Raw genomic sequence first — 58832 nt, 5'->3', positions numbered from 1 at the left:
TATATATATATAAGAGTTCGTTTATACCGAAAGTTTCAATAGAAAAAAAGAAATAGCTAACGGATGTGCACACATTTCTATAAGTGAGAAAAGTAAATTACCAGTGAAGCACTTTATCACAAGTTATTACGCAATATATAATGCTTTGATAAATATATATTGATAAATTTGTTTGAAAATAGCTCCACTTATCGGAAAGAACTTCTGTATAGACAGATGTTTTCATGCAACCACACTTAGGTCACATTAATTAATTAATTTTTATTATATTATATTAATTAACGGAAATGTTTATGAAAAAATTATTTTTGAAAAATCTATGTTTTATAAGAAGGACAAGATTGAATAATTAACGTTACCTTTTTATTATTTACTGAAAATAGTAAAGTCGTTACATTTAAACCTATTGAAGGAATGAGCTGGCAACAAATCAAAGAACGACGTGTGAAGATGAATCGCCATCGCTGGTCATCTATGCGAACGAAGTTACGAGTATAGATATTTCATCACTTAATTTACAACTTTTATATGCAGAGTCAACTGGACCTGCGTGCATCATTTTCGGTGACCACTTTGTGTCCTTAACTCTGAGCCTGATTTCCTGACGTAACTTAACCTTAATTTGAATTATATCGCTTGCCGCCTACTTCTGTTACACGCGTTGTTTTGTTGCGCTTAGCATTATCGCGTCGATATTTGCAGTTCTGAGTAAAGCTATAGCAACTTCAATTGAACTTAATTTTGCCGAATTTAAAATTGCCCGTATAGTGATTGCATCCGGATCATTAACTAACCCTTTTATTGGCTTAAAATTAAGCAAAGTTTTCCCCTGATATAAGTCTCCAGTTTGGACGCAGTAACCCCCCAACAAAAGTAGATAAATTGTTCTTGCCCCGTGTCTAACTTGGTATGTGTGACTGCAAGTTGCCAGGATAATGCCTTTTAGCGGTTGAGCAAAAGGGCAGTCAGAATAATTGGGTTTTACTTGCTTTTGAGCCAGTCTTCATTTAAGGGTCATTTACGGAACTTGACTGCGTGTCGTTTTCTTTCGTGGTGCGATGCAAATTTTGATACGTTAAGTAAACTGTGTTCCACTTTCCCTCACCCATTTAGCGTGCCCCATAAATAAAAATAAGCACAAAATGTCCGTATTGGTTGATTGTATTTAACCAGAAATTAGTTAAATTATTTTTTGCCCTTAAAAGGTGGGCAGAGGTAGGATTAGACCTATTATAAATTTTCAATATTGCTCGTTATAGGGTTAAAACCCTGGCAAAAGTTATTATCAGCTCAACTGGGCCCTAGCATGGTCATGCGGATAGATCATAACTGTTGCTCAGATACGTTTTAATAGGAGAGTAACTTTAGTTACTTTCGTCATACGTAAGTAGGGACTTAACAAAAAAAGAAACATACATGCACATATGTCAAACTAATAATGACTTATAGAAAAGTGAAGCAAATATCTCGATTTCATATAAAAAAAAAACGGGTATATGGTTCAAGTCTTCTTAGCATTAGAAAAACTAAGTCACCTATGTCTCGAGTATTACTACATCAAAAATGTATGATATCCAGCGTACATTATGTTTGCCATAATTTACAAAACCTCTAGATCTCAAGAAGATTGTTAGATTGCAGAAACGGAATTCTTAAATAGCATACCTTAGCTGCTGAATAAAAACATCTACCTTATTTTTAGTTTTTTCTAGGCGTAATTGATAAAATACAGGTTGTTAAGGTTCATGAATACAAATGTAAAACCCACTAGCTAAGATTTTGCTAGCCTGTTGGATACAGCGCGATGCACCACTAATGAATAAGTTTTACTTACTTGTGTGGAGGTGTTGCATAAAAAATTTCGAACAGGTTCTAGTTTCACGGGTCATCCAGGGTAAACTTTCAAAACTTGTTCAGTCCACTTTAAGTCAGTTGCCGAAAGTCAACGAGGCATACGCACTTTGACCTCATACTAAGTTAAACAACGGCAGCACCAGCTTTCTTGGTGAAGTTTTTAACAATAATAACAAAGTATTCTATTATTTCTGCACATTTGAAAGGCTTGTCGGAGCCTAAATGTCGAAGGTCAACTTGAGTCTAAACTTGTCACTATTTTCTTCCAATCACTATTAACACATCCGTTTGTTCGCTGTGGCTATTCGCACATCACACTCGTTTACAGGAGCCCGAAACAGGACCTCGTAGCTGATTCTCACGTGCTCGCTTACGAGGTCCTAAATAGGTCCGTTGCTGTTGCCGCCCTTCCTCGAGCAACGTAACAGGGCATAGACCTGGTCGAGCAGCGACGTACCCTTTCTGCTCGTGGCTTCTTGCGGCCCGCGCCTACCGCTACGATCGCCTATTCTTATAACAACAGACACAGTAATGACCACCCTTAATAGGGACAGCAGCAGCAGCAGCAGCCAATAACAGCCTGGTACAATCAGTCGGCGAATCTCTCGGCGTTCTCGATGTTGCCAGTAACAATGGTATGGATGGTCATGATCTCCGCCGGAATGAACTGACTTCCGTTTGTTCCTTCAGGCGCTTTTCCCGCCACCACTCAAGCAGCTGGCCAACGCTGATAGTCAATTGCCGATTGCCTGTCGGCTGCAGCATTGCCACCGCCTCTCGCAGGCGGCTACGCAACGGAGAGCTCTTTCGCTCAAACGTTACGCTCACGGCGTTCGTCGCGGCCGATTCCTTGAAGACCAATCAAGAGCGCGCTTTAATCGAGGCGGAGCCAATATGTTGCGCCGCCCAGTGCGCTCACACGGACACCCTGGGAAAGAGCGCATGGTGGAGCGACGAAGCCACCATGTCAACATACGACCGCCGATGTTGAACTGGGTGGGATTTGATGCTCGGCCATGGGCAGCGCGCGAAGATCGAGTCACGGCAGTGGGTCCAGGCTGCTTGATGGGCACTGGCGAACGGATGGGTAAAACCAAGATGGAGAACATTCGACCGAGTGGTGGGAAAAGAAGTAGTAAAGCGTGAGTAAGCAAGAGAATATAAGATTAGTACCTTTGTAAGCTGAGGTAGACATTGAATGTTGGCCAAATCGAAAGAACAAGGGAACTTCATCAAATAGATACAGATAGAGTACTATCGCATATCACCAGACACTGAAACAAACTAGGCTGGTATTAGGATATGGGGATTTTCATAGTAAGATGCTTCTTTAATTAGCTGAACAGACCGAAACTTGTTTAGGGTGTTTAAAAAATTATTGTCAAGTAGCAGTATATTGTAATTTGTGTGTATTTTGTAGTTTATGCGGTATTCCTTTTATTACAGGACCAGCAAAACGATGAATGAGAGAATGGTGAAATCAATGCTTGTATCTTATCATGCTCTTTGCTACATTAAGATTGTTAATGCATCCCAGTGAAGCTACAAGACCAAAATGATGATGATTATTATTATTATCACGATTATAAATATTATAATAATACATCCATTCGTTCAATATATCTTAGTATTTAGTTACAGCTTTCTTGAGAAGATTCCCACGGACTCACTGAAGCGATACGAAACAACTCCAATTTCCCATTGTTATACGTCTCCCTTCAGTTTCTTTTTATGATTGGATATTTATACCGGATCTTGCCAAAATTAGTTATATTGATCTTGCTGAAACTGAGCCGAAGGCCTTGCGTCATTATTATTGTAAACTATATGAGACAATCTTCGCGTTTGACCCAAGATCGACGTTGAGGCATGTCGTGAGGTAACTACGCGAAATCCATCTAAACTTCCGCTGTTAAAATTCCAACCTCGTTATTATTATAATTACCTTGGCTATTCCCCATTGACTAAACCTGTATAGCACTCCAGTCATTAGAAAGAGCTAACCGAGCAGTACTGTGTAATGAGGCCTTCTGACAGTTATCACGTAAATGTCCAAGTTTTATTTCACGGTAAAACAGACGGACGCATCGTCGAAAACTACTCGATGTTTATTTGAATCACCGAAAAACCATTTCTAACCTAATATCGTAACATAGGGACAACATCATTTTGCAAAATCTTGAAAACCCCTTCGACGAAAGATTATAGCGTTTTAGGCCGCTCCTGTGTGTAGCAATTAAACGCCTCAAACGAGACCAAATATCGCTTTCAATCATCCATAGCCTTAGACTTTGCAGCAACCGTTTTCCGTGGCAATAATTATATCGTGATTCAGTTACTGCGTCATATCGATCAGAAATGGCCGTGTAAAGTGGGCTACTATTAAGTGAATTGGGTTATATTTATTACGAATGGTAGTTGTGATGCAATGTGAACGCATTCAGATATGGCTCATTGAAAAATACGTAGAGATACATCAGCTGACAAGATGTAAAACTGTAGAAAGCCAAACACCTGCGAAGGAGGTCAGGTAATGATTTTTTTGTAACGCAAGGATCTAAATCCTTCGGTGACAAAATAAGCCAATGATAGCTGTGGCACAGGTCAGTTATAAAATAGTGCTCAATTAAAAGAAACTACATAGCGTAACCATTAAGTTTACATGGTTTGAAACATTCACTAGCCCAGCATCGAATCTGCGCTCTTCTTTTTACAACTACGAGGCCGTACTCGTGCTCCACGTCAACATCGGGAAATAAAAACTGGTTAAGCATGTTAGCAGCTTACAGAATTTATGTACCCATGGCAAACTGAAACATTTTAAGAAATATATTTAGGAGACTTTTAAAGGTCCTTTCATCGTTAACCGATTTTCACTGAACCTCAAGTGGTCTATAACTTTCGGGGTAGTTCGTGTAGAAATAGGTAAAGTTGATGTAGGTGTACGAAGACTCAAATACGTTCCTAATGATGCCAAGTCTAGCGGTTGTAACCGCAAGCGAATTAAACCTATCACAGTAGAGCTAATGGTCTCTATTGAAAGGCTAATAGGCAGGAAAGACAGGACATGGCTGAAATTCTGCATACAAAACTGATGGCCTTATTCCTAAAAGATGAAGCCGCACTTCAGCTTAAACCGCATACAAAATCATAGCACGGTTAGTAGCCGAACACTTATAATGCGCATATATCCCTCTGGCCCTGATACCGGTGATATATGGATGGTCTCAAACAGAAAAAAGGAAGGGCACAACGCCGAGATTTGATGGCGGCGGATAAATACTCAAAAGGCAGAACGTAGTCAACGAAAGTGGAAGATCGAAACAAAGTCCACTCATGGGATTGTCATGGGTTTGGGAGCTACACGCCTGGGTTAACTGTGGCAAAGCACGCATGCGTGGGAATGTCTAATCTTGGCATGACAAAGGCACCTTCAAAATCAGGGGCGTGAACTAGGTCAACAAAAAATTTCAACAGAATGAGCGAAATGATAGTGAGACATTGGTTCGAAGTTGCAGAAGGAGCGTGACAGCATGTAGAATGGGAAATTCGAATTTAGAAAGAGGAGATTGTCACAACGAGCTAAAGTTCGAATCTTATACGGAAGGAGTTTTCAAAAACTCGACAGTATGTCTACATTTTCTGTAGGCAGAACAGTAGGGCAATGATTTTGAAAATTTAAGATAATTGTCGCGTATCCAGTTGCAAGCATGGACAATGTAGACGACAACAAAAATTCTTACAAGATATCTACGCAGATTATATAGACCAAAACAGCTGTTCGGTTAAAAGTAAAAACTTACCATTGAAATCGAGCATCTTCAAAAAATATAGGTCTAGTACTGCAAAAATACGAGTTTGCTTAATAATAACAGAGTACAGAATTGTATTGCCGGTATATAATTAGACAAGCGTCAACATTTTACAGGAAGAAGATACCCAGCTTGTAGAGAGACCAGCCCTATGTTACCGAATTGATCTCATCAATAACGCCCTTCTAATGACCAGCGAATGAGCTTTCCTTCATTAGCGCCATTCTGACGCACGGAAGTTGTTCGTAAATATGAGATATTATCCGTATCAGATTGTTTGTCATCACCAAATGATTACGGGGCCTCTGGTCTCGCGGCATTGTTTCGTCTCTGCATTGCCACAAAACGATGGATGTACAGGTGAGTCCTTATCGTTCTACCATTTTATCCCTTCGACGATATAACGTTGACCCGTGAGAGCTGCCGCAAAGTGTGGGAACGATTCATTAGCCACAAAAGACGATGTCCAAGCCTGGCAAAATGACTATATTCGTCGAAAGTAGTTATTAGAAAGTTTAGAACAACCTCCTGGTCCTTTTGCGAAGTGATTTTATGTAAAAACTGTGATAAGATGGCAGAAGCTAATCAAGTTTGAAGGTAGCTGATCGAAGTCCTTAAAACGTCACAAAAATTCATACTATGTGCTAACGATGTTATAGTACTTCACCCTGAAAACGCAAACTGTGATATCGTTCAACTTTCGCTTACCTGAAGCTCTCGTTTGTCCTGTTGCGTGACCAGCTAGGTCCTCTAGCAGAACTCGTTTGTTTGAAGCTGTAGCGGGAAGTTAAACTACAGTGTGTTTTTGTACAGAAAGTTCCAAGCCCATGTCGACTGTAACACACAACTTCGGAAACGTTTTACTACGCTTTACTAATTACTATACTAATATATATATACTAGTGAAATAAAGTGATGCAATGCTGAACATCTAAAATCGGCTGTGATCCCCTAAAAATACAAACAACGATTTTCCTTGTCTATACTCCGCCTGTTTTTATTGCAGTTAGTGACTTTATCGAGGTATGTTCTACTTGTTTTAAATGACGTATTTCTTTTTTTTTACTGAATGAGCCCGGAACTATTCAACTGTTGTCCTATCTACACAACCTAACCTGCCACAGGTTACGTACTCCAATGAAAATTTAATGGAGCATGCCTGTATTATACTCATCGAAGCTTTTAAAACTCAAAAACAAAAGAAAACCTGCCAACAACAGCCGATCTAGTTCCATCACCTTGGGGTTCCCCTATATTCTAAAAATTATGCTGTATTTACTTACTATGTTGTATATGTCGGATATTTAGATATTTCCATCGGGGTATCTTCGTTCGGCCGTATTTTTTATCAATTTCTTACATTATTTGTTTTCTTTTCGCGTACGTTGCCTCTAGAGCTTCGTTTATAATCTCCAAGCGTTGCGGATAGGGCAGGTGCAAATCCGACCCCAGGACGTTTTCTTCGTTGGTGTGGTGCCCGGAGCAAATGATTCCGGACATCATGGTGCCAGACCGCGATGTAGCACCACCGACCGGCTGCAACACCAGTCAGTCTCAAAGGTCTCGGGGGTTGAAGTAGAGCAGAAATTTTCGACACAAACGATCGAATTCTTAGTCGCCCCATAACCCCACCTCTGGGGGGTAGCGTTTGTTCTAGTAGGCAGTAGGAGGACCGACCAAGGCGATTTCGACATTGATATAGCTTGTACTAAGAATAGGTGTAAAATAAGGCTGATGTTAGCCAAGATGATTGCGTTTGTTTCTCGAAGAAGATGCAACATGAGTTCGGCGTCTTTGAGTAAAGATAAAGTTCATATCATGCTGACCCTGTTATTGAACAACAGGAAACGTGGCATGCCGGGTAAGTACGAGCTGATTTTTCGCTAAGTTGTCGAATTATCGCTTTCTGAAGGACGAATCAGCTAGTAATTTCAATAACAATAAACAGTGTTGTAATACCAGCGTCAAGATCACTTCTAATAATACGTATGAGAAACAATTTATAATAAACGCATATTGAACACTCTACAAAAAACTAACTGGATTATCCAGAGCCCCCAGCGTTGAATTGCATCGAATGAAGCGTTTGCAAAAAATCATAGAAACCGGACGGTGTTCCTTCCATTATATAAACTATATAGAGGTAATCCTTTTTGTCTCCCGTTATAAACAGACCGTGTGGGCGGTATCAACCAGTTCGAAGTTCAAAATCACCTAAACCTGAAGCTGAACGCCTGACAAACTGAAGGGGCGGCTGCTCCAGACGTTTTAGATGTATGATTGCCTAAAGGTGCTCGTCACCGCTGGTTACCCCCGGTGAGTGGCTGGTGCAAATTATTTATTGGTTTCAATTAGGTACGACTTCTCTAGATACGAATTCATTTAGTGCGGTGAAATAGCGAAACGTGCAGAGTCTACGTGCGTACGACTGAAGACGTAAGTAGCCATGAATCGTCGTAAGGGTTGGAGGAATGAACAATGGCGAAGCTTCAAAGCATTTGAATATTAGTACAGTTCTCTCGATGAGATGACATAATAGATATTTTTACAGCAGGCTACTAATGGAATGGTTAGGGGTCTAAGCTGTAACAAGTGAGAAAGAAATAATTGTATATGTTGTTGTTATTATTATTATTATAGGTATTATATAGATTACAGCCAAGGCAAGAACCAAGGACAACCTGAATGCCGAACGTTAGACTTGATTTGTCAGACGCTAAATCGACCTCAAACGTCTTACGTTGGTTCAATTTTAATACAATTCAGAAGGTGCATTTTCATGTTAGTTTTTTAGTATTTCTAAAACTATCGTTATCTACCTGAAGATAAAATTTCAAAAAGGATCACATACGGTTTTAAGGGAGCGCTTGAAAGCAAAACATTGACAAAAATCGCCGTAGGCGCGTCGATGGCAAAGTTCTGTCTATCGGCTTAATTTGAATTTTTTAAGTGAGTATAGTGTAGTTTATGCAGGTACCTGTGCGAAATAAGCGAGTAACTGTTTGCCGCTCTTTAGAAAATGATATGACGTTATAATCCACTATAAACATGCACCATATTTAGGCCTTTAAATGGGGAAAGCTTCTTTTCGTTGCTGGGCTCAAATATGGTCTTGTTGCTTTTAAACTAACAGTTACCGAATTTCGATCGACATTAGACTCTTTGAAATACTATGTTCCCGCACACCTTTCTGACGGGCTCTGCTAATGATAATTAAGCCGGTGTAACGTTTTGAGCATGCACTACTTTCCTCTTTGAAACAATGATATGATATGATAAAGATTGCTTGAATCTTCATCGGGAATGGATCTGCGAACATCGTCATCGTTATGTGTGTACGTACACTTCAGTTTCAACTTGAACTTCCGATGAGGAGACAAAGATCGAAGTTGTATAGCCCAGCTGAACCACCACGCTATAGAATAACAATCAGTAATGCAAGAAAAGTAACGCCGCTCAAGTGACATTTCCACTTGTTATATATATGCCTGTATAATTAACAACAACAAGAATAACCATATATGATTATTGTTATTGTTGCCGTATGGGTCTGTTCGATGTCCCCACACGAAGCTTATTTATGTATTAACTATCAGTCCTGACTGACACGAAACAGTTAGAGCTAAAATTGTTCGGTGAAGGATACCCAAATTGAAAATAGAGTCATCATAGTAGTCACGGTGTTAACTTGGGCAGAACAATGGATCCAAGACAATGTCCACTGAAAATGGGTGAAGACAGAAGTGGCTTCTGCATGTTTCAGTATGAACAAATCGCCGCGGGGGTAACATTGTGCCCATCAACGACTACCTCCGCTGTGGCCCACACTTTTCCCGCGTCATCGCAAAATTCGCTATATATTGCGACTTCTTCCTCAAGTCCAAGTTATAAACACGAATACGACAACAACGACATTCACCAGCTTAAGTGTGTTTGGCTTTTGCTTGCAGGCGACGTTGAAGCCTCGCGAAGCTGCCTTAGTAGATTTCGTTGAAGAATGGACAGGCATACAGGTGAAAATGTTCGACGCTGGCCGGATGCCTACGCGTCAGTTGTCCTGATGCACTGAACGCGGAGACGAGCAAGTTACTCTTAAGGCCGTGTGAAAGTTAAACCTAAATGCCGTGTATTGCGTTTCTAATCCAATAGGATTTGGTAGTCATGATCATAGCAGCAATATATCCAAAAAAGACAAACAACTCGATCTTAGGAATTGATCTCCTCAAAAAACGAAACTAAGTCCCCCTATTCATTAAACGTAGGCCTACTCTCGTGAGACTAAAATGTTCAGAATGAAAATGAAATGAATTGCTGGTGATTAAAAGTTACATAAACACGTATCTAACTCGTGTCTGTGCACGTCACATTTGTGATAAGTGACAATCTAACAGGCCAGTAGCAGTCACACGTGATCGTATAGTAATAGTGAGCCGTGAAAAAACAACCCTCATACCAACCGTAATCGGGAGCGTTTTTCCCTATTGGTTACAGACAATCTTGCCGCCAGCGATACGGTACGTTATCATTGACTCGACTGACGGCGTAGCTGCAGAGGCGCTTTTAAGTTTGTCGTTCTACTTGTGCTCGTGAATATTTCTGTATTCGCCCCCGTCTATGTATCCTGATATGGCTGGACATGGACGAATCCAAACTCTCGCCCCGGCAGCAAACGGCATGTTGTTGCCACTGCTGATGCAGACGCCGTGAGCGAGGTGACGTGTGAAGTACTTTTCGCAGGCCTGCGGAACCAATCGAAGCCCGAAGCTGATAGATGCGCTGTAGTGCCAACGATGACGACAATTTGGACACGGGTAGAAACGGGGCGAACAAGACCTCCTACCCGAACGAAAGCAGTCATCGTCAATAGGCTGACAAGCGTCACACAACCGAGACGATTAAAAGAACGAGAGAGAGGACGTCACGCATGCTCTTCTCTCCCATCTGTTGTTGTTGTTACCGTCGTTGTTACTGTCGACAACCTGAAGCTGACGGCCAGAAGGATGATGTCGGCGATGACAGGCTGGCCGCCTACCGAGAGAACAATGGGAGAAGGTGAGGGAAATGAGGAAACAATTCGGGAGTCGTGGCTCAGAACGGATGGCATTTGGCCACGCGGCAGTGCAGCTGTAGCAGCAGCAGCAGCAGCAATAACAATAACGGCGACAACTGGGCGGTAACAGGAACGAGGTAAACAGGTGATGAAGAAAATGATCCAGTGCGAAAGGAAAGGCCGATGACGACAGCGAGAGCGGTGTCGCTTGGATGGACATATCTGAAGATCCGAACTGAGAGGGACAGAAAGCCGAACGGGACGAAATGGTAAAGAAACAGTTCGCGGTGCGCGACTCCGCCAAGAGCTAACAAGAATTGCTTTAACAGGTGCAGGAACGTAGACAGTTCGCAGGTCAACGACAATAGCTACAACAGTGGCAGATAGATGATGGTGCCGTAGTATCAGTGGCGGCAATCATGGTGGAAATGACAACGAGACAACTGTCAATAATTACGAAGTAACAAGCTAAAGTCGGTAAACAAAGAAAAGTAAGTTAGAAACGATAGATACAGATCACCTCTACGTGGATCTCGCTTATGCAGGTCAGGTAGAATAGCTTATGGGTGAGATTGGTCTCACTGAATTGGTTTCTTTCTCGCAAGCTGTGCTTGCTCTCGCGGCCATTGTAACGTGTGGATATTTTGACTGGCCGTATATAATCGACTTTCGATTAGGTATTATTATTTAAACAACGAGGGATTAAGTTGCTAGTTCTAGATTCAGGTTTGATCCTTAGACGAGACCCTTACAGCCCTCTAAATGGAACACATAAACATTTCTGTGGAAGAAATATCACATCGTCATCAGAGAATTGGCCAAACATATGATCGTTAAAACTTAATGGGCCCTCGTAAGTAATGACACAGATTCCGTAGGATCTTCTTCAGCACTCCGAAACCATCGGCGATAGTTTTCCATTGCCACAATGATTCTTCGGAAGACTGTTTAGAGCATAGCAAAATGACGAATTTAGACAGATTTGATTGCTCCAATCTCTGTAATATATTGGGAAAAAAAAAGCACCAAACAAATAGCAAATAAGTGTGTATTGTATGCGTTTCCATAGGCCTGAGTCGATTAGTTTGTTCAAAAATGTGAAGCAGATCTTCGTAGAAGATAACGTATTCTATGTATCGTTATAGTTGAAGAACTATAACCGTGTGCATACTAGAAAAACCTCTGACGATATGATGGAGCTAATAAGACAGCGTGATCCACAACACAAAACCACACAACAAAGCTCAACCATTAAATGAGCTACTATGATTATTATGATATTACATGCTATGCAGTGATTTGGATAGAGATGGGTCCGTGTAGTTCGGTTTCATTGGATAAACTTGCGAGGCGTCCGAAACAGATGCTCTAGCGATGGCATGAAAAGCGCTCGATTGATTTCAGGTGGTCTTGAAACGTCTAAAGGCTGGGCCGAAGTTTACCGTTTTATAGGAAATGTCAATATGCACAACTAAGATCTATCTAGAGTATCTAGCCAGCAGAAGTGTTTAATGTGTTTAAGTATAAAAATTCGAAATACGAAAAGTTAGCGAGCTTCTTCTCATTTGTCGTTTTCCTGACATTTCAAAATCGCTTTCTTATCCGTCGGACTATTAAACTCGGCCTAGCTGAACATTTTTCTCAACAATTTGGTGACAACAGTTGCGATGCCTTCGTAAAGATTAACAGTCGGTCCGGCTACGGAGAAAAAAATTGAAAGTGCTTTAAATATGGACAAAGCGGTGAAAGAAGGCTCCTTCTTCGATTGTAAATATTTCGGCACTGTAAATACAGGTAGGCATTTTTTCCCCAGCCATTTTACCGTACGCTTCCTGCTTGTAGAGTACATTAAAAAACGACAGTTATCAGAAAAACAAACGACCTCTATGGCTGCCATTTTTACTACTGATACTTGTTATTGCTATAACAGTGTTGTGTTGCTCTATCGGCCTCCCTCTACTGTGCCGATCAGCATTATTGTCAAGCGGCTTTCAGCAGCTCGAACCCCTTTTTCCCTAGCTTCTCATGAGAATGAGAAGCTTACTACGAATACCGTTTTCTGTTCACACACACACATTGTACTCATATATATATATATATACCCTAACACAGCCTTCAGTTGTTTGCGGGTGCCGCCACCTACCTTATCACAACAAAATAACTATCGCACAAGTTTAAGGATCAAACTCGACGCCACCGCTGCCCTACCTGCGTGGCAACAGCTCATTTGCTGACACAAGCTTGATATTAAAAAATAGAAAGAAGATTATTGATTTTGGTTTTCCGCTCTGTTACATAGATACTAATGGAGATTTAATGGGCTGCAAAATGCTACTAACTCTCTCAAGACTTAGCTAATCCACTCATCACTTTGACGTATGATGATGAAGGAAATTAAGTCTATGGAAATTTTAAACACTTAATTTTTGTATTTAGCAACGCTGTCGTTATTCTCGAAAGTATCACATATTCTTTTACATGTAGTATATGTCTTGCCGCCAGTGGTGCCTATTTGTACGTCTAGCGACAGGGTCTGTTTTTAATCGAGGCGCGTAAATCTGATGACGTCGGCCAGGGGCCGACTCGATCCTAGCACGTTTGTTAAACATTTGTGCACAGACAGTACAGAACAAGTCAATTTAGCCAACTTCAAATATAAACCAAAGTCCGATTCGAATACTTCAGCAACCGATAAAGCAGATCGCCTCTTGTACGCCAAACGATATTCGCCCTAGTAATATCAAGCCATTTTTTTTACTTATTATACTTATACATTTTTTTTAATTACATCGATTTGTTCCACTTTGAGCGCGACACATATTGACTGGGACCTGAGTACTTACCGCTAACAACAACGCTTCGAAGTTCTAGCGGGCGCTCTAGCCGTTCGTTTAGCACCAATATCGTATGTGTGTTCCTGTAGAAACCTTGCTTCCAACCGTGACAAGTATCAATTAGTTGTGTATGTATAGTTATTATTCAATCGACTGATATCGTGTAAGTAGCAGATACCGTAATAAACGTATTATGTTGACACACAAAACACGCGCGAGCTAATCAGTCGCTTGAGAACACCTATATGGAAGAGATGATAAGCCCTGCCGTGAAGATGTAACGACGAAATTCAATGATACGCTGCATAATACGATTTTAATTATAATACGTTGAACGGTATACTGTAATGGTAGATGATTACTTAATAAATAGCCGTGTGTCAGATATCGGATAGAGGATCACCGTTGGACGACGAGCTCGACGAAGCAAAAACTCAAGCATTTACATGTACGTAACCACTAGTAGCCTCAATAGTATACATAGAGATCATAGAATTTAGTAGAACCGACCGAAGCGTCAATGGAACTCGGCTTTCGCTTTATTTCTGACAGCGATAAAAGAAAGATGGCTCTTGTCAGAGCGGACGAACTACGAAACGAACAGAACGCCTTCATCATAACCATGTTTCAACTGGCGCTGACATCGGCGCAGATTATTAACAGCAAACTGAAGATGTTGAATGGCCGTATTTACTTCTAGGCAAAGGTAGATAACAGTTATGAAGTAGAAGACTTACTTACGCAACCGTCGGCATCGATCTGGTCATCGGCCGTTGATGTCTTCAGGAAATGTCAGACGGGCTATTTCAGATTCCCTTCAGTAGACCATAGTAATGGCAGTTGTACCTTGAAGGATCGCCGTCTGTCTGAATTAGAGGGGTACACGTACTGTACGTCACTGACCAGATGGGAGGTTTCACTCCTCAACCGTGCTCGTTAATGGGGGAGGATTTACCAGGGCACATGTTTTTTTCATAATTCGTTGACAATTTACTAAATTAATAATCATTTGATAAATGCGCCAAAGCCATAGATAGGCCTACGGTATTTAAGAGTTTCGCCAGGTAGGGCAAGCGGCCTTGGAGAGAATCTTGCGGGATTTGCTATTTGTAAACAAATACAGCAAGCATATACAACTAATTTTGTGCTGCCCACAGATGTAGCAGACTGAATTACTCGTAATATCAATGATGAAAAAGCAAAGTTTTTAAACAATCAATGGAAATTTATTATTACAGTATTTTGTTTATGTAAAATGTCGCATGAGAATCTTGTCCATTGTGTTCTTATGACAAATGGTTATGGGACATTATCTTGAGTCACGTGAAGACGGGTTGTCTGATCCTCTTGGAATCTTGACCCGTTTGTCCGTATTGTCATTTGTCACCTACTACTATGTACGGTGCAGGGTTCAGCTGAACTTTATTTAGTATGTGTAAACTTCTTCAAGGTATAATAAAAAATAATTCGTTTTAAAATAGAAGTTTAATGCCCACCCCGAGAGGCAGTCTTCGCCAACAGCTAGGGCTGTACAAAAATTGTAAAGAATATAAAAAGTGTGCCGCACATCGTGATACCTGTCAAAAGCTATACTTGATGTTATCGAACGATCGTCATTGATTCACCTAATGAAACCCATGATAGTTGTTCCCAGTATAAAATCACATAGAGAGGATTTTTCTATATTATGCTATCTTCTATAATATGCTAATGTTCATATATAATATGATTAAAATACAATAGTATAAAAGTTTTTGGTAACGGACTTTTATGATCCGCTCTTCTGCATATCTGCCGGGTAAAGGCTGGCAGTTTAAGAACACTTATATACTTAGCTAACACTTGATGAATCGGCTGACCAGTTGCATGATAGAACGGTAAGTTCCCTGTTCCATTCGTGCGAGGTCGCGGTTTTTGACAAATTTCAGTTTTTTTTTGGAAACGTTCATATTCATTTCTCGTCTGCAATGCGAGAGTGTCGTATTATTGCCAATACCATCCGCTATCTAGTTCAACCGTTCACTAAAGTTACTCATTGATTTAGCCTCAAGTTTAGATAATTATTTAGCTTAAGTTACTTGTCTATTAATACTTGCCTTATGTTCCGCTGTGCAAACGCTCGTAGGTTCACGAACAAACTGGTGCCATTTCTGTTCCATGAACTTTAACATACAGTTGATTCATAGCCTTGTAGCAACAGTATTTAAAATTAGTATTGTCGTTGTTACCTGGATAAATATGCCGCTTATTCAAAGCACGGATCTGACTGGAAACATTTGCGTCGAACGCTCTACGATTCAATTACCGTTCAAAGAGACGTACGGTGATGTGAGAAGCAGGGATTAAGCATACTCTCTAGGTCATCGACTCGTTCCCAATGGATGATACCGCATGACTCGATAGACTAGCGACGGCATCTACAATGGCGTAGATAGGAATAACCACAGTAACAGTCAACCAATCCCCCTGCCGCCTGCGAACGGAACAGTCGCGTCAACGTTTAGTGGTGCCTGGATCACATTTGAATGAACAAATGAATAGGAGGCGAGACAAGGTATAAAAAAAGCAATTTTTCAAAAACTACTATATACCGCTACATACTCTCGTTTGCTTGTGTAGCAGCAGCAGCAGCAGCAGCAGTCATAGTAGATCTTGAGTCTCTCACCGAAAACCGCGGCAAATCATACGGCGATAAACGATTCTGCTACGCTCGATACGCTATCGTTACGGCGTCAAGCTGCTGCCACCGACCAATTCAAAGCTGACGAAGATTCGAAGCCACTCCTCAGAGCTAGGCCAGTCAGAGCGGGTGGCGAATCCAATCACACGAATGATTCTTTTTCAACGCGTGTCTTCCTTGTTGTGTACCAATTCTCTTCATTTTCCATGGTGGTCTTGGCCGGCACAACAGTAGACAGTGGTGATATTGACGAAGACTCTTCTTCTGCAGGATATCGTCGTTGCCCCTGATGCTGCTGCTGGCCGATTCATCGATTCGTCACCTTTCGGCGATGTCGTTGATCGTAGCCATTCCGACCCCGTTGTTGTTAACGTGGCCACTGTTACTTATGCTCCTGCCGACGCTTCTGCTGCTGTTGTCATGGTCGTTTTCAATTCATTGAGATTTTCCGCTTCGTAAATTTAGGCGGCACCAGCAGTCACTGCCGTTCAACTTCGTTCGAATCGTTGTAACTTTCAAATTGTTCCGTTGCTGCTGCTGGCCGAATCAGCCGCAGCAATAGCTATAGCCATGATGTGGTATTGTGAAGCTACTCGGCAGCTGTCATCCGCGTTATTCGTATTGACTCGCGACCTACTGCCTGTAGTTGTATTTGTCTGCGTGTAACTGTATGTACCTAATCGACGTACAGTGGTCCGGTAATGATAAAAAAAAAAGTAAAAATAAACTGTATATTTTCTTCGCAGCGCTTGTTGTTGTGTAGAGATGAAATTTTGACCGATTTTCTACGCCTGTTGCAGCGGTTCGTGATGGTGAAATGGATGCGCGAACCCAAACAGAACGAGGACCGAGACGCATGTTCGACGTACTCGTATATGGAGAAAAAACAATATGTGCAAAATTATCACATCCTCATTATTAACGTGAACAGCAACAACCGGAACAGGGATTGGCCATAACAATCATATGAGTGAAACAGAACTGTTTAAATGTATGACCGCCATCATCGTCGCGCAGAGCAGACGACATCGTACGCTACAAACGAAGAAAACATCCTCAATGTACTATGGAATGAAGAGGGCAAACAGCTGTTTTATACTGTTATTTACAGCATTTCTATAATAAAGGGACTACGTATAAAGATAGAAACGATTCTAGAGTAGCTGATATAGGACCAAGGACCGATAGAAAATAAACTAATCAATAGTAGTAGCAGCAGCAGCAGCATGTGGGATGTTGGTAAAGCTACCTGAAAATTGTCAATAAAGCTTAACAATGTGTTCTGGACTTAGATTAGGACAAGGTTTTTCTTTTTATAAAAGCAGCTATGACTTCTTAACACGTGCATCAGAAAAACTGCTTTTTCTTTAACGACCAAACTTGATTTATGATCAGAGGGTCAATTTCCGCTATAGGTGATATATAGGAAGCACGTATGATAGGGTAGAAAACGTACAAATAGGTTCATTTGAAGCTATACAACGCAAGCCCTTCCCAAGATCAACTTGATAAACAGCTTATATGTGAATCGAGCTAAGATAACTTCTGAATGTTATCTGCTCCTTAGGCAATCGATACGATCGGAAGGACCCTTCGATCGGAAAAAGGTTACAGCCAACGTGATCATCTATTGTCCATATTTTAGGATAAATAATCGAAATTTCATTACTCTAGCTATCTAATGCCATTGCATTGTTTAGACTTCCGGCAATACTTCAGAGTTAATGAGTGCATAGATTCATCTGTGTGCTTCGCCAGGTCGCTTGCAAGCAACTAGTGTATCATAAATGAAGAAGTCTCTATTAACAGCGTAATTGCATAGACCGGGTGTTTCGTAAACTAATCCTGCCGCTTGTCACGGATACAAATTATTAACAAACAGTGTTAGACAGTGCATTGATATTTTTTAAACAACATCTTGTCTACGGAAAGGTTCTTGCAGCTTAACATCCGTAGTATAACATTGCGCGGTCGTCTGAACTTGAGACTAGCGTTATTTAACCTTATACCTTTATACCGTTCGAAATAGTGTTAGTTTAAATAACATTCCGATCGATAACATGCGCACACTCCCTTGTTCACTTTGGGCATAAGTAAATAAATAAATGCTTTTCAATCATTTACTCGTTTATTTTGTTGGCACGAATAACACAAACGGCACCTCGAACGAAAACGCCTCGTTTGAGTTTTCACCTTCCGAACGAAGCGCGTATTGTCTGAGAGGTTCTTCGATTATTATCACATCAAACTGATGATCAATGGTTTAGGGGACGGCAGGGCTCCTTCAAAACACCACAGTGCACTGGGACATTATGTTGTAACTGAGCGTCGACAATTGCGCATTAGAAACAGCGTAATTATGCAGCAATTAGCTCATTTAATGAAATTATTAAAACATACTTTTTTTTTTATTTTATTAGGAGTTAGATGAAGAAACCCCTCTTCACCTGCGTTAAAATAGATGATAGTGAAAAGTGAAGCTTTTAAGTTTAAAGTAATTTTGAACTTACAGTTTAGTTACCCATGAATTTTGAAATGAAGGCCGCAAATTTGGCGTTATTGGCGTAGAGCTCAAATTCTAATTCGAGAAATACTCTCCGAAAGCTAAGCGACATATTGAGGTACGTTTTCATTGTATCATAGCATACTCTTTTCTCCTTATAATCAAGCAATCTAGCGGAATTCGAGATGGTGCTAGTTCAGCTGACTTGCTATTTACCTAAAGGTCCGCGGAATTTCGACCTAAGATTCTAATATAAGGGCCCCTTTTGCGATCGGATCTGGATTTCAGGTCATTGAATTAATCAAATTTCGACGCCCCTATCTGTCCTTATCTGAACCACAGTAATTCCATTTTACCAGCATATTCGAGCTTTAAAAATTTTCAGAGTGTCCACTTTTAAATTAAAGCGTCCTGTATTTCTAAAATAGACTCATAAAAGCATACGAAGCGTTCAGTCAAAATAGGAATCAGTTGTGGCTGCTTAATTAATCCACTATGAATTTGAATTTCTGATATACCCAAGAGCGTGAGAATCTGTCGCAATTGTTACATTTACATTACAAAGTAATTTTTGTGGTTCATAGTTCCTCTAACTTATGTTTCTCTTATATTTAGAATATTTTAATCTTAGGACTAATATATGATTAGTTTGGTGTTTGCGTTGTGTGATTGTCATGATTTGATGCGCCTCATCTATCGCAGTTTTAATTCTAGAAAGACCCGTCTATGGATTATTCGATCCCACTAAGATCTGTCTGTAATGGGGATCTCGGTGCGCACGCTGCTATCTGTCCATTAGATTTTCATATTCTTTTTGGCTAACCCTTAGCTTGAAATGCCTCTCGACTTCCGTTTCTCGAATACATACAAACACTACGATGGAAACCAGGACGTCAATGCGCTCACCTTTTCAGCCACGCAGCCTTCACAGGTACTTCTCCAGCTTTACCTCATTCTGTCTTTACTGAACATACTCGATTTAGGCTTAGCGAAGCAATTTCTGAGACGAAGCATTTGTGATCAGAAGTTTTTGCATTGCGAAAAGGAGAAACGAGGATAACGCAGAGATTACTCGTAAGAAAAACTGGTACAAACTCACAATATTATTAAGCATTTTCGTATCTTCTGGAGCACGCATTGCGAGTATAATGTTTACATATTTCGAGGGCGGTGACTTGTTCAATAGCACGTTTTTTAAATAAATGCCCTATAAAATACGTTTTTAATTGTGTGTCATTTCTGGTCGTTTGTTATATGGTCTGCTGAGAAGCTGGCCAATCGCATTTAAACGAACGTGCTTTATTCAAACTTCTAACACGTAAAAAATGCACACTTCAAAGTGCTCCAAACCGTTAAAGTATGCAAATACTATAAAGTGATTCGAATCTAAGATGTATTTATAGTAGCAGCTTAGTAAGTTGCAGATAATTAAGAAACATTCTAAAGCATATAGGAAAAAGCCCGGCAACAATTTTTTTGACCACAGCATCCTAGCTAACGCACTAAAATTAACTTGGTACCTAACACCTGCTTTTATATAGCTACTTCCATATTTTGAGACATCCCAAAAACTGTAAGAAAAATCGACTGACAGCCAATATCGAGTGTGTGATACGAAGTATTCTTTATGGTCAACTTTGTTTTGGAAAGCGACCTTAGTAAATAATCCCAGAATTGATATATCTATATAATCAGCTATTAGGTAATACCAATATACGCAAGGATACAAAAAAAAGCCTATTCTAGAATATATATTTATGTAAATTCGACTGAATTTCATGAACAAGCAAAACGATTAGAAAGCTCTAAAAAGTATGTTCGAGGTGCTACATAAGTAAGAAGTAATAAGCAGCATTTAGCAGTATCTCAGTGGACTTAACTCAGGTGCACTTTAATGAAGCTGATGAGTGCTGAGAAGATTTTCCTTCGAAAAGTGAAAAAAAATCTTCCACTCAATTTTGAGCATAAAACACTTGGCTCTCAAAACCCGCAGATGATGGCACTTTAGCTCAATTCTTTCTTGTGAGATGTCTTAACTGTAAAATAATGTCAATGACTACGTATTGTTTATAGCTATATAAAAGCTATGTTACTTGTTGTTAACTTGTTTCCTTTCTTCTTCATATATAATACGATACGCTCCAGCTAGTCTGGCCATGGGCGTGATTTAAGCTCAAACTGGTGATTATTCCCATTATATGTCATACATCGTAGGCTAACCGTGCATCCTTACCTTTCATCGTCGTTTTGTTGTAGCCTTTTATTGAATTTTTCGAAGCTATCATAATTTGTTTTGCGAGTTTCATCTTGCTTTTCAGCGAACCTTGAAGCTTGACTGATTTCCTAGAATAACGAAGTTGTGCTCGCAATGGCGTGAAGTCTGTGTTCCAAATTGCTAAGACATGAAGATGCAGAATTTTGTAGCAGTGGTAGTTTTATCTCTTATCGTCAGTGCCACATTTCTCTCTGGATACAGCCAGCTTGTGGGCGGCCCACGGCATGGCTTCAAAGGACATCCATATTATGAGCAGGAAAAACTCGGAATGCGGATGGCAGGCCGACGAGTCGTGAAGCCAGTGGGGCCTCTCGGCTATGCCGAACTGCAGGCCGTGCTTCTTGCAATGGCCGTCGTCCTAATGGTATCCTCATGTTTGGCCTTCGCTTTCGGCCTACTACACGAACATGAGATGCAGGAGCATCCTGGTAATGGGGATCCTGCCAACATGTTATTCGCCGAACAGGCATGTAAACAAACACACAGTAAAAACCTATGTGCATATACACATACAATATCCTCGGACACTTCCGTGTTCTTCTTAATGCGAACAGTAGTGGGAATATTATTTAATAGTGTCAGTAAAACGGAGGATCCTGACATAACGCTTAACGGCTTGATAATATAATTGGGCGGTATAATTCAAAATATTTCTTGGCGTGGAGAATACAATAGAAATTTTGAGAGCAAAGAAGAGCTCGACAGAACTATGTTATGTGATTTTGGTTTGGCCAATGTTTGGTTTGGATATAAATAGTGAAATAGATGTGGTACAACGTGGTCGATCGTCACGCAAGCAGTCCATCCAAGGCCCCGAAATACAAAACAAAAAGCGGTCTTTGTTATTCGTTTCTGACAGGAAATGTTAAGATTTTTAGATATGATAGCTGTGTTCCAACTTCATCGTCTGCACAGTTTTCAAACAAATGCTCTCGCAGGTCCGAGCGCGAAATCTAAAACATCTAAATCCACATCAGTAGCTTTACTGATGTTTAACGGCGGCGTTGGACGTGAAGCTACGTACACATTTTACATAACCATTTCGGTTTTCGTTTCCTGACAATAACTTTACTTATAAAGTGCTTGATCTATATTGGAATGTAGAATATCCACAGATAACTTAACAGTTTTGCCTTCTCACTTATATGAACTATTAAATATTAACGAGTAACCTGTTACAAGCAGTTTTGTTTTCATAAAAGGAATTCGGCATTTGTTTTAGGCAAAAGATCCAATCGAAGAACCAAGCGGCGATCGAAATAATGATGCGGAATTCGATGGAGATAACGGTATCAGAGAGCGTCGGGGATATATCGTTCGATAGAAACTACTATAATTAGAAAAAATGTCAAAATTAAAAACTCTAAAAATAAATCGATTAGTTTATGTTGTTTTGACAATCTTTGTTTAATATTATGGCATCAATTCAGTTTATGCCTACAGATAATTGGTTCAAAAGAAACTACAGTTTCTATCCCTATAAATATTAATAAAGTAGCACTAAAAGCCGGGCACTCTACGTGGTTTCTATAGAACCTATAGAACAATAGAAACAGTTTAATCATATCAAACAGAAAAAATCAATGAGAGTATGCATTTCAAACAAAAAAAATTGAAGGCCCGATGGTTTTAATGTTTGCTCGCAGGGGGTGAAAAGCTTTGTCCAGGTACATAAAGGAATTACAATGTTTCTCTTGTAGTTGTTTCCTATGTCTGATCTACAGATTAAAGGTCGCCAACAGCTCATGATACAATCTATTAACATCCCCTATTGAAGGTTAATAGACTTACTGGTGAACGACAATATTAGACCATGAAGCTGTTCATTACATAATTTGGGAAGTGTAATAAGGAGTTTTTTCCTTTAATTATTTCAATAAATCATATCATATTTGCTTGATTTGGACGTTCATAATAGGTGCAAATATTACGACCCTAATAAGGCAAAACATGAGTTTGTGGGCGGTTCGCAACACGTTTCTATCGCTGACCAATCATGAAAAGTAGCTAGTGGTTATCAATCATTCTTTGTTTTCTTTCCATCTTTCTAAATGGGTGATCATATCGTAATAATAGGAATGCGCGTGGTGTCTTCATTTTGCTAGTCCAATTAACCTCATTCAATCATCATAGAGCATAGTACAACAATTTTTTTTACCTCCAAAATGTACTGCGTTAAACAAAATTCTCTTCCATCGATCAGATAGCTATTCAGGTTAGTAAATGACGAAACAATTTTTGGTTTTAGACTGTGCATCATTTTATTCCAACATGACTGCTATCGTGCCGCAATTCGAAAAGCAACCTGTGCTTTTTGCCTTCAGTATCGGTCATAATTATTCAACTGCTCGAAATTATGACGGACGATTGACTATAACACAAGCTCAAGATTGTTGGAAAATGAAACGGCAAACATCTCCCCGAAAATAAAAAGCATTTTTCGAATTCTGAAAGAAATGCTCGCAAACAGATCTCCCTATGGGTCAGCGGCGTTCCATATAAGAAACTCCTAATATAATCCCAAGAGAAAAGCCTCTTTAGCTCGGGCGGTCGTGGCGGCTATGCGACGGCACTTCCTAGGACAATTTAACGACCTCTGTGTCTGCACTATACGATCAAAGTGCGCTTGGGCCTCATTATGATGCAACCATACTCTGAATTTCGAAACTTTTATATATTAAGTATAAAAGTTACAAAAAAAAATCGATTAAGATATATTTATATGCACATACGGACTTTAGCCTCTAATTTATTCCGGCACAAAAAACAAGTCTTTATGGCGAGACACATTTTTCGGAATTTGAACGATCGTCTGTTTTTATACAATTTTTAACCCTACGCGAAGTGTCAACGAAATTAGAGAATTACTTTTTGCCTGAAAACGGTCGTTTGCATTACTCTTAGTTTTCATGCGACCTCTGGAATATCCAAGGAAAATTTCCATGAGGCAAATCGAGAGAGCCTCAATGGGGTACAGATTTGCAGGATTCAAAAACGTGTCAACATGACTCGTTTTTGCATTTTTCCTGCAGAAATGAACTTGTTTGTCAGGAAGAAAATACCAGTTACCAATTAACCCTGCCAGATAAGCTCTAATCGTTACTCTTCTCTATATCTTTTACGGTCTCTTTTTGAACCATTTCGACCGTTTGATTTTTTGAAGTTGTTGACCTGCTACCAGCCCAAAATTTGCTTCCGCTATTTTTTTTTTATGTAACGGATTTCAGCGACGTTTGAAGGAGTTTGCACCTATTAATATCTCTTGACACGAGTTTATTATTAGAATGTTGTTGTATATTAAAGAAAGGATATTTCGAAAATGATCAGTGATTGAAGAACTGGGTTTTTGAATTGAAGCAATGATGAGCTGAAATTTAGGCAAATGTAAAAAATTTCTATGACTCTTTTTAGTACAGTTTTTTTGAAACAAAGCATAAAAAATCGGTTTCAGGCGAGGCAGCATATACACATATAACCGAAAGTTATATATATATATATAACTTTTTCCTTTTTAACTTTTCAGTGTTTTATGACTTTATTTATATATTCAACTGCCCTACCATTTTCTATCTAAATGCGTTTTGGGAACAGAAGACAACTATGCAAATAGGCATTTGCACCTAATTAAATATGAGAACCTAGTTGATGTCTCAGTGTAAACAGTTTGGTAGTGGCACGATCACTTGCACACACATTATTTACCATGTCATCTTTCAACTTATAAATGATTAACTTCCAGCTCCTTGTGCAGAGGATTATTTGTCGCCGAGCTACTTGTTATTATCGTCGTCAGTATCTAAACTTAAGGATGGTAGCGATGCACACATGTTGGGTATATCTTAATATTTACTGAATATAAAAAGTCATAAAATGAGTAACGTGGAGCAATGTTGAAATACATGTGTCACCTGAGCTAACATCTAGCCGTCTAAGTGAAGACATTGTTTACTTAATAACAGTTAACAATATTTATTGTTTTCGCATGTCGTTGGAGGCAATTTTTATGGTTTCCTCCACATGGGCATGGAACAGGTTCATTCCGGATAGTTCTGCAGGGATGCTTCAGTGCTTCACGGAAGTACCTACAGTGCTACTGTGCAGGTAATGTATGGCTCTGCAAGCGATGTCCGTAGAAAACTAGATGTCGCGTTAAGCGACTTGTTCGTAGAATCCCGGTGTCGGACCCGGCCATTAATAGGACTTAGGGGTCCATTGGGTTGACTCTGGGCTGTGAAGTGGGCGATGCACATAGAATGGGGGAAAATTTTAGAATTCTTCAGCAGCCGCTAACCATCCAGTTTCCCGAGTCGCGCCAGAGGGTTGGTGAGATCCCAGCGACTCTTGTAGAGGATCTCATTGGAGCGGGTTGACTTCGATGAGTTGATCGAATTCAACGAATTCTGGCTGCCATGGAAGCTTTTCGTTGATGAAGTCGATGAAACAGAAGAGCTTGTTGAACAGGTCGACATGTTGCGGCTCCTCGTCGGTTTCTCCTCGACCAGGAAGAGGTTGAAGTTCTTCATAATGGGAACAAGAAAGGCCATCTTGATGTTTGCTGGATTTTGAAGTCGCTTTTTTTTTAGATGAGGTAAGCTCGAGTAATCCTTAGAGACTGTTGAGCGAATTGTGATACGTTTATTTCGAACCGGCTTTTATATTTACTCACGACAGTGACCACTGCCCTTTCCAAACGGCCGCGACACTCAAAAGAAGGAGTACAGAGACACCAGTCTAGACACATGTTGCCTCGCTTTTACCGCCTTTTACCATCTTTGCCGCCATCAGTGGCTCTGATAAGACACCCAGCACCGTCAACGCCTAGGCTATCGCCATAGCCGCCGCTGCGTCCGTCGGTGATCACAAGAGCGCCTGTCGGCGGAGATATCGTCGCGATCTAAATGCGCAATTTTGAAGAGTGTTAAGCGTCTCGACGATCTTAAATGGCGAGAAGGGTGACAGGACATGGTTCAGGACCTATGGCGGTAGAAATCAAGTCGCCACCTCACTATAGATCGTCGCTGGCCTAGCTGTCGTAGGACTGTGGTTTGTGCCGGCCGCTGCGAACAATTGGAATAGAAGACAAGGGCAGTCTATTAAACTGATATGATGGTTCGAGATGCGCTTCATGTTTTTATCGACTATATAAATCTAAAATATCGTGTCGTACACGTTATCCATGATACGCTATATTCAGCTCAGCGTCTGGGCGATGTAACAGAGCAGCCCTACTTGAACGGCAGACACGTCCAAATGGATAGTATTAAGAAGTGCCTGCCTCATTGATTGAAGACAGCTTCGATGATTTCTTTTTCTATAATTTCAAATGCAACGGCTTGTTTGTATCTAGGCGTAGCAAATTGAGGACCAACAAGAAGTCTGCTACTCGCTTTGTCTGGTAGGGCTGTTACCGAGCGGATGCTCTTTTGTCGAAGAGGAAAAAGGCTATCGGCTATGCATTTAAATTCAACGCTGCACGTAAATATCGACATCGAGACACGATAAAGTCTATAAGACATTGATAGACACGAACATCACTTAAAAGGCTCTTTCTGGGCACTGTATTTTTTGGGATAGTCTACACAGAAGAGTCAAGAAAAATCCAGTTAACGCTTTCGTTTGGGTTGGGTGCTGCCATAGTGAACCGGACAGCTCCTTTCAAACCAATATGTGTTGATACAATTAGGTAACCAAAAGCTTATTTTAACCAAAACGCGCAAAATACAATATTATGATATGATACTAAGATTACGATATGGTGGAGTATAGAAAAATGGAATATTTGTTTTATGAAAATCACGCACTTACGCTGTACGATATTTTTACAACATTTAAAGACGACATATTTTGTTTTCGCTGGGCATAAAGCCTTCGGTTGGCTTATTGCTGGTACTCACGTACCTCAAATTTACACAGTATAAGCCAACCCAATATACACCAAGCTACTATGACAGGATTCCAGCTAAGACGCCTTTGAAGTTGCAAATAATTGCCCATGCCAATATTTGATTTAAGAACCTCTTTACATGACAGGAGTAGCCGGAGGCATTAAAAAAACTTGCATAAAATACAGGTATAAATGAATAACCGGTAACTTCTCTGTATATATGTTAGTTTGCCCTCATGGAATGATAAGTAAATGCTTAAAAATTCAAATCATTTGTACATACCACGACCCTAAGTTATTCCTAGTCTACGTATGGCGTACATGCTTGTGAACTGAATATGCTTTTGATTACTAGACCATAGAGCAAAAGTCCATGTTAGGTCTGGTACGTTTGCAAGTTACCATAACACAGATGGAGTTACGGCACAGATGTGGAGTTATTGATGAAGATGACAATAGCCTAATCGTAAAAAAAACTGACCCAACTGTCCTTGCAGCAATAGTCACGACATGACGTCATACTTTGTAACTACTTCAGGGTTTATCGATGTACCATAAGCATCATCTCGTCCATTGTAGATAGCGAGTGTGTACAAGGGGGTATGCAAAAAAAAAAAACTACTTCATCGTTGTTACCACTTGACCCCCCCTTCCCCCCATGGGTTGTCACTGCGGAGAAAATATTTTCAACTGAACGCAGCTTGGCTTATCAAAGAAAATTATGGCGGAAGTAAGAGACCTCGTTTTCAGGCTAGAGCTCAAACTCAAAAAAACATTGCGAACAGAACAACAAGCAAAGTAAAAGATGGCGGTGGGATGAGGATTCTGCTGCATTTTGAACAGGTAAGCAGCGCCACCTCACGGATGGGTAAAGCATTGCGAACCTCTACTGACAAGGTTAAACTGTGGCCCAACAATGTACGCCTAAATAGGGCTGCAGGTGATTAGGTCCGACCCCTACATTCAGAAGGATAGAAAAAGCAAAAATATGTTAGAGAAGAAAAAGGTAGCATTTGTATCTAATGGACAGTTAGACTGAGATTAAAGTGCTCAAGCATTCACCACTAGCCTCTCTACTATAAGGTATAATTTAAATAACGTTACGCTTGAAAAATCAATTGCAATACGTTTCAGCTGTCCATCTGTTAGTAAATAAGTTTCATGTATGTAATGAATCTTATGTTACCATAAAGTTTTGAAAATTCGAGGACAAAGAGCATCCTCTGGCAGGCGTCTGATGGAATCCAACATGCTTTTAAATGATTTATATTGTAAGCCTAGCGCTAAGGCGCGATCAAGAAGGATCATCAAAAAGACGCACAGGTAGCCAGAATCCTGGGCAGAGAAGCAAGCAGGGTACATTCATTTCTATAACGGATGCACATCGTAAATAGCTAATGAAGTAATACGACTCATGAAATAATATCTCAAACTTCGAAGAATTCTGTAATTTCCCAAGTTCTAATACCAATGCACATCACACTACGGGGGCATATCTACAGCGTGTATTACGCTGCTGCAATAATTTGTCTAAAAGTGGGGTCTATTTGTATTTCTCGTCCGAAGCGTAACGATCCCAACATTGTTTCAGCCTGCGAAATTTTATTTGAGACAAAACGAGCCGAAACTCGTTCGGTGCACGCGAGCGGCTCCCAGGATCGCTGACAATAAAGACGAATTTTTTTTGGGTCCACGTTAGACTAGGTAGAAAAAGGTCGGCGCACACGTATACTCATACACTGCCAAACAGGTAAACAAATACAAGGCATCAACAAACAATGAACGAGAACAACTACGACATCATCCGATTTCTCTAATGATTCAACATTCTATTTTTCGTGGAGCGGTGCTAACGTCGATGCAATGACAGTAGAACTTTCACCGCATCGGCGTTTAATTCGTCCTGCCTGTACCTCGATCTATTAAACTACTCAAAGGTAACGCTATGCAAGTGATACTTCAAACATATTCGTGGTCCGTATTGACTTAGATAGTGGCAAATATGGGCATAATAAAGCATAGAAAAAAGCGAGCCCATAAACAGGTCCTCTGAAAGATTCAGCATGAAAAATCAATATCATTAGGTTTATGGCAATTCGTCTTTCAACAAATTCAACGGTGAGATCTAAATTCAACGTTCTGCTGTATTGGTTGTCTCCAGTTCGAATAAATAGCTTGTTTCACAGTATGTACCATAAGAAAACGCTTTTCCACAAAGTGTATAGAACCGAAGTGGAACTCGTTTTAGTGTGACTCTTTGAGTATATATATATATATATATATATATATATGGAAAACTTATGGTATTTCTCATTAATGGTAATTCAGCGCCGAAACTATGGATCGATACGCTTCACTTAGCTCAAGTAAAAAAAAAAACATGGTCAATCCCTTTATTTCCATTCGATCTGATCAACGAGTCGATTCGTGGTAACAATGGGACCGATGGCCTAACGGATACCTGCATTCATACTCTTGAAAGAATTAGGTGCAATCAGTCGCTTAAAAATTGGGCTATTCTGTGTGTGTTGTGTCCAATGGGCTCAGTAGATGCCACAGCCTACCGCTGTAATTAAAAAATCAACTCATCGTCTTGGTGCGCTTCCTCTGTATTTATAAGACATCTTTTACACTGAGCCTGATATCTCCAAAAAAAACCAGGAAATCGTAACCTGTATGAAAACTGCAATCTGACGCTCGTTGGTTTGATAAAGACCAGATCGCGCGGTTTCATCTCTGTATGAAACCTTTTGCGGAAAGCAGTTTTTTTGTATTCCCTGGAGTTTTATATACGCGAGACTTAGCAAGAAAATATAGTCCTCAGTATAAGTTTCTATTATGAATTAAAACGTTCTTTTGAACTAATACAGTATACTTACAATATTGCAAACAACTTTCGTTTGTGTGGGAACTTATAGCTGGCTAAAAGACGACATAGCTTAAGATCTTGTTCTCATTACGCTGATTTTTCTTTCAGTATCTAAGGACAAAAGAATCGAAATGTATCCATACGTCTAATACAAACATTTTTCATTTGAAACTGAGTGAAGTCCTACAACATGGTGGGTCTTCTACGATAACGATGTTTTACTTTACTTATCGATTCCAATTATAAATCCACAGGAACTATATAATTTAACACAAATTTTAATGGTGAATTCAGACAATCAAGCTCTACCAAGTTTGCTAAACTTCTTGAATTTGTAGTAGAACTTGAAGTTTGAATTTGTAGTTCAGGGAGATGTTAGCCCTTGGGGCTTTGCTGATGCGATTGGAATTACCGGCAGTACTTGGAAGATTAGCTTACCAGCAATAACTAGTTATACCTTTTGAACGTTTTCTATGCACGTTGAACCAGCTAATTTTTATAGCTAACTAACTAAGGAAATAGAACGGACCCGCAGAACCCATTTTGTCTGCGATTCATTGAAGACATGTTGGACCTTCACTGATTACTTCGCTACTAGTAAACGATTATACTTCGCATCTTTTTTCGCATCGATTTTTGCAAGCTCCACTCCCCAAAAAATCATTATGTGATATTCTTTTGTTTATATTATGACACTACTCGAACATTTCAGTGTGTTATGTCCCTGTTCTGACAAGTTAAAAGGACAATAATCTAGACTACCTAGATAAGGTTTGACGACCCTGGTTCACAAGTGTCATATTAGCCGTCTTATAGGTCTTTATATGTAAAGTGCGTCAAGGAGTCCTAATTCGTAGAACGGAATGCCCCTATAATTATTTTAACGATTTCTTAAGACCATATGAACTCCTATGCAGTTGACCACTCGATAGACGGTCACTGCAAATGGACACATCTCGTCGCATCTGACAACTTTCGAAACAAGTTACCACGGCATGCAACTTTATTCCTCCATCGGAACAGCCAGATATTTGACCGACAGATTCGGTCGAAACGAATAGAAATGTATACGGTATAATGTTATAGCTACGCTGATTAAATTGCTTGCCATTTATTCGGGTAAGTGCATGCCTCTAGGTATCAAACGTATATATGAAGTCCCTTTGGTTTCCTAATAATGTCGATGTAATGAAAGCATCGTCAGTAGGAGTCTATCCAATTGTGAAGGTCGTGTGCTTATCTAACTAGCTTTTATATTATTAAATCTCTCATATTAGGTCTCCAAAACAAATTGTGTGGCATAGCATAGAGTAAAATTTGCTATCGCGACATTCAACCATAACGATACTTCATAAAAGAATAGGCAGAAAGTAACGTAACAGGATATTTGCTAAGTGGTGTTTCACAAATCCCAATATTCACGGTGACCAGATGATTGTTTCCCATTTTTACAAACGGCACCTAGACAAAGATTAATACCAGACGTGACTTTTCTCTGAGGTTTCTTTCTACCTACATTCGTCGCCGGTAAGTACAGATCACTATTTGTTTCTGTGTCCGTTTCTAAGGCTTAATCGATTTTCCCTTCGCATGCTACAGCTACCTTATGAACCTTACAAAATATTCGACCTTTTCTTCTGCCTAGCATCACTGAACCTACATAGAAGCGAAATGGCATAAAGTTACTAGTTGATTGCCAGCTGCTCTATGTTTCAGGATAGGCGAATCGGTAAATCGATGTCGTTAAGATCGATCAATCATTACCGCATGAGACCCTCGTACTTAACTAGTTCATATTGTGGGCTACATAGAACAACAATAAAAAAAAAAAACGGTGTTGGCACTATGTAGAAAATAGATATCAGTTAGCATTGTCGTGTGGCGTCAACGGCATCCGACTTATCATTACTCAGTCGTACGTGTTTGATGAGACGACGGCCGGAAGCAGCCAAAGGAGACACCAGAAATGGAAGCGGTTATGGCAGACCATACAATTGGCAAATAAGCGATGGAGCACGGTGTCATTGGAAGTGAAAGACGACAAGCGTCCGTCTGTCAGCCAAAGGGTGAGTACCTGTTGACATTTCTATACAATCAAAAGCTACTATCAAGGACTACGGCGATCTATTAGACTCTATTTTGTTTTATAAGCATAGTTCTATGTCTAGTCCGATACCTTTACGGTTCTCCGGGCAATTAACAGTGACGTTCTCGTTATAGAAACCTGTCAATAGCGACGTCTATCATTCACGAAGCAGTATGGAGAAGGAAGGGCGTGATTTGCTTCAGGTACATGCGTTAGATTAACTAAATGAAAGGTATTTGTTTTGGAGAAGCACGTGGTAGAATGAAGATATGCCCTGATTCGCAGAGTCAAGTCTTCTTCAAAATGGCTCAAATGTTGGCGTTCCGTGTCTTTAGTGCGAAGAACACAAACTTTAAGCCTCCTTCATTATGAGAGCCCATATCGTAAGGTTTTACAAAACTCTTCAATACACAGTATAGGGGAACTTGCAAGGTACACTTACATTAGAATAATAATTAATTTTTGCTAGGAAGTATCAATCTTATGTACAAAAATCAATATCGTTCTCTATAGAGGTAAGAAAAAAAAAGAGGAGGTAAAAAAGAAAAGTACCAATTGTAGTAAATGTTTTTCCTATTATAGGAGTGACATCAGTCTTTAGGGAATCAGTGGTTTGTGGAGCGCTCAAATCTAAAAGCTTCTTCACTGCAAGCCTTTTTTTTAGAGTCGATGTGACCGCCTGCTCTACTAACAAAACATAAAAGCGTAAGCCTTTCTATTTTCACTAGGTCACAAAGCACTCTTAAAAATATAAGTGGCTACGCCACTAGATAGATATATATATATATATATATATTTAGAAGAGGCACTCGAACCACCGCCAAGCTACTGTATCTCAAAACAACACAGGCGGGAGGCACAGACCGACGCCACTATGCTTTCTCACTATTCAGATGACAAAAAACCATAACTTCTATCAAAATGGCTTTCCCTTTGTGGAACTATAGAAATGTCTATTTGTGCTAGTGATTACATCCATTACTTTTTTACCCATCAATTCAGCGGCCAATCATGGGCGTGAAGGGGTCAGGTGATCAAGTGTTAAACTAACGACTTTGTTATGACCTGATGACAAGTAGTCCTCTAATGCACGCACACAATCAGCCAGGTAAGACACTTATCAAGATGTGTGCGTTTGTCTGTCGCCTAACTTGGTGTATATACGTTTTTGTCTCTCTCTCTCTCTCTATATTTGCCAGGCGCGCTAATGTTTCTTACTTGGCGATTTTTTTTAAACGTGTTAATGAAGTTTCTTTGAAGTAAAATATGATACAAAATAAAGCCGGTTTTTCTTGGGTGGTCATACGAGAAGAATCTAAAGTGCATATAGCAATAGGTTCTTTTATTCAGTCTCAAGATACAGCGATCTGCAGATCACCAAAGGAATATTCGGTGTGTTAGTTGTTGAAGCTACGCCTAAGTTGATAAGTCAATCTAGGCCCAGAGGTACGTTGTCCGATGCCACTTCAGTTATCGTCTGTGTTTGTCAAGCATGTCCAATTGCGTCTGCTTGTCCTCTATAGCTTAGAGTTTGCCCAAAGTACATCGGAGAATCGTCAACGTCCATCTGGAACATGCGAAGGTTAGTATAAGTTTTGCACTGTTTGCGACACGTTACAGCTTTAAGGAAGAGGTACGATCCTTACCAGCTGCTACTGTCGCACCCGTAACATCTTAATTATCTTCCTCTCCCAGTTCGAAAGCCGGACATGCTTATATAGTGGAGGCCGTAAGCCGGTCGATCACTCTTAGCATAGGAAGTGGTCTATCTTGGGCCTTAAAAATAGAGCGAACGGATGACACGAGGTATGTTTGCGTGTTGATTATCGTCACGTAACATCTTCCCGTTCACCACAAACTACCACTTTTACTTGAAGAAAAACGTCGGAGTTTAGACTACTCAAGGAAGTCATGGCCCTCCTAAGCCCTCTGAAGAACTTCGACTTTCGCTGGATAGTCGTAGCTCGTTCGGAGGACCGACGAGGTCGTTGCGACAGCTCAGTATACCCCGTCCTTGTAAATGTCATCAATCTTCGTTCGTGCCGGGAGAGTCTGGGCGGAATATACCGCAGTAGGTGGGACCTGACTCAAAACATCGGAAACGCTCGTCGGTGACCCACTGTGCCGTGCAAGTGAAATGTGCACCGAGAGGACTCACATAGTGGAATCTATGAGTGCGGTTTCAGGGTTCAGTCATCAAAGTAGACCAACGGGGTTCAAAATTTAAACGCCTTCTATAGGGTGGTGCTTTTCTTGATAATAAAAAAAAAAAAAAAAAAAACGTACCTAGAGAAATTGCCTGCATGGCCAGCTCTGCGCTTTTGTGAAATTGGACTACGTGAAGTGATGCCGTAAAATCCGTAAAGTGAGTCCGCAACTTATGTTTCTGACTAAACATTCAAAAAACAAGGAACGAGTCCCATAATTTTCTAAAGACGCCCGACAAGAAATGTTGAATATGTTTACCGTTATTTAATGAATTCGCTACCAAATACGTGTCACTTCTATTACGTAAGCACATGCCATATTCGTTGCGGAAATGCCGAAACGTAAAGGAAGATGGCGTATAGTTAGAAGCCTCTCGGAACACTAGAAAAGGACCACATGTCAAATAATCAGCTAACGAATTGATAATAAACATTAAATACGAGTCGTAATTAACAACTTCCAGTTTTACGTGTAGTACTTCGACCAAGTTACGCAAATAAATGTATGTCAGATACGTTCTATTGACAATCAGTCTGTATTAATCAGTAAGATTCGTTCATTCATTGTAACCCGATCAATTAATAAACTTCTGCTGTGATATTGAACCCTCGGTGATCTAATTTGAATTTTTTAGGGCGCAAATAAGGCTTCGCCTTTGTGTAGGTGTCTACGATACTATGTCTGTATCCACTGCGAATAATAAGTGATAAAATTACTATGATGGTCGCTACTATGATAACACTACAATGGTAGTCGAATTTAGCTTAGCCAACAAAAATTAAAAGCAGACGATTATTAAACGAGGTTTTTCTCGCTAACAAAAATAACTCGTGATTCGCTGAATGAGAACTTTCGGAAAACTTCAGTGTTTTATTCAATGAAAGCAACGCTGGAAGCAAACTAGCTTTCTCGGCAGTTTCTAGTTTGCAAACGCTTAGTTCCATAGACGATTCGCTATGTATGACCCTCAAATGCGCACAGAATCGATGTATGTCGCATTTACTCCGACATTGTAGCGGTTAGCATCAGAATGCATCTACTGATCAAAAGGTTATTGTTGCTTCTAAGTCCACAGAGTCAGTGCACAAGCTCCCAGATCAGTGTCATGGATTCCAGTATGTTTTAGGCATGTAAACAGCGGGTGTCACCGGAGCGAGACGTTCGTATTGTGATTTCGTTCGTGGTTCCGCTCGCTCAGACATCGAACGTGAGAATATAAGCAGGCGAAAATTAGCGGCCTCTTGCTCAGGCTTCTCGCTTTAACTATACGCACATAGGGCTATTAGGACTAAAGTTCCTTAACAGATTGTCAACAAAAGCTCTTAACATATTCAGTGGTATTCCTACCGCCTACGGGATACTCGTCCTTTACCCACAAGAAGTGTGATAGAACACTAGATATTCACGCTTATCTTGATATATTCATCTCAATCGAACGTGTAGATTTAAGGCTTCAAGCGCGCTTCAAGCGCTGTCTATTTTTCCTTGAAGCTGAACCCTTGAATGCCTTAAATGCAACATAGGTCAGATGTGTTACATCAGACTTAAAATTGCGCCAGAACACACATTTTAGGTACAGCAAGATTCCTGGGTAATTAGAACTACTCATCCATGCTTTATTTTTGATAATTGATTGCACTAGAATGTATAAAAATCGAATTTGTTTAATAGATAATTATAGTTATCTAGTAACTGCTTGCACGGTGTACCACCATGGTGGCGCCTACAGCTCGCGCGATTTTCTATACGTTAATCAACAACGTTACTATGATTGAACTCGAACAACGTGTTCTATGCGCGCATAGGATATGCGAACGTTCGCATATACTATGTGCACGTCTGATTTTTTTGTTTCTCATTTGTTTAAGAAAACGAATTAACATTTAATTATTATAATATTATTTGTTTTCATTTGAGTGTACTAAAGAAAGCGCATCCTCTAATATCTACTTATTCCCAGGGCATACCTAATGGAGAACAGAATCTGTCCTTACCAATGTTGAGTTTATTCACGATATAACAACAGAACGCTGGTAGAATCAGAGTTCTAGTCATCAAATTGTCTCTGAAGCCAATTTGTAATTTTCTCCCCGTTTATGGATTTCATAGATCAATCGTAGACACTGTCCGTCTCACCCAATCGCGTCCTGTAGAATAACCGCTGTTTATACGACAGTTTGCACACTTCCGCCGATTAACGCTGATGTAACCGTGAATCCGTAGCCTGGACCTAGATGCCCCATTTCGCACTGCATTGCCCTGCATTGTTCAATGCAGACAGACTTGGCATCAGTTCCACCGAAAGCCGACACGCAACTCTCGGTGGTCGATGCCACCCTTAACAATTAGGCGCCATAGGGGTAACGCCCGAATTGATCAGGTACAGGGTAGTGACCCCTTATCTAGTTTCCTGTTGCCTATGACATTAACGATGCAGACGGACACCATATGGCTACCTTAATCACTCGTACTCCTTAGATGGTTGGGTAATCCTTTTAGTAGGTGTGAGACATCAGTTCGATCGCTTCTCAATGGCACTCGATAAACGCCAATAGAAGCCGGAGCCTCGCGTACGAAGTCCCGCAGATGATGCGCACAATTCCGTTTTTGAGGAGGATTAACCGTTCGTACAATAAATACGGTAGACCGTGAAGGCAATTTTTGTATTTTTTTTTGGCTGGACAACTTACATTGGCAATACTCGATATGTTAGCGCTTTCCAGTAGCGGCGTTAGGGTTCGTTAGATCCCATCGCGACTGGTAAATACTCTGCGTTGAGTGCGATGACCGAAGGGAGTGGTCACGGTTTCTAGACGGGGTAGACGCCGTTTTACCGGAACCTTTATTGCCGCAATCTGATTGGCTCTGACTACGTCTGAGCTTATCAGTGTTGTAGAGATCGTAATTGGACTTGATTATCGGAATTACGAACGCCATTCTGCCCGTTGGTTGGTGACGTTTCCGAGATGTATAACAAAAAAACTTTCCTAGAAATTTGTACCTTGCCTGGTTATCAGAGTCCAGCAGATTTATGTCAGTTTAAACTGCAAGCCTTTACCTTTCGTTGAGCTATACTCAATTTTTTTTCTGCCACTCTCTGTCTGCTGGCGCGATAGCATTAGTTCTGTGGCGCAGTCTCACCTACATATATACAAGCCGCTACTCACTCCAGACAGACGACTCTTTCCCAAGCGACAATCGTTATCGTCTCGATCTAACTGCGCAACCTGTACAAGAATCGCCACCAGCCCAACGCCGTGGGATCTCCACGCCCTAATATGTTCTACCCGTGCCACTTACCTCGTAGCACCCAGTTTATTAAATAGTAGTTCCTTGGTCCGCAGCAGCCACCCCCTTGACCTTGTTTTTCGGGAAATAATTAACAGCAACAGCATATATATATATATATACATATATATGGGATAAATTACATCTGTCACTCCTTGATATAACCCTAAGGAAACTATGAGTGACATATTGTTTACATCGACATGACGGATTCGATAGAATCGATGTTCTTGTCAAGATATGTCCCTCCGTTTGTCGATCTACTCACCGTGCTATTGCTAAACCAGGCCACCTATAAAGTTTCAAGGTGACAAAATGACACATATTCCCCGGCTTGGCACGGAATTACGGTGCAAATGACGCGCTTATTACAGAAGCTGTTTGTTGGTGTAGTCCGATGTTCGTCACTGTTCTTGTTGTGAAGAAATGAATTACCGCACTTCCTTCAATACAACGGCACTCCCAAGGGGGCCTTTCATCATTAGTGGTAGTTCCACAAAAAAGTGTGAGTGACCCAACGAAGCCTTGAAGCAGGCGTAGCCTTATAGAGCGCCGCGTCATCCTCGATTATTATAGCAAGCAACAACGACTGTAGTAGTGGTCAATTAAGAATGAGAAGATTTGTTTTGTTGTAGATTTTAGTTGGCAGGTAGACAGGCCCGTGCCTATTCCCCGCTTATAACGCATAAGTTCTTCTATAACTAATGTATAGATTAAAAGCCCTATGAAGACTCATATTACTAAAGCCTAAAGAATGAATTGTCGTCAACAGCTTTTGGGCTCTTTTAGTTAAAGCTCTTAGGAATAAAAGAAGAATAGTAAAAAAAATTTTTTTTTCATTTATTAAGTCAATTATATTTCAAGAGTAAAAATTAAGGTGAATCATAATCATCATCATCATCATAACGTGTCGCGTAGTTTGTCAATGGCCAATGATGAAACATTTCAAATTCGAAACCAACATGGGTGACGCAATGATAAAACGGCAGACGCTTTTCATTTTTGAGCTAAAAATACTCGTCATGTCGTAAATACAGTATGCTGTAAAGATAATTGAAGTTGGCATTAAGGACGCTTATTTTCAATGGGTTTGTCTTCAATAATGTAGGGACAGCCCCGATCATTTGCAAAGTATTATATACGTATATAATTGCAGATTACGTCACAGCCTGGCTACAAACAACTACAGAAATTATAACGAAACACTCTACAACATATGTAACAGAAACGTCTAATTGGCGTCAACATAGCTACGAATTGCAGTGTCAGACGCCGCACCAACTGGAATTGAACTTGATGGCGAACACTGTTTAGTAGCTTCTCACTAATAACTTCCATTAAGAGCCGACAGGTTTAGTATCTGTTCTGGCCCGCCTGTTTCTATTCTTCACGGCTAGCTGACGTAACCGCCGTTTTACAGTCGTCGTCCTCTTTCCATTTGTGCTTGTCACCGCGACCGTCTCAATCACCCATAAACGTGACATCTTTAACAACGATGGCTTTTAGGGCGCGTTGAATGCGAACTCGTGACCAGACAAGCGGATGTCGGGTCTCGTCAAGTTCACAAGTCGTCTTTTGACTAAAGGCGCACGAAACCCGACTGCTGGAGTCCATTACTAATACTGGCCAGGCCAGGAGGGCCTGCAACGACCTCCAAATTGGGCCGGCATTGTACCGTGTGCCGTTGATAGTTGCTGCGCGCGTTGAATACGACAACAAGGACGCAATCAAATAACGGTAGAAATGTGGCAAAATGCGCTGTAGCACTCAACGGTGCTACTCGGATTATGATTAGTTCTGAAGGTTATTGGAAAAAAGAAACAGTCGTACCTACCTATTTAGGTAGGTACGACCGTTATGTGCTGGATAATAAGGCTATTGAGGGTAGTGTAGCGTCCAGCTTGCGTGGTGCCATAAGGTCGGTCGAAAAAAAGGTCGTTGGTTTCAATTTCGCCAAACCGAAGAAAACAAGGTTTATTAATATATAGTAAAATAATTATAGGCGTTATCTGCATAATAATCTGTAAAAATGTTTTTTTATAGACTGTTTACCTATATTCATGCAATTATTATTTCGTTTCATGTGCCACTCCTATATTAGACCTTTCAGTGCAATATGCAACATGGGGAACAAAAGTAGAAACAAGGTCCAGTAACAGATAATGTTATCTCTGCTGAATAAACAGAATCCACTAATCAAATAAAAGTCGATTGTGAAGTATTGTCAAGTATGTAATCGTCGTCCTTAATTTACCTTGCCTGTTTTTTTTTTTTGATAGGTTGTCAGCTTCTCGGCGCAGTTAGCTAAAAGCGATCAAATAGGCACCGTAATGTTATTTTTACTAACGTATGCACGGCCTAAGAACATGGAAACAGGTTGAAGCCATTATAAATGCTCGACAGTTTTGGATTTTAGCCCTTTATTTTCCCGAACGCCGGCTAAATTTGACCCTGAAAAAAGATTTTTCTTCCCACTAACCTAAATCGGCCCCAGAAGATTCTCCAGCTGTACATAGCAAACGTTTGTAGTGGTTATCAAGCACTGAGTAAGACCTAGTTATACAAAAAATATTGGCCTAAAAATAATTATTATTTGGATTAAATAGAAGCTAATCCTTGTTCTCAATGACAACGAAAAGCTCCCATGTGTGGTTATAGCCAATCAATTACTCAGCACAGGTCGTAAAGGTTTATATTCTGCTTGTATGCAAACACGTCCGGTTGTAATTCCGTTATCAAAATTAGTTTTGAATAACAGGCGCTTGTTGCTGATAACCGACCGGTCTGTGCCGTTATCGTTTGCCGCCAATACATTGTTGATGTTTGGGCACGAATTGCATCGTAAAAAGAAGATGGTGAAAGAAAATTAAAAAATGCGCTCATAATAACAACAACAACAACAATGACCTTGGTGGTAATAAAAAAGTTTTAAATTATGCCTTGTGTTTTCCATACGAATCTGATCTCCGTAATTATATACTATTTTTCGTTTCACCATTTGTCCACAGAGAAATGAAGGATAATATCAGAATTTATCGATATTTTGGCACTCTTACAAAAATCGATATGTCTACGCGCGTACGCTTAGATGCATCATGGAAAATCGCGGAACTGAATATGGAAGAAAGGTTTCTTTGGAAATCGCGGCACCACATTTAATAAAGTGACTGTCGAATGGCCAGTATCTGCTTTGACGAGTCGTTCAAATGCGGTTCATTATGGTAATGATCGACATATATTTTACTGGATCTGTGGATCTATTTTCTGCTGGCACCTACCGCCATAGAGTTTTGCAGTTTGCAACCCTCGATTTGCGCTCGGATGCCAAGAGGCATTACGAAATCATGGTGATGATGACGGTGATTATTGCTAAACGATGATCGTATGTAAACAAAAAAGGCAAAAATCAGGATCATCATTCGTAGGGAATTGGATTTTTAGTAACACATTTTTACAGAGGCAATGGCTACTGTTTGAAATGCGAAGTGAGTTTTTAACGAGTCAGAAAGTGAAGTCGTTAACAGCGCTTGGTTATTTTCATATTAGGCCTAAAGTAGCATCAGTTTAAAGATACTTGTAGGTTGCCGAAGCTAATGTTGTGTGTTCCGCTGCTATAAGTAACAGCTCACTTGAGATGGTAGTACATCAGACGGTAATATTCAACAAATGTACTTAGTCCCTCGTGGCCGATTCACCGAAGGCAGAAAATGTGTCGTAAACGCAGATAAAAAAAACTTTCAGGACAAAAGGTAATGCTGATATAAGCTGTCTACGTGTTTTGCAATGCGTTGCGCAGGGATGAAAGTTTACGACGCTCATTTTGTCAGTTTTGAGTCAGGTGCCGTCTATTATCGTTCAAACAATCTGTTCACATTTATGTACGGCTATAAGGATTTGTCAGAACAGGGAGTTCGATACGTGTATACTGAAATGACCCAATCAGACTAGTGATATTCATTAACGTTTCGTATAGTAGGGTTGTTACTGAAGCGTGTGTGCCCCTAGCTAGTTTCGAATAATTCACTTTTTAGGTCCCAAACTGTAGCCCCGAAGTCTGGATTGTGAAATCGTCAACAACAATACTTCAGTCATATTATAGCATTACCCCAGAAGCAACCTTTTTCTCTCATGTTTCTAAGCTTAGTGAGAATCGAATAGTTAAAGGTCTTAAGGGAAGACGTCTAAAATAGCAGATAATGCTACCAACACGCCGACAACGGCAACGAAGTCTATGGAGAAGTTGTTGCCGGTGTGGAAAAAACTAGAACAACAGTCGAAAAAATTTCGTCATAAAGATATCGTCGATGAGTACTAGTATTTTTGTTTTCGCGTATCGAAATACTACGCGAAATTTTCTGAGGAAGGTTGAAATAATCATGCCCAGATGACTTGTACGCCTTTTCTAGACTAATCACGAGATGCAGGCAAGACGAACATCAATATCGACCATCGTTTCAAGTTGTTCCCTGTGTTATTTAAAGTAAATAACATATCTCCCAGACTAGTCTGAGTAAATGTAGATAACGCTCAGTAGATCAAGATCTCCGCAATGGTCGATTTCAGTCTGTCATATAACCAAAAAACCAACATCTTCATACGCATATCTGAGGCAGTATTGATACTGCTATCTTATTTATTTTGAATGAGTGTTCATTCATAATAGTTTGTATACTTACCTTTGCGTTTATTATCGACATTTACCATGGGTTAGCAATACCCGTATGTCTGCGTAGAAGTTGATAGAGTGTTTAGTCTATTTCCAAACAGCCGTCCCACATAAACAAGGGTACTATTCGAATAACTCAAAATAGCCAACATTTACATATATCAAAATGGTTTAAATAAACCCTGCAATTCTAGATAAATATAGACGACTCCGTGTTAACGCTATCTAGTACGGCACGGTTAAAGAATAATTTGCGTCAATTCGGTACGTGTTTTATTACTGCTATTAGAATACTGGCGTGCGTTCACCCTCTGACCCAGCTGTCGGCTCCCTGTTAGGGACAGACAAAACGATTGGCCAAAACCACGTGGGGTCGATTTACTACATCCGACGGTATCGGTGGAAACTTCCACATCACGAAGCCCCTTTCCCTTGAATATGTGTTACTGTCTGATTGTCTTTCTTTGGCTCTGGGTGCATAGAGTCAAATATTTTGTGGTCTGCGTCTAGATCTACTAGTGAGTCACATTATTCAATAGGCAAACAGGTGATAGCGGGCCGAGTGTATAGGCTCCATGGGCATTCACAATTCTTCACTTAGATATTCATTTGAAACGCTTTACCATATAATATAGCCCCTTAACAAGGTTGTCTATGGGATATCTATAATATAGATAAATAGCATATAACGGGAGGCAACTCTTTTGTCCATGGAAAACCTAGACTGTGACCTTGAGCAAATATGATTTATTCTATGACAGCGTATATTGTTGCAACCGAGATAGTATAGCACCGATTTCTTTAACAAACCGACGTCTCTGTGTTCCTTAAACTTTTAAAAATACTAGAAATGGAAAAAATACCTAGCACTTCGGTGAATAGTCGACTTTTAGCGACATTGTATAGTATTCCTTTTGATTGGTTGGAAATATGTCCGGGTGTACTCCTAACGTGTTTGAGAAGATAAGTAGAGCGCGTGCGATGCAGTGGTACTGGTTGATCAAGCTATGGTAATAGAAACAGATTTTACGTCGAAGTCTTGCTTGGAGCATCATACCTTGCCATCTAGTACTCTATTTCTACTTCACCGACAACTGCCTCTGGGAATATTGATATAACGCAACAAATAATTATAGGAAGAATATCGATACATTTTTTGCACTTCGTGGTCATTTAATTTAAGGCTGCTTCTTTGGATCTATGGAAAAGTTGATCCAAAAAGGTGTCCGTTTTGCTACTAATTTCGCCTGATTATCTCTTTACGCAAAAATTTGCTTCTAAACTGGTAATAGTAAGCTCAATGAGCTTTCTGCATCTAAGAGTGTTATTTTTCTATTCAAACGTATCTTCTAACACCATAAAACATGACAGCATAAAGGGGCACGAAACCATTGACCATCAATAGTACATGGCTAGCTAATGACAATTAATAAGAATACAACTTTTCTTGCGATTTTAGATCAATTACGTTGACAGACCTTCAGTCTCCTCGGTACCTCTTTTGCAGCTTACATTAGTAAACTTGTGCAGGGTTACCATAATATGCTACCGTCTTGGTAAATGCGTAAGCCTGTTCTAGTATGTTGACCGCTACAAGGCCAAAGTAGAGCTCAGCTGATCTTTGTGAAGTGCTTGCATCACAAGAGCGGCCGTTGATTATCTTGAGGAAACTAAATGACACCGACTACTCTTACGAATTTCATTAGGAAATTTATTGAAATCTGCATGTAGGGACAGTTGCAATTTACCGCAAGATACTATTGTATATGTCATGATATATAATCGTAGATCAAGAACTTTTATCATTGTAAACAAGCCTTTCGTTTTACCAATAATGTTGAATGGCAGTAAGTTTAGTCAGGAGGAAGGAAACATTCATCCCAATTCAACCCGAGATGCTAGAGACAACTACCACGTCAACCAAGATTGGTTTAATAAATTTGCTTCTCAATAAAATAAAAGAAGAAATCTACCCGCAAAATACAGGTTTTATCGAGATATAGCTTTTCGAGTACAGTTTATTTATCGTTACGCGTCATGGAAATACTTCCAAACAAACTTAATAATATCTAATAAAAAACACATTATCATTTTATAAACATTATTTAACATACCGAGCGGTTATAGTTTTTAAAGGCTACGGGTATCCGCAGCATTTTCGTTGGGAATCGCGGCCCAACGAAGAAGATCGTTGACACATGGAAAAGCGGGAACTCCTGTAAACGCATTAAATTAGGCTGTATAAGCTCTTTCCCCTAAATTTGTTGGTTTCCGTAAGGAGTTAACTATAAAATATGCTCTTCGCGTGAGTTTGCCCTGCCGAGACGAGTTCTTTGCAGTGACAATATCTACAGGCAATCTTGGAAGAAGAGTTGGTATCACCCTTGGATACGCCTTCCCATAACGTAGCATCACGTTCACACAATAACATAAATCCTGTCTTGTTTCAAACGTAGCCGAAGGTGTTCGACAAATCGATAAGAAGCTGCTAAGGGTTATACTACCTCCGTATCAATAATAGTCTCGTGGCATTGATGTAAAAATACGGTAGCGTAGAGCGCAATGTACTAAATTAAATTGTACAGCCCATTGTTATCAGGAACAAGACAAAAAAAAAGAAATTAAGTCAAAAGTTAGTGGACATTATGGTATTTTCGTGTTGGGAGACAACGTTGCGAATTGTTAAAGCGGTGTCATACCAGTCACTCGACTGATATTGACCGTTGGGTGTAGGCGATCGTATTCCCAGGCAAAAGGAACATGCGTTGATGAGCGTGCAAAAAACCATCATCAACGTAATGGGCGCATAGAAACGTGGGTACGTTTTTTTCTATTACATCTGAGAAGCCCCAAGGATTGACTGACAGCTTGAGGCAAGCAGACCTATTCAGATCCATCCTTATATTCGTTGTTTATTTCGTTAGTTTCCTACCTATAAGAAAAACCAGACCTGCGTACAGTTGTGTTGGCTTGATATTTTTGTGTTTTCAAATCGAAGCATCGTGTGGGCTTAGAAGTCCGAAATGAGGGTATTATCAACGACATAGGGCCAGCTCGTAGAGGAGAAAACTACGTTTGATCGAAGCTAGCTCTATTTGCTGCGGAGCGGATGTTAAAATATTTCACGGTCAATTGGTAATGAGGTGTTTCTATATATACATGTATCTATATTTATGTATATTTATTTATTTTATGTATGTATGTATATGTATTTATATATTGAGACAATGCTGATTCTACTTTTTACATGTGAAATAATAGCACAAATTTTAGTTAACCTCACTCACTTCTAGCTTTGCTCCTGATATAATAACGAGTCTGCTTTGTGTAGGATGAACCGGCCGAGTTGAATAAGTTTCAGCGGTGGTTGGAAGCAAATAAGCGGTGTTCGAAAACTTCTTTATATTTATTTGCGCTTTAGAAGTTAACAGTTTATCCAGGGTCAATTATCCCCCCGATCGTGTTATGACCACTACACAGTATACGGAGCCACGAAACCTTAGTTTAATCGCTAAAACAAAAAAATATGTTAGTCCCAAACGAAAGACCATTTGGAAATTCTTCTGAAAAAACGTTGCTTTGATAAGTAAAATTAAATCTTTCAAGAACATAAACAAGACATTACACCTTGTTCCCATCATAACAGAAGTTCTGTATTTCACAGTCAAGTAGACTAGTGTGAGTTAATGCTATCCGATGTAGTTCCTCTAATGAAGTAATGTAACTCTAAGGTAAACAACCGCACTCTACTTCCTTAGGTATCCAATAAGAGTAGCGTGACATTCTGTATGATTTAGATAATGTACGTCCGCTATGATATTTTAGAAGGACAAACTCTTTTCTTGCGTTCACATACTTCTCGAGTTCAAAGACAAATTGATACGGGCGCTGTTATTAGAGTGAGATTTCCTCATTGTTTGTTCTCCGGCTCGTATGCGTCTTGGAGTCGTATTGCGTTTCTGGAGAGATATAACCTCTCCATACATTACACAGCATGGCAGTGTCTCATCGCTAGGACTGTATAGGGGTATTTTGCGTCAAACCTTGGCATTTGTTTGTGGACTGCATGTATTTTCGCTGTTTCCTTGAAAGAAACAACAAGTTTAATTATGTATGATAAAACATTATATATACCTACGAAAAATAAGTTAATATTTTCAAAAAGGACCTGATCTAGGTAAGTTTTGAAATATGATGACACATACTTCTTAAAGTTGGCAAACCTACACATATAAAGCTACCTAATAAAATAGAACTGATAAAGTATTTTCTATTGCGACCAAAAATCGAATAACGTTTATTCTGCGCGAACTGGCTCAGGTTGTCTCTGGTACGACTACATTTGAGAAACCAAACTGGAAGCGTTTCGCGCGACGCTCTCTTTAAATTTTTTTTTAGATTTAACTAAATAGCTAGCTGTTCGATGTCAGTATAGTAGCATCAAGGTCCTTGGTGGCCGATTTTATACTTGTCAAACTACTTCTTATTTCGAGAACAGGATTTTTCTTCTTTCTTATCTTTGATATGGTCTTTATTGGCTGTCGTCAATCAGAGGCGAAATCTCATAGAAACGATAAGCGCTCGAAGCGTTCCACGAATTTGCAGGGCTATTGCGAAAGGCCTCTACCAGTTCATCATGACTTGGAACTTGCTGCAGTATTTATGGGGTCATCGGGTGTGGGGAATAACGAGGAGATCAGGTTCCGGATACTGTCTACCAACGCAAATAAGCAAAACAATGTTAATTACACCTTCAAAGAGAAAGACCAGGATTCGCCTGACCACTTACCTATCATCGATTTCATCAGAGGCACTAGCAGAAGCATAAGTTAGTGATTCGCCCACCAGTTCAGCCAAACGGGGGATAGGGTCCCTGATGCACCAGCAAAGGTCAAGCGTCCTAAGAAAAATGGTGGCAATTGCTACAGTTAAAATCGCATTGTAACTATCCAAGGCGTATTGTTATTATGATGACAAAACTGGTCTGCTAACACCGAATCACCAACGTAAAACTTATCATAATGTTATATTCACGAAAGCTTACTTTATAATTATTTATTAACTGCAATATTTAATATTTTTAGAATTTGATATTGAACGGAACATTTATAGAAAATATCGGTGAAGCTTTGTGACTAACGGCTTCGAATCAATATAAAAAAAAACTTTGTAGTAGATCATTTTGTATACCTTAACGTAGAAATACCGTACCTAACTTTGGGACGCTATCGATATATATATATATATATATATAATTCTAACCCAAATACATTTATATATTTTGCAGAGTTTACAATAGAGGACTCTCGGAAGAGGTACCAAGATACCAAAATTAAAATAATCGTTGTCCTTTTGATCAACTGCGACAAGTTTGAATACTTCCAATCAGCTTCGCATACTTGCAGAACCATTTCCGCACTCTGGACATCCTGTTCAGCTACGGCGGAAAAATATGATACAGTGATGGTGTAGGTTGGCGTCAAGGCATTTACGCTGTTCTGTACCTTGTTAAATCTCTCATTATAATAGGAACCTTAATTCCTATTTGGCAGGCATATCAAATGGAACCTGCCTGAACAAATATGGAACTCAATAATAGTACTTTCGTGAGCGAGCTTCTCAACTCTCGTGAGGTGCCTTTCATGAATCATCATTTCGAAAGACTCGCCTTCTGTAATCGTTTTTTTTTTTATGTATAAACGCGAATAAAACTACTCGTTTAACAATAGCATAATCAACGTTATCAATTCGTGTATAAGTTACATAGCTTTGGTAAGTGATGTAATATGGTAACTCGTAACCATAGTTTACTAGCATAAAATTATAATATATACCAAATGGTATAGTGAGTAACGTAAATACAGTAGAGAGCACTGTTATTACGAAGTGGGTGATATATTATAATTATATTCACTCACAAATATAAGCTCACCGATATCCAGAGAAATTAACAGAACGACTTTTATTAAACAAAGCACTAACCGTTTACGTCAAATGGAATTTTTACTTTTCAGCAACTGCATAAATTAACTTTCGGCAATTTCAGGGAAAATCAATGGATTTCTGTTTTTCTTTTTTCACAAATAGCATAATCATAATAAATAAAATAGTTATAAATAAAATAGAATAGCTACTGACGCATTACCGTAGTAATACATGGAAGTGATGCAGTGCATTCGAATAGCGTAAATGTTGTTTTTTTTTCCTAGATAATCTCTTTTTTTTTTCAGGATATTGTAACATGTCGGGACGAGCCGTTTACCTATTGCAGGACGCTTTATTGTTGCGTCATTGTTCTCCTGTATCTGATTGAAATCCTCACAACTAAACCGCTTCAACAAATGGACGAATGTCACCTTCCACTTTATTTTACTTATTGACTCAATGCTTATGGTGTTTTACTAACTTCAGTGTGTAACGTGGAATTAGGTTTTTTTCAGGGTCTTACATTTACGTTCTTATTTAGCGTGTTGGGTCAGCACAGCCTTGTCTGCGGAAGTACATTTCTGAAATAAACCCATTTATTACAACATTTGTTAAAATCCCTAGAATTTTATAAATGTGATTACCAGCCAAATTTTAGGTCTTCCACTTTGCCTACCTAAACGAACCACCGAAATACAGCCACTGATATTATCATTAGGTCATTATCTTCTTTTGCGGAATACTGTAAATAAAAGATACGAGAGCTTACCTTTATGGGATAGCCCTTCTTCATGGTACTGCCATCTTTGTGCGCACTGTGACATAGTCTGTAAAAATAGGCGACTTCTAAAAAACTCTGCCGGAATCCGCGAGCAGTTTTTCGTGTGATTTGTAAATTTTCACTTACTAAAGTATTCATTAAATGTCTAAATATAACAAATATCTGCCATTGATTTATTGATGAATATTAATGGCTATTCCAATAATATCCAACAAATTCATTTGCCGACTCACAATGTTGTAACTCGTAAATTAGCGCCTTCTCATTAATTGTTTTGAATACTCCAGGGCCGTCAGTTGAAGCCTTGACAAAGTGTTGAACTTGGCTAATAAATGATGCAATCAGACAGCGCCCAACAAACAGATCGCACGTCAATTTGCCTGACGCCATTCCGCATCTCCAGGTTGTACTGTTCTTATCCTCACTTATCGCCTATGTCCTACGCTATCTTCCCGGCCACATTTTCCGTATCCATGTCTCTAGGCTCCTGATGCTGTACCATAGAATTCCTTATTTGATTTTTTCCCTGCTACCCCACTGGCACCGTGACATAACGGACGACGGCCAAACAGGCGTGAACGCTTTTGAAGATAGCCGCAATTAGAGATACAGTGGCACGTCTTTCTGTGACTATGGGAAACCCCTTCATGCGTTAACACTGTTTAGTACTAGTAGTAATAGCAATTATAAAGCGAGATAACAACAGGATTTATTAGATGTACTCTATATATTCTTAGAGATGTACTCTCTAACCTAACTCGATACCAATAGATATTTGTTTATTACGAAGTGCTTGATGCTGCAACAAGAACAGTATTAATACGATTGAACCAATACCCTTCAGCTTTGTTAGACGATTGTGCATGGGTCGTTTTTATTGCTAAGCAAAGAGCGATAAAGATATACATATAATATTGTTCAGACTATACTAGCTTGAACAAGATATTTTAGTAGTTAATAGAAAGACCCTGTCAGGCCTTCAATGTTAGTGAAGCTTTTCAGTCGACGTGCTGGTTTCAGTGGCCCAAAGAATTTACCTACGAGAAAGCATGGATTCTGTGAACAAGGACGTACATTTCATAATATAATAATGAGGTCATCCTCTGCGATTTTTCTTATCGCTCCTGACCATGTTCAATTACAGTATGAATCAAAGATATATAAGCGCGTCGCGTGACGAACCCACAAAAGGCAATTAATAGTTACATTTTACTTTTATGTAATCATTTTCATTACGTGATCCTTAGTATCGAGTTTATTATGTTGGATATGCAGGCCTTACCAGCTCTCTTGCCACTATATTCTCCGCTAAAAGGGCAGATAGATATTTTCTGTCTTTTTTAAGCAAGCCATGAGTTCGCAGTCGTTGTTATTATTATTATTATTATAAAATCACCATTTAAGTTAGCCAGAGTCTACTTTTCTGCAAGTCGTCTTATTCCAACAAGGTAGTGAGGTACTTCGAGCCCTTACCTATATTGTTTATGTGGTAAACCACGATAGTCAGATCGAGTAATATAAGCTGTTTCAAGTTGAAGCCAGTGATGAGTGCGGTGTCTTCTCTTCCTATGAACATTACTAGTACACCCGTCGTCTATCGGACGGGCAGGTCGAACCGATAGCGCTCTCGTGCGCTTTCGTGCTGTCTAAATTTAGAAAACACGGGTCTTTTAGATGTTATTGTATATTAGGATCAGCGCCAGCTGAGGTCAGTCACCCATATCAGCAGAGAGAGGGGGGAGAGAGAGAGAGAGAGAGAGAGAGAGAGGTGGGGGAAAAATTGATTCCACCAATACTTAGCTAAGATAATCTATACGATGAAATTTTGAGAGGCCACAATAAAATATAAGAGCACCCTGGCTGCTAACATAACGCATAGTTTGTCATTGGTAAAGTGTCAATATGTGAGCCATTGGGAAGCGGCGTTTCTACAGAGCGACAGCTCCCTTCGAATCAGTTGAACAAGTTCCAAGTTTTCAATTTTCATCTTCCCTCGAACGCGAGGGAGTGTTACTCTTCCTCAAACGATTCTGTAGCATGCTTGTCTAGAGATACACTCTCCTCTGCCAGTGAACACTCGCCGCGCCCACTTGACTGGTTTTGTTTGGCAGTATTTTTGCATGATGGGCTTTATGAATGGGTACGTTGCTTATGGAAGGTTTCCACTGGGGCGACGCTGTCAAAGCAGCCGTGGCAATTAATGAGTATCTCCGGGTCGCATTAATCAAGAGAATGAACTGAGACCTTTAATGAAGTAGTTAGATAAATTGTATACGTAATGAGTTATAAATGATCGAGACCGACGTCTCTGATGAATGCTAGAATCTTACCGTGATGGCCAGTTTGTTATCCATTATTGTTACCAAATCGTGTATTTCAATAATACATCAAATCGATATTTGTTCATGTAGCTATTAATGTTTTAAGTGAATAGTAGCTATTGCTCCTATCCACCGCACCTGAACAGGCTCGTTAATACAACTCTCCATTATTATCTCTAAAACTCCACTAAAGGTGTCCGACAGACTGAACGATGTCTATCTCGTAATGGAAAAAAGTGTGTAAAGCCATCGCAAAAATTCAAACGAGAAATACTCCACACGTAGTTTGTGAATCCACGTAGAACGAGATAGATGTATATATAGTAGTGTCAAGATACGGAGTTTAAAATTTAGGCGGGCAAAGTCTTAAAATATCACGTTATTAGCAGCATATGGTCTGCATAAAGCATCAGCTCGCAACCTCCATAAAGAATACGCCACCTATGGGGCAATATTTAGCGGTATTGTCTAATGTGAATTTTTAGCGGAAGCTGGAACAGAAATTAGACAACTCGTAAAGTTTTGTCTTGAACTTGGGTCACATAAAGAGCGAAGCTGGTCGCAAAATATGCTAGAGATAAATGCATACTGTAAAGGAATTAGCTTGGACGCTGTAACGTGTTCGTGTGGTTATTTTAATATCTGTGCAATATAGACGTCCTCCGCATTTTGAAGCTGGCGTTCTCTAAATTAGAACGGAAAACTTAACGCATTTGATACGGCTGCGTTCGGTAGATAAACTCTATATCGAGCAGTCTGAATTTACGTTGGTGGTATTTTCCAACTTGCACATGTTTGCCTATCCCAGGTTTTGTTATGAAAACATTGTCTAGATATTTTACTATAGATTCGTCTATGCAGATTTATGCATGATCTTAGCGGTCGAGAATGTCTATCACTATCGATGCATACGTTTAAAACCTCTTTCTGCCTAATTAATGGCCTAGTATCCGTGATGCGATAGAAATCACAAGATGCTTGCTGGTCCAAGCCTACAATTATTCCATCGAGTCCTTATAGATTTAACTGTGCGATTCGGAATGCTAATTATACATAGTAACAACAAACTACGCAAACCGTATTAGTGATATTGATATATTGTCCGAAAATCATCAGCAAAGAATGATAGTTAAAAATTAAACGGCTATCTAGGTTTTTTAAGAATTTTATATATATATATATATATATATATATGTATAGTATCGTATATATCTCATCAAAAGTTGATCCCTACAGCTTTACTGTCAACGTTATGCCTGCATGCCAAACTTACAATTCAAACGATTGGTGATTTCTTTGAATCTTGCCGCTTAATACTGCAGTATCTCAATACGTTAATTTTTCGAATATAATGGTAGAAACAGAATTTCCCTTTGCTAGAATTAATGAATGGAGCTGATTTTATTTGGGAACAGTTACGCCGACACCCTCTAGAAAAGCACGTTCATAGAAGTGTTTATACGTAAAACCGAAAGGACAAGATTCGTTTAACGCCTGTATATATAGAATAGTACAGATTCCTATAAGCATATAGATAAATGTGTATGGAACCCTGTAATAGGTACGGTAGTCATGTCTATGATTGTGTATTCTCGTAGACCGCAAAGATGCTTTAAGTAAAAAAAATCTAAATTTCTAACTAATTTATACTATATAATAATTGATTGATAATAAATAAATGAGCCATTGCATTTACTAGTCGAGAAGGGATCAGATGAGCATGTTTATTTAACAAGCTAAAAACGCATGTTAGACACGTCTAAGTGCATATCGCTAACATAACGTTTACCGACAGTAAAAACTATATATACTTACATAAATAAGGAATCTTCCCGTCCGACATAATTGCGCAACTTCTTGCCACTTTCGGTTTTTTAATACTCGGCTGGGGCTTAAACAAACGAACTGATAAAGAAGACTGGCACCGGGATGGCTATTACATGGTCGTCCGGAGGTTGATAGAACATCCCCGTGGTAAACGTATTCACTGGCTAATCGTAGGAACATGTTGTAGTCTAAGCTCGAATTTAGGCGTCAAAAACAGACCGACTGCGTTTCATGATGGCTAGGAAGCAGCCAAAGGCCGGCCAAAAAAAACCCGGAGCATAAAAGGTAACTTGCAAACCTTCTGTATAAAATACTGCTGAACTTGATTTCTTAATGAATACGCTTCTAGAAAGGCTACAACAACAACAGAAGTGGTTATGCGAAGAAGAAATACCATATGGAATACAAGGACAGCTTCATCTCGATCCCCTTGCAAAACAGATAATTAAATGAGCATTACTCGTTCGATTACGTGTCACTATTAAACACTTCGTAACGAGATGTCCCATATTCCCTATGCTCCTCCATACAAGTTCCGGAGTTTGCTTTGTTGTCCTCGTGGTTTCTGTTACGAACGAAAAAAAACTATGAACTGGTCCTTAATATCTTCAGATGTGCTGTATAGAGCGCATTTATAAATTCAGTTTATATTTAAATTGCACTCCAAAGCAGAGCATAATATGTACGGCATAGTACATGACGTGTCATTGAACAACACAGTTCGTACTGTTTAAGGGAACGCGATCCGCAATAGAGAGGCGGTGACTACGTTCGAAGAGGCCTGAACAACAAGGGGACCATTGCAGAGCGTGCACATTTTCATGGAAAATTATCCGGCCAGGTAGAGATTGATCGATGATGTGATTTTTGTATGGTTATTGTCTACTATTACAGTGACGATTATTTGGACCTTTGAACGATTGTGTATTTATCCATGACAATCCCCTATAAATGCAGTAGCGGTACCTTCGAATTGAGCAGTTACTTCTAATGAAATAAACCGAATTTAAAAAAATGCGAAGCTTTACGGTTGAGCAATGTACGTAGCCGATCTCTCAATGATATTATGTTGATTCAAACAGTAAGTCAACTGTATATTTTGTCTTTAAAAGGTATATAATCGTTCACTCGAGGGATGTATCGCTTGGAAAATCGCTTAATAACGGTTCTGTACTTGGACGCTGAATATGAATGCAAATCTGGAATCTCTGATGTTGATCGGGCTGATCGATTTCACCAAAAAGCGACTAAAAAATATTAAGGGCCTGTACGAATCTGGCTTTTTCATCAATAGAAACCTGCCCTTCTGATTACGCCAAATCATCCGATCCGATACGAAATGTTATACCGCAATTTGTTGCATGTCTTAGAACTCGCAATCGATGGTTCTTTTTCATGCATTTATGTTACTACGACTAAACCCAAACGCTGATCGAACCCAGTTTAATCCATCAGCATTGTGTCTGATCTTGTATGATGCCGAGTAACTTGTGTTCGTTCAATTACTAATCGGATTCGCGCACAGATCGTTAATCGCCTTTCCGACGAGCAAAATAATTTATTAGGTAGTCAATGTGTTAAGTGTTGCGCAGTGACGCAACGCTTGACACATTGATTTCCATGCAGCATCCAGTGTCACGGTAACCAGAAGCTATTCGATTACTCAGTCATACTTTTTTCTCTGCTTTTCTGGTCTGTCTCATCTTTCTCAGCTTTTTCGTTGACATGAATGATACAATCTATAGAGCATCAGCACGACTGCGGCGACGCGTACGGTGCGGCCCATACTTCAACACGTACAAATTGTGACGTACGCGCTCGACAAAACAACTATCGTTGACCTGTACGATGGATTATTACATATCTATCTACTAGATATCGCTACTTATTGGACTGTGTGTCAATTTTCCTATTAGGGCATTCTGTGTTTAGGACCGCCATCCTGACGTGGCGCATCAGTTAAAGGGCGAGACTAGCGCTGTCACTTGGCTGGTCACAAGCTAGCAACTTCTTACTCCATTGAATATTTACAGAATCTTTCTTTCGCTCGCTACCAAATTGTCTTCCCGTTCCTCTGCAGTAACGACATCGACCGGACTTCTATGCGATAGCACAGATCCTCTTCTTTTCTACTCGAACTGATTGATTAATGTTGTCTGGACTACGGCGACTGTCGCTGTGACAGCTGCCAAGGCTGAGGCGATCCTGATCAAAACATTTGCTTATTTCTCCACTCAGCTCGGCTAGAAAACAGCTTCTGGGTGATGACGACGCTCCGATGGTCAGGTCAGGAGCATGCTAGACGATTGCTGATGAACCACCCACACAACGGCAGGCGCGCTCGGCCACGAACTCTATCTTCCCGTTTGTATCGGCGTGCGTAACTGTGTCCGACGTGTCGGTACCGTCTAGTGGAACAGCGAGCAGCATGAGTTAAGAAGGAAGGCATCAGCCGGCGAAATGGTCATTCAGCCACAATGTCAGCGGCCTGGTGACTCTCCCTGCCATGTCAACTACTCACGCTAATCTCTTTTACTGCTGCTCTATAGCTGGGCGATTAGCAGATCGTATGCCGTGTTCAAGGGGACAGAACGCCCCGAGCCAGCACGATTAGAGAGTCGACAATGGTTCATATCGCGATCAACTGCTTGAGAGGTTGCGTGTGAGCTGGAGAGGGGCCGTAGCCGCAGCTAATGCGCGCTCTCGACCAGCGATCATACAAGCAACGAGACACGCGCAGACCCACACACACACCCGAAGGTGCACGTACACAGGACCGGCTAGTTGTGCCATATTAGCTGGATTCGGGCCGGCTGAAGGCTGTGCCGTCAGCCTTCTGCAATAACACGGTCGACTACTTGTCGTAATACTTTATCGGTGCATCTGTGCGTGTGACTGAACTGTGCAACTACGACTGATCCGAACGGAAAACACGAAATCGTCACACCATAAAGCTTGTTCTTCAAAGATGCTAGATGTGTGCGTGGTGTGGATGTGTTTGTGCGTATCTTTGCTCGTGTTACTACATGCATGTCAGCGTTGCATGTAACATCGAAAAGTAGATGCATGCCGCAGTAATAGTGGAGGTAAATAAAAAGTGGATTATAAAAGGGAGTACGGTCCTGAAAGAAATCTACTTTTGATGATGAAAACCAGCATTTCGTAGTGGCTGCGTGCCAGCCTCAGTAGATCGTGAAACCTTTTAAAAACTACTCGCCTTTAGCTGTACTCGTTGTGCTCGATTCATTGCCTGTTATGGCGTTCGCAGCGCCCGTGGTTCGTCATGACTTCCCGTTGTTTCTACTCGACGCTCGGCCACAACGCAGAAGTTACCGGTACAGAAAAATGTCGGCTTCCGAAAGTTGCGTATTTTCCTCTTTGCTAAACTTCGGCTCACTGAAATTTTGCCGTGAGACCTCATCATCAATATACATGAGTCGTTGGGATCTGACCGATTTGTCAAGTCCACCGAAAAGGTAACGTCCACAGTTCATCCGGTGATATCATCATGTCGGTATTCAAATTTACGTAAACATCGTGACTGGCCGTTCGGACATAATGAAATTAAAGCAAGCGTGACTGTAGCATTTATTGGTCAACAAAAAAATCTATGATACCTAATAGCAGCGCGGACCTAGAAGAGATTTCTAGGCATCCTGGCCGTTTTCTGATTTGTCGATGTTTAAGCACGCCTGCAAAATTCGTGTCTACAGGCCCGAGAAGCTCAGGAGTTTTTAAAGTAAAGACAACAAAAAGCTACCAGATCATAGTTGCAGTTTTGATCTAGCAGTAGCCCGAAGTGTCCGTGTAATGGTGTTTGTTGGTAACAATCAACATAAAACGGCAATAACAGCGGATATCTGGCGGAAAATTGGTCCAGTTCACGAGCTAATCTAGTGAAAGCCCGGTTCACGGATGGCAGCGGGCCATCGAATGCAGCCTTCCTAATGATGAGTCGAAGTTGATCGAAACTGCTGTAGAGACTGTTACCAGAATCTCTCGAATCAACGTCACGGAATTTTCCACGAACGTCGCGGTGCTCAGTAGAGTAACGATAAGCTATTTGCGACACGTCTAACAAAACAAAAACAGCTAGCTATAAATTATTTTCTGGTAGTCCGTCAGCGGTCGAATACGAATCTCGTACAGTATGGTAGCCTGAACGTACGCACATCCGCATTGAGATATGAAAGGGAATGATAGGAAAAATTGAGATCAAATGGAAAACAAATGGTCCCATAAACTCAGACTGTATCATTCCATTTATATTGTTGGAAGCAAGAGTAAGATTGTGTTGTAATAAAACCATGGGTCATATACGTATATTTGTAACCTATTCATAATAACGCAAAATTTGTTGTCATTTACTAAGCGCAAAAAAAGAAGAGTGCGGCCGGCGACACGTGGTAAGCCAGATTGTAGTCATGAACAATATTGCATTCAGATGACCCTGATGACCAGTAAAATGCGCAATCTTTGTTTTCGTTTGACATCCGTTGACGAGCAGGAACTCGAAGTCAGTGGTGTAATTAGAAGTCAGATTAATTTCAGATGATCAAAATCAATTCCAATATTTTAATTAAAAAAAAGCTCGAACTATAGGTAGCCCCTGCGATGGCTGTTTGTAATTAATTGATCCTGTTTATAACAACGGTCCTATAAGCCGGGATGGTCAGATTGGAGCCCCCACAAAACAACTGGCCCATTTGTCGGGCAGCTTAGTGACAGTTGTGCTCTCTACCTACAACCAGTTGATAAAGAAAGAGGAGAACTACTATAGAAATAGTATCCAGTGTTGCCCTTGAGCTCTTTGAGGGAAATCTACAGGCAACTCATCCCGGACTCGCGATCCAGGTGCAAAACCCCAGCCAGGTAGAGATAGAATAATACGAACGGGAACTGCGTCTACGGTGGGGGACATGGTCATGCATCTTACTGATGAGACTTTTCACTGAGGGAACCCGGATATCGGAGCTACGGCAACGATCAACAAGATAGCGGAACCTATTCTTAAAGTAGAGTCAACTGAACTTGCATAGTTGGGATCTCAGTCTTTACACGTTCTAAGTTTGTTTACGGCGTCTTATATAGTATCATTTGACCCACGGAAACAACTTACCAACGAATGATCAAACGTGCCTTAATGTCGGACTTGATCAAAAGATGTTGTTACTGGCCTGCTTGTATATTAGGAATTCCTGCAAAATATTAGTAAGTCAACCGATGGCTTAAAGATAGTCTTTGAGGGGACGTTTATTGATGTCTCTGTTGTTCCAGTCTTCAAATTTGCCATCTGTCTTCGGACGCTATATCTGTCGTTGCAATCATGGACATGAACTATAGTCTGAGATATCCATACGACAAACGTGTGTGAATTCTGATCATAAAAGCTCTAACGTTACTTAGATCGGATCACAGACAAATCATGTAGGTGGCAATACGCTACCTTCATCTGTAAATGAAAATAGTTCACGGAAGCCTGCATGACATCACGGTGCAGATGCACCGTTTTGCGAAGCCGAATGGGTATCTGAGCAAACTGTTACCACAAAACAATAGCTTGTTAGAAATTTTTTGACAGAGCTAAAATAGTTAGCTGTTAGAAGTCTATTCGTGAATGACCTGAAATGTTGATGCGAGTATAAGCGATATGTCCTAGGGACCCGACCCGAAGGACTAACGAGAACCGGCTTTTGCACAACGTTTTAGTATGTGAGTGAATTCGTGTGCCAGAACATTTACAAATATGTATTTCTATGACATAAAGTATTTTTTACTGGCTTGTTCTTTTGCCTCATTTAAGCCCAAGCGAAAATAAATAGTTCTATCAAGCCACCAATACGTTAGCTATTTCACGTCGTTCACTTTCCGCATAGCTTGGCTTCTAATCTTTTGAGAGAAAGATATTCGAGGAAAGCAAATTACAGGGCGGTAATTAGGACAGGGCCTCCGTTCCCTACAGGATCCGT

General features: G+C 40.1%; 3 protein-coding genes and 3 long non-coding RNA genes across 15 annotated transcripts in view; 3 read left to right on the top strand and 3 right to left on the bottom strand.

The window, feature by feature from the left end:
• Positions 1-2563, bottom strand: part of LOC111242972 (paired box protein Pax-6-like) — a 27662-nt gene extending 25099 nt beyond the window's left edge. The window contains exon 1 of the mRNA XM_022787945.2: positions 1835-2563. The gene's annotated coding sequence lies outside the window, so the exon portion shown is untranslated. The remainder of the gene's footprint in view (positions 1-1834) is intronic.
• A 3031-nt stretch (positions 2564-5594) lies between these two features.
• On the top strand, positions 5595-17526 carry LOC111243003 (uncharacterized). Of its 8 annotated transcripts, none has more exons than XR_015318369.1 (5): positions 5595-6026; positions 7062-7527; positions 7840-7982; positions 10158-10985; positions 17031-17526. It is a non-coding gene; the product is annotated as an uncharacterized LOC111243003 (long non-coding RNA). The 8 variants fall into 8 exon arrangements; XR_002670258.2 differs by lacking the exon at positions 5595-6026 and adding an exon at positions 6070-6263; XR_015318370.1 differs by lacking the exon at positions 10158-10985.
• Positions 17527-21054: 3528 nt separating this feature from the next.
• Positions 21055-22427, top strand: LOC111255367 (uncharacterized). Its single transcript, XM_022817272.2, has 2 exons — positions 21055-21474; positions 22231-22427. Exons 1-2 carry the CDS (start codon positions 21136-21138, stop codon positions 22330-22332), a joined length of 441 nt encoding a protein of 146 aa, XP_022673007.1. The 5' UTR covers positions 21055-21135; the 3' UTR covers positions 22333-22427.
• Positions 22428-34021: 11594 nt separating this feature from the next.
• On the bottom strand, positions 34022-37857 carry LOC147758863 (uncharacterized). The gene is made up of 2 exons (XR_015319794.1): positions 36050-37857; positions 34022-35562 (listed from the first exon to the last, which is right to left on the bottom strand). It is a non-coding gene; the product is annotated as an uncharacterized LOC147758863 (long non-coding RNA).
• Positions 37858-38937: 1080 nt separating this feature from the next.
• LOC111254572 (uncharacterized) lies at positions 38938-47743 on the top strand. The gene is made up of 2 exons (XR_002675092.2): positions 38938-40828; positions 47297-47743. It is a non-coding gene; the product is annotated as an uncharacterized LOC111254572 (long non-coding RNA).
• Positions 43993-57210, bottom strand: LOC111254570 (uncharacterized). 3 transcript variants are annotated; one of them, XR_015319792.1, is made up of 5 exons: positions 52852-57210; positions 48704-50361; positions 48458-48515; positions 45297-46909; positions 43993-44225 (listed from the first exon to the last, which is right to left on the bottom strand). XR_015319792.1 is itself a non-coding variant. In XM_086978378.1 (5 exons), exons 1-4 carry the CDS (start codon positions 53041-53043, stop codon positions 48468-48470), a joined length of 471 nt encoding a protein of 156 aa, XP_086834504.1. In that variant the 5' UTR covers positions 53044-57210; the 3' UTR covers positions 45303-46909; positions 48458-48467. The 3 variants fall into 3 exon arrangements, 1 of the variants encoding a protein (XP_086834504.1); XM_086978378.1 differs by lacking the exon at positions 43993-44225 and having other exon boundaries at positions 45303-46909; positions 48704-48761; positions 50189-50361; XR_015319793.1 differs by lacking the exon at positions 52852-57210 and having other exon boundaries at positions 48704-51386.
• Between the last annotated feature and the right edge of the window lie 1622 nt (positions 57211-58832).

The sequence above is a fragment of the Varroa destructor genome, unplaced genomic scaffold (genome assembly GCF_002443255.2).
Source record: "Varroa destructor unplaced genomic scaffold, Vdes_3.0 BEIS01000001.1, whole genome shotgun sequence".
In the NCBI taxonomy this organism is placed as follows: domain Eukaryota; kingdom Metazoa; phylum Arthropoda; class Arachnida; order Mesostigmata; family Varroidae; genus Varroa; species Varroa destructor.
Note: the sequence above shows the minus strand (reverse complement) of the source record. Positions and strands in the feature narration are given on the sequence as shown.

Bases quoted from the DNA above. Each gene is read 5' to 3' on its own strand.
- LOC111255367 (XM_022817272.2), top strand. From the start codon at position 21,136: ATGAAGATGCAGAATTTTGTAGCAGTGGTAGTTTTATCTCTTATCGTC. The intron at 21,475-22,230 runs GCATGTAAACAA...CATTTGTTTTAG, and splicing joins ACATGTTATTCGCCGAACAG to GCAAAAGATCCAATCGAAGA.
- LOC111254570 (XM_086978378.1), bottom strand. From the start codon at position 53,043: ATGTTCCTACGATTAGCCAGTGAATACGTTTACCACGGGGATGTTCTA. The intron at 50,362-52,851 runs GTAAGTATATAT...TTCTAAATTTAG, and splicing joins CGGGAAGATTCCTTATTTAT to ACAGCACGAAAGCGCACGAG. The intron at 48,762-50,188 runs GTAAGGGCTCGA...CTATTTTTACAG, and splicing joins TTACCACATAAACAATATAG to ACTATGTCACAGTGCGCACA.